This window comes from Indicator indicator, chromosome Z (genome assembly GCF_027791375.1).
Source record: "Indicator indicator isolate 239-I01 chromosome Z, UM_Iind_1.1, whole genome shotgun sequence".
Taxonomy (NCBI): Eukaryota; Metazoa; Chordata; class Aves; order Piciformes; family Indicatoridae; genus Indicator; species Indicator indicator.
Window position 1 is genome coordinate 14,787,771 of NC_072053.1, and position 72,089 is coordinate 14,859,859.

The following is a 72,089-nucleotide window of genomic DNA, read 5'->3' on the forward strand; positions in this document are numbered from 1 at the left end:
GTGTGACTTCATTTACCATGTTACTTTATAGATCTGGTAACCTTCACATTCAATAATAAAATCTGTAACTAATTCCTAAAATAAACTTTAAAAACAAAGCATTTCTTCATTAAAATCTAGCATGTGCCAGAAAAAAGAAATAAGTTAATATAAACAGTTTCCAAATGTTTCTGGAACATATTAAATCCTGTGGGCCAGATCCACGGCTGGTATAAATTGTTGTATTTCTCATGATTTCAAGTGACATACTATGTCTAGGGATCAGGTTTTATGAAATTTTCGCTCTTAATTCTATAGGGGTTTTTTTTGTTTGTTTGTTTGCTTTAATTGTTTTGGGCTTTTTTTTTTTGTGGTGTTTTTGTTTTGGTTTGGTTTTATTTGAGACAGAACACTGCTTCAAAGCAAATGTACTTAAATCTCTTAGAAAATACACTGTTTAGCTGAATATTGACATATTAAGATAGAAAATTGATGTCTTTTCTTATATGCTGCAAGCACAAAAGGACAAGGATCTGTATCAGGTTCTTACCAATTCCATGAAAGACCATGCTAGACTATTGTCAAAAGTACAAGCAGATGAAGAGGAGTTTTCTGGGTGAATTTGTCCCTTTCCCATCACAGGAGGATTTAACTTCTTGTAAGTATTAAATGTTTTCCCCTTACTGCAATTGAAGAGCAAAGGGGAATACTTTGATTTTACTTAACTTGTCTCACTTCTCCCACCTCTGCTGTGCTCAGAAATTTTTTCCTTTCCTTTTGGGGTATCCATCAAAAACTGTCCCAGTTCATAGACAATAGAGTTCTCGGATTATAAATGAATTCCAAGTGTGTTTGGCGTAGGGTAGAAAGCACAAAGAAAATGACAAAATTAGACAATTTATAAACAAATGTGACAAGCTGAATAGAAAATGAGAAAAACAGGTGGAAAGCCTACATGGCCTTGTATTAAATATCACTTACAACAGAGCTGAGAAAACGTCTGAACTCCTCCTTTCCTTTCCCTTCCTTTTCCTTTCTTTTTCCCACTACAGAATCACAGAAGCACAGAATGTTAGGGGCTGGAAGGGACTTTGAGAGATCATCTAGTCCAACCCCCCATGCCAGAGCAGGATCACCTATACCAAGTCACACAGGAACTCATCCAGGTGGGTTTTGAATATCTCCAGAGAGGGAGACTCCACAACCCCCCTGGACAGCCTGTTCCAGTGTTCTGTCACCCTCACAGTGATATAATTCTTCCTCCTGTTTCCATGGAACATCCTATGCCTCAACTTCCACCCATTTTCCCTTGCCCTGTCACTGGGCATCGCTGAGGAGAGCTTGGCTCCATCCTCTTGGCATTCACCCTTCATGAATTTATAAACATTAATGAGGTCATCCCTTAGTGTCCTCTTCTTCAAGCTGAAGAGCCCCAGCTCCCTCAGTCTCTCTTCTTAAGGAAGATGTTCCACTCCCCTAATCATTTTTGTGGCTCTGTGCTGTACTCTCTCAAGGAGTTCCCTGTCTTTCTTGAACCGAGGGGCCCAGAAATGGAGACAATATTCCAGATGCGGTCTTACCAGGGCAGAGCAGAGAGGAAGGAGAGCTTCTCTTGACTTACTGATCACACCGTTTCTAATACAACACAGGATACCACTGGCCTTCTTGGCCACAAGAGCACATTGCTGGCTCATGGTCAACCTTCCATCCACTAGGACGCCCAGGTCCTTTTCCCTTTCACTGCTCTCCAGCATCTCAGTCTCCAACCTATACTGGTTCTTGAGGTTTTCCTTTCCCAGGTGCAAGACTCTACACTTCCCCTTGTTGAACTTCATTAATTTTTGCCCTGCCCAACTCACCAGCCTGTCCAAGTCACACTGAATGGCAGCACAATCCTCTGGTATGCCAGCCACTCCACCCAGTTTGGTGTCATCAGCAAACTTTCTGACAGTGCACTCTGTGCCGTCATCCAGGTCATTGATGGATATATTGAACAGCACTGGTCCCAGTACTGATCCTTAAGGGACTCCACTAGATACAAGCCTCCAACTGGACTCTGTCCCATTGGCCACAATTCTCTGATTTTTTCCCTTCAACCATTTTCAATCCACCTCAATACCTGATCATGCAAATCACAATTCCTCAGCTTAGCTGCAAGGATGCTGTGGGAGACAGTGTCAAATGCTTTACTGAAATCAAGATAAGCCACATTCACTGCTCTACCATCATCTATCTACCTGGTTAGGCCCTCATAAAAGGCTATCAGGTTGGTCAGACATAACTTCCTCTTGGTAAAATCATGTTGATAGCACCTAATGACCCTCTTGTCCTTGATATACTGAAGGACAATGCCAAGCATAAGTTGTTGCATAAACTTTTGTGATGGTTTGAAACTGTCTTTTTAATTTTTCTTTGCAAAGTTCAAGCAGAGAAAGTGAAAGAGTGTAAATAACTCACTATTGTGTATAAGAAAGCAAAATAATGATTGTTCTAAACACTTTTATTGGGTATATAGAAATGTTTAAGAACTAGTACTTAAAACAAAGTGGGCAGTCTGCAGTCAGGGCAACTTGCTGGGCTGTCTAGCTGATGTTTCTTCTTCTCTTCTGGCTGAAGATAACACACCGACCTTGGCGAGCTAAGTTAACAACCGTTTTTGCTTTCTTTACTAACTGTGCTTTCTGCCAGGAAAGGGGCTGGGGGGGAAGCCCCTGGGAGAGAGGCCCCTTTGGAAAGGTCCCCTTTGTGGGGAAGCAAAGGGAGTTTGATTGTGCTTTTCTGTTGACTGTATATATTTGTAAATATTGTGAATTTTGTATATTTGTACATATTCATTGCATTCCATCATAGATTGTAGATCTGCTTGTAAATATAATTTGCTTCCAGATTGAGCTAGCCTGGCTATTGTTGGTGCATGTGTGGGAATTTCAGCTCACACTGACACACCTTTCCATGGATGGAGGTGAGGCTGACTGGTCTTTAGTTACCTGGGTTCTTACCCTTTTTGAAGACTGGAGTAATATTTTCCCTCCTCCAGTCCCCACGAGACTATCCTGTCCACCATGACTTACCAAAGATGACAAAGATGATGGAAAGTGGTTTGACAAAGACCTCTGCCAGCTCCCCCCGTACCCTTGGGTGCATCCCATCAGGACCCATGGATTTATGGATATCCAGATGAAATACCTGTTCTCTAACCCAGTCCTCATCAACCAAAGAAAATTTCTCTTTGGTCCTGTCTTTTTCTGGGGTCTCAGGGGCCTTGGGCTTCTCAGGAAAACCTCCAGCAGTATTAGACCTGAAAGATGTCTAGCTCACTTGTAAGTTATGCTTCTGTCCAGTGTTTTTTGTGCTATATAGACTGACTTTGTCCAGGAGAAAAATAGGATTTTAGACCTCACATATCAGTGTGGCTGAATAAAGATTTACTTGAAAAATCCTTTTGAGTGTTCTTCCATCATTGTTTATCACAGTATATTAGAGCTTGGAAGGGACCTCAAGAGATCATCAGGTCCAGCCTCCCTGCCAAAGCAGGATCTCTTAGGGTAGTCCTCACAGGAATGTATCCAGATGGGTTTTGAAAGTCTCCAGAGAAAGAGAGTCCACTACCTCCCTGGGCAGCCTGTTCCAGTGCTCTGTCACCCTCACTGTAAAGAAGTTTCTCCTCATGTTGAGGTGAAATCTTGTATGTTCAAGTTTGAACCCGTTGCTCCTTGTCTTATCACTGTGAACAACCACAAAGAGCCTGGTCCCCTCCATTTGACCCCCACCCCTCAGATATTTATAGACATAAATCAGATCCCCAGTCAGTCATCTCTTCTCAAGACTAAACAGCCCCAGGGATCTCAGTCTCTCTTCATAGGGGAGATGATCAAATCCCCTCATTATCCTCATGGCTCTCTGTTGGATTCTCTCCAGCAGTTCTCTGCCTGTTTTGAACTTGGGAGCCCAAAACTGGACACAGTACTTCAGGTGTGGTCTTACCAGGGCAGAGTAGAGAGGTAGAAGAACTTCCCTAGACCTGCTGGACACGCCTTTCTTGATACATCCCAGGATCCCATTGGCTCTCTTGGCCGCAAGAACACATTGTTGTTCCATGGAGAACTTGCTGTCCACTGGCACTCTGAGGTCTTTCTTTGTGGAGCTGCTTTCCAACAGGGCAGCCCCTAACCTGAACTGGTGCATGTTGTTATTCCTCTCCAGACGGAGGATCCTGCACATGTCCATATTAAACTTCATGAGGTTTGCCTGCATCCAGCTCTCCAGCCTATCCAGGTCATGCTGGATGGCTGCACAGCCTGACGGGGTGTCAGCCAACCCCCCAATTTTGTATCATCAGCAAACTTGCTGAGGGTACTCTCAACCCCCTCATCCAGGATGTTGATAAAGATATTGAACAAAACTGGACCTAGGACTGATCCCTGGGGAACACCACTTGCCACAGGCCTCCAAGCTGACTCTGTGCCACTGATGATGACCCTCTGAACTCTGTTGTGGAGCCAGTTCTCAATCCACCTTATTGACCAGCCATCTCTGCCACATCTCCTGAGATTTTCTATGAGGATGTTGTGGGAGACAATATCAAAAGCTCTACTGAAGTCAAAATATATGATGTCCACTGTTCTTCCCTCATCTACCCATTTGGTCATAATTTCATAGAAGGCTATCAGATTAGTTGGACAGGATCTCCCCTTGGTAAATCCATGTTGGTTACTCCTGATTACCTTATTGTATTCCATATGGTTACAGATGACCTCCAGGCTGAGGAGGTGATACACTGTAAGTGGTTAAGTTTGTTTTCCTCAACATTATTTGTCCAAGGTGTTTTCAAACCATTGTCCCAGGAAGATCACTGCTTATCTACAAGACCACAAGGTCTGTGATTATAGCAGTTGATAAACAGACTAGGCCTCAAGTTCTGCTTTCAGGAAGGTTTAAAATGCAAGGTGGGGCTCATTGTGAGAAGTTTTTATGGGTCTTTTGATAGACAGTACCCTCACAGATGACTGACACAGCAGATTAGAGCCAAAAGAGCATGCAACTTGTCATGAAGCTGGGACCAATGCATATATCTAACCATTGGACTGGGGCTGACAGCAGTCAAATGTGTTACAATCATGGTAACCAAATGAGGAACTGGGACAGAAAAAGGTGTAAAACCTCAAAGGTAACAGGGAAGTTTGGAGCTCCCCCACTGATCAGAGCTTCCCCACAATCAAACATTCAGGACCAGCAAGACTTCATCTAGATCTGCAGTGGTAACTATCTCTGCTTGTGCTCTCTTGCTCTTTTCTTCCTTTTCTATATTTCTAACTTTTCCTCCTCTGCATGAACGCAAAATGCAATTCAAGTTTTTTTCCCAACCTAATTTTAATTTGTACTACTAATAATTTCAGAAATTAAAATAATTAAAAATATAATCTCAGTACAGTTAAAAAGGAAAGACGAAAAAATGAATGTCAAATTATGTTTTTGGCCAGTTGACACTCTGAGGGTTCTTTTCAGTCACTACTAATTTACACAGATAGAAAAAGAATAAAATTACTTTTGGACCTAAACAGAAACTAAATGAAACATTCTGTAGACACATTGCTGCTCAAACTTTGTCCTTGTAGTTTCTGCAGGTAGTTCAGAAATTTGTGGCTTTTTGAATATGTCCTTTACGTACACTGTTAAAGTTCCAAGAGAGAAATACTTCCATTCTTACTCTGTAAAGAATTCACTTGGCAGCAGTATTCTGCATGAGAACAAAAATTACTTATTAATAATATCCACATCTCAAAGGGCATTTTGAGTAAGTGTATTATTCCGTGCTATGCTAGTACTGTGCCATCGACAATAGCAAAGGCTTGTAATGGTAGCATTGTTACTGTTAGTATTTTTTCTAATAACTTTTACACATTCATGTTCTGTTACCAGTATTTCTTCTTCTGAATGCTCCTAAATATATCAGTTTTTATGGGCAGGTCAATCCTAGGTGTTAATATATACAATTTATGGAGTTAAATAAACACTGTAAAAAATCCTATGTAAAATTCTACATGAACATATGATTTCTATGAACATTCAAGAAGGAGCTATTTTATGCTAGTATTAAGTCTATAAAATACTTTTTATTATTTGCAGTAGTAATTGTAAAGTTTCAAATACTTTCGGTATGATGTGATTGCTTTTTCACTCAGTTGAGAAGACTGTATCAAGACTGTGAAATTTCTTTGCCCAATTGCAAATAAATGTCCCAGTTAAACATAAGTAGAAAATAAAATAAAATCACAGTATCTCCATAGACCTGTTGGGGAGTTGAAGGAAGCTAATTTGTCAGATGAATGATTCGTTATGATCTTAATTCAAGAGGAGTGACCCTTGATTCTGGAAGGTGCCAAACCAGTGCTGCCAATTTCTAAACTGTCTAGGGCCCTGTTGTGGGAGAATATCCGTTTTGTTCACATAGAAAGTGATTTTATGAGATATGGCACAATATCTAGGCCAGAGGAAAAGAAATCTGCATTCTCTTCCCACATTCAACATAGGTCTACCACATGACCTTGGGCAAATCAGTTATCATCTCTGGACATCAGTTCCTGTATCAGAAAAATTGTAATTTTTTATGCTCTTTTGGACCCAGGATGAAAAATTGGTGGATATTATTATTATATTTCATTGCTAGCATCTGTTACTGAGTATATATTTCACAATGACAGCTATCACATTATGTATATTTCTATAATGACAACTATCACAGCATATATATTTATTGGATGACAACTACAATATTAGAGTGTGTGTATCTTTGATATTGAAGCTGTAACAGCATATGTCATTCTAAAACTACAATACTGATTGTCATATACTTTTCACAGATACAGTGTGTTATTATATGTCATGAAATTGTGCTTTTAGTTTCATTTTATATATATGTATATAGTATATGTATACATTAATTGTAATATTTATTCTGTGGTTGTTTATAAATTCATCAGACTGCCCTATCTTAATAAAACATTCATCTACAAAGCAATGTGTAGAAATTCATGTAATATGAAAAGTTCTAATGACTAACAATTCAGCATGGCAGAATCAATGAAATTTTTCATAGTATATACTAGACAGCTAAACATTGTAATTTGCTCTTCACATTGATATCTAATAGATAAATGACAAGATAAAATTAGTAAAATCTAAGAAAGTTTTTATCGTCTTTATTTTCTTGCAAATTATATGTATATTTTTAAAAAAGTGATTGTTATGGACACAGAGGAAGAAATCACATTCTTTTAAAATAAAAAAGAATGTTACTCTCCTAGTAGAGCAGTTCATGTTAGAATTATATCCAACTACTTGATACCACAATGTTTGCCCATTTTTCAAAGTAAAATTTACCTACAAAATTTTATATATGATGAATTATTTTTAAATAAATGAAAACTAGATTATTTAAAATTCTAAGATAGGTATTTCAACATCAGTTAATAAGTTATTTCACTTGATAACAGAAAGTTGCGCATTTAAGTAAGACTAAATTGTCCCATAGGAGACTTTTATGTCATGGATAATCTCAGATTTGGAGCTCTTTTCAGACCCTTGTTTGCATCTTAAAGAAACATCTACAGTGTCCAAAATGCAGGAGGAACTTTCTAATTAATCAGAAATATTTAGAAAAGTTAGGTTGAAATTCCTGAGTCTCTAAACTGAGAAAATGAGGCAGGATAAACAACAAAATCACCTAAATACAAAGGTTGGGGATTTTTTGGGTTTTGTTGGTTTGTTTTTTAAACTTTGAAAATCTTTAGTTTCCTACAAGCATGAAAAATTATGGTGTTATTTTTTTTAAGTTTGATTTCATCGTCCATGGTTTAAAACACTTGTTGCTGTTGTTTTTTTCAGTTCCCCTGTACCAACCCCAGTATTAAAGACTTTCAAAATATGTTTTTTTCTGGCCACTCAAGATACTAATTCCAATTGTTTTAGCCTTAAGAGGTTTGAAATCTCTGTGTAAACTATCATTAATTCCTAGTCACTCACTGCTTATTTTTTCCAATAACGTCCAATGTAATTAGAGCTCTTGTCCAACTAGTTCTGTGACAAGATAGAGACTTAACAGTCTGTCTTCTAATGAAGTCTGCATGCAGCTATATGGCTACCTTTTTGTGAGCCTGCAAATCAGCTTGCTACCTCTATTAGCAGTTTGGAAATTATCTTTGATAATATTGTGGGACTTTGATATCTGTTCCCACTTCTGTCTACTGATACATTGCTGGTTATATGGCAGCAATACCACTTGAGTTGGTGTTCATTTGGGTGCTACACCAATGTTCTCAGTTGCATGCTCTTGATGCTTAAATAATGAAACCAATATAATGAAACAAATAAATAATGAAACAAAATTACTGCCATTTGATTACAGATATGAAAAAAAAAAACCCCAAACAAAACTTGTCTAAAGTGTGAGGAAAAGTATTCTCTATTATACCCATAAGAAAAATACATGTTTCACCCAGAGCACAGCTTGTACTTATTAGTATTAGTTCCAGAACCTCTGCTAAGTCAAGTATTTTGAGATGCTAGGCCATGAATAATAGTGACAAAGAAGTACAATAATTAATGGAACATGAGAACATTCCCTAAGGAGCATGAGCAGCATTGCAAGAGGTATGCATGACTCTCCTTTGAAATTTGTCTGCTATGGCCTCTTGAACTTTGATTTTAAAAGGTGGGGAAGAGGCAAAATGAATTACACTTCATTAGCAATGTCAAGGAAGATGGAGCCCTCTCTTCTCTGGAAAAACAGCCTTTAATTGTTAAATTCCCAGAATTCGACAGTGCACATCAAGTTGGATTCAGCTTGGCTCTGGCTGAGTGCAGGTGATGGTTTTCATTAGCTATTCTTTCTCCTGCCCCTGATGTCATCATTGTTATTTTTATTTATTAATTTAAAGTTATTCATTTTCCCCTGGATTGTAAGCATTTAATGTAAAATTTATATCCACTAAGTAAATATTAGCATGATGGTAGGAAACCAAACTTTTCAAGAATGTTTTGTATTAATTTATCACTGATGGAGAGATGTCCCTGGAGGCTAACATCTGCTTAGCCTTCTAGCAATTACAAGTTCCCATCGCACACACCTGTTGCCATTCTGACTCTAACCTTGACCTGGAAAAGGCATTTTCTAGGAGTGAGAGGATATCTTAACCTATTCATTACTTTTTCTGCCTTTTTAGACAGATGGCAGAAAATCATTCAGTTAGCAAATATCTTAGCAAGCAACAGTATATTAGCCGAGATGAAGAGTAATTCAGGAGAGGAGGAAAAAGCAGAAACTCTGAGGTCATGATTTTCATGTTTTCCTTCACCCACTAGGGTTCACATTCTTGAGATGCTCAATTGCTTATCTGATTTAAGAGGGACTTTTATTGTTTTTTACCCCAGACTTTTGTATTATCTTAATGGGAAAGGGTGAAATGGGAGTAAAAGGAAACTTCTCAAGGGGCTTGGTTTGCTTCTTTTTTTCTTAGTTTTTTTGGCTTCATTTTTTGTTTTATTTGGTTGGTTGGTTAGTTGTTAGATTGTTTTATTTCTTACTTTTGTTTTTCAAAAAGAACACCACAGTTTTATATAGGTACTCTTTTGATAAAATTACCAATTTAAGCTGTGTACTGGTGTATTCCCATTATTAACAGCCTATTCTGGAGCTTTTACCTGGTGCACTGGTATGAGGATCACAGAACCGCAAAATCAGCCAGATTGGAAGAGACCTCCAAGATCATCAAGTCCAACCAATCACCCAACCCTAACTAAGGAACTAGACTATGGCACCAAGTGCCTCATCCAGTCTTTTGTTAAACACCTCCAGAGATGGTGACTCCACCACTTCCCCAGGCAGTCCATTACAAAGGCAAATTACTCTTTCTGTGAAGAACTTCTTTATAAGATCAAGCCTAAACTTCCCCCCTGCACAGATTGAGACTGTGTCCTCTTGTTCTATTGCTGATTGCCTGGGAGAAGAGACCAGCCCCCATCTGGCCACAACCACCCTTCAGGCAGTTGTAAACAGCAGTAAAGTCTCCCTTGAGTCTCCTCTTCTCCAGGTTAAATAACCCCAGTTCCCTCAGCCGCTCCTCATAGGGCTTGTGCTCCAGACCCCTCACCAGCTTTATTGCCCTTCTCTGGACACATGCAAGAAACTCAACATCCTTCCTGAATTGAGGGGCCCAGAATTGGACACAATACCCAAGGTGTGGCCTAACCCGTGCTGAGTATAGGGCAGAATAACTTCCCTGCTCCTACTGGCCACGTCATTCCTGATCCAGGCCAGGATATCACTGGCATTCTTGGCTACCTGGGCACACTGCTGGCTCTTATTCAGCATACTGTCAACCAGTACCCTCAGGTCCCTTTCTGCCTGGCTGCTCTCCAGCCACTCTGTCTCCAGCCTGTAGTGCTACAAGTAGTTATTGTGACCAACGTGTAGATCATCTATCCAGCCTGTCAAGGTCCCTCTGCAGAGTCCTCCTACTCTCAAACAGATGAATACCTGCTCCCAGCTTGGTGTCATCTTCAAGCTTACTGATGATGGACTCAATCCCCTTGTCCAGATAGTCAATAAAGATATTGAACAGGATTGGGCCCAACCATGATCCCTGGAGGTCACCACAAGTGACTGGATGCCAGTTGGAAGTGGCACCATTCACTACCACTCTCTGGGCTCAGCCCTTCAGTCAATTCTTAACCCAACACATAGTGCACCTGTCCAAGCCACAAGTTAACACCTTGGCCAGGAGTTTGCTATGGGGGATGGTGTCAAAGGACTTGCTGAAGTCCAGGTAGACTACATGCACAGCCTTCCCCACATCCACCAGATGGGTGACCTGATCATAGAAAGAGATCAGGTTGGTCAGGCAGGACCTGACTCCCTTAAATCCATGATCGATGGGCCTGATTCCTTCACCAACCTGTAGGTGCTGTGTGATTGTACTCAAGAGGAACTGTTCCATAATCTTGCCTGGCACTGAGGTAAGGCTGACAGGCCTGTTACTCCTTGGCTTCTTCTTCTGACTCATCTTGTGGATGGGCATCACATTGACGAGCTTCCCATCATTCAGGACCTCACCAGTGAGCCAGGACTGCTTATAAATGATGGAGAGCAGCTTGGCCAGCTCATCTGCCAGCTCTCTTAGCACCCTAGGAGGGATCCTATCTGGTCCTGTAGACATGTGGCTATCCAAGTAGCTCAGCAGGTCTCTAACTGCTTCCTCCTGGATTACAGGGGGCCTGTATTGTTCCCTGACTCCATCTGCCAGCTCAGGAGGCCAGACGTCCAGAAGACAACCTATCCTATTGTTGAAAATCGAGGCAAAGAAGACATTAAGTACTTCTGCCTTTGCCTCGTCCTTTGTTACTGTATTTCCCATCACGTCCACTAAGGAGTGGAGGTTGTCCTTGTCCCTTCTTTTGCCATAATTATAAAAACATTTTGTATGGTCCTTCACAGAAGTGGCTAGTCTGAGTTCTGAATGGGCGTTTGCTTCTGTAAATATTTTTCCTATGTCACTTAGCAACACCCTTAAACATTTTGTGGGTTACCTCCCCTTTTTTCCAAATGTGATACACCCTCTTTTTTTCCCCTTAATTCATCAGAGAAGATCTTAAGGATTCCTTTTCAAATAACTCAAGAATTAACTCAGTTCTCACAGGAGAATGGTTAATCTCCGTTGTCACTGTTACTGTATCTGGGGCTATGTGGTCAGGCAAAGTTTACTAACCCATCTGTGATTCTGTGTAGATATCTGGGTACCTAGTTCTTTCTGATTGCTGTACCTTCAGTCGACAGTAAATATAGCTTTAGTACATTTATACAACACATCAAACAGAGAATTTCTCATCCATGAATCTTGAAGTCTATTCCACAACACTAAATTCCTACTAAAATCTTTGTCAGGTCAACAAAAGATTAATGTTTAAAATCTTGGTGCCTAGATACCTCTAGCTTTCCAGTTGTCTGGTTGTCCATCTCTAAGTCTAGGTCAATTTAGTTGTTCTGAAATAACACAGTTAATTTGCCATAAGACAGTTAAGAAACAATTACTACTTTTTTTCTCTTTTTTTAATGTGAATGTTTTGCAACACATTGATTAAAAAAAAGAAAGAAAGAAACAAAATTTTTTTAAAAAGCATCTTTTTAATTTTCACAAATTTACTACAGATTGGTATGACACTGATTATTGAATCACAATCTATAAGCTTAAAAGATTTAAAATTCTCACTTTAGCCATGTAGGAAGTTGAAAACATTACATTTGGGTTTGAATATGCACAATGCTGCAGCAGCTGGAAACCCGAAATATTATTCTGCCTAGAGAATCAGAGATCTTGGAAAATAGTTGTAAAGATAAGTACTTGCTGCAATGAAAGGTTATGTGGAAGCGAGTGTGAAGAAATCTACATTAGAATACATGCTGTGCATTAGGTGTATAATAAAATAAATACATAAATTACTATAGCAAAAAATAGACACTTAAGAAGCTGCACATGGGGCAATCTGTGTAAAAATAATGGCTGAGATTCCAGGCAGTGTATTTGTTGTCACTTCTTGTTTGTGGAGGTTTGGGTTTTTTCCAAGAAAAAAAAAAAACAGAAGTGAAACCCAAACCTGAGCAAAAATAATCCTACACATTTCAGGCACTTAGTTGTTACCCTATGCTTTAACTCAGGTTTTTCTGTTGTTAAGTGGTATATATATTTTTTTTTCTCAGTATTATTTAAGTCAGCATATTTTATTTGAAACAACCCTAGATCTTGATATTTTAGGTGAAATAATCCTACTGTCTTAAACTAGAGACATTCCACAGCCTGGAAGGAACTTCAAATTAAATAATATCTAAAGCACAAAATGTAGATGGCTATAATGAATTCTTCCAGAACAGATTTAGAGAAAGATGAAGAAAGAGGTGAAATCAAAGACCGGTAGTTATCTTGTGATATTTACAGAAATACTTGAAAGCATAAAGGAAAAAAAGACCTTTTATATCCACAGAATTTGAAGTATGCATACATATAAACATACATATATATATATATATATATATAAATACAAATAGGAACATCTTAGTATATTTAGTTAGAGTTAGTTTAAACATGTACAACTTTAAACATGTACAATGTTGTCTGCACCTTGGGTCATCTTCCTTTACAGCCAGTGAACAGAATTATGTTCTCAATGGTGTGTTTTAGATCCCTGTTTTAAAATGAGAGGAATCATTCCTTGAGTGTGCTGGCTTCTCTACATATAATATAGACTATGCAGTGGCTACCTCAGACAAAAGTATCTGCTCTGTATGTGTCTATTTAATGTCAAATGAATCACACCTGAAACTCTGAATTCACAGGACTCTTAAGTCCATTGAATTCAAATATACAATTCACTGTGCAAGACACATTGTTATCCTTCTCATTCAATTGTCTTGTGCCCTTCCTTTTCTTAGAAAAGAATGAAAAAAGGGTGAATGAGATCTGTCATCAATCAATAGGCAGAATATCATATTCTGAATGCAATGTGATATGACACCTTGTGCTATCCCAAACTAATATGCTCTGCAAACTAACAACATTATAAACTGTGAAACATTACCATTTGCTTGAAGATTAGGAATTCTGTGAATGTTTGAGTGAGATTCCGGAAGAACAGCAGTAGAATAAATAGTGATAAAATCTCTTTAAACAGCTTTGCAAGTTGTGTTATTAGTGTTACCTTTCACTAAAACTGAGTTATGTAATGAGGAAGAAAATATGATTTGTTGGCTGAGATTTATTACAAAGAAGGAAAATTATTTGAAAACAAGGATAAAAAAATCTAAGAAACAATATATATGTAACAGCATGTAACACGCTACAAAATAAAATCTGCTGGTGTTATGAAAGGAATTTTCATAGTTTGTGGTCTTATTTTTATTTTTTTTCTTATAGATCTGTGAAAAAGGAAATTTTTCTCTAGTTAAAGAACAGGTAAAATCTTGTCCTGTTATGCAATGTATCATACATGAATTTCATGAAAGGAACATACAGAAACTTGACTATTGCAACTCTGCCAGCTTAGGTCATAGTTTATTCCACTTCTTACAATAAAATAAAACCAAAACAAAAAAATGTTTCACAAAGTACTTGCTTGAAAAGTGCAATATAAAAGCAAACAAGCCGACACTGAGAATCTTTTGATTGAATACTACAGAGCAACAGAAACAGTACATGATGTCTTGGCTTCTTTTAGCAGTTTTTAGCTCCAGTAATACTATCTTAACTAAAAGACATGAAACAAAGTCCAATTGTAATTGTAAAAACTTTGATACATTCGTTACAAGTTCTTATTAATATTTAAAGTGCATAGGGTCACTGCTAACATCTATGGTTTAAAATAATTAATATCACTTTTATAGAAAAAAATATCTCCTAAGATATTTTAAAAAATAGAATATAATGTCAGCAAGAGAAATTCTAAAGTCTTTGTTGGACCCAAAAGGCAAAGACTTTAAATTTCCATTGGCTATCACTCTAGTGAGGATTTCTGACTTTGGATGAGCAGATCTATAGTCTATCAATAGGAAAGGAATAAATGGAACCAAAGCCAAGTTTGTTCAAGAAAGAGGAAAAGAGTGAGAGACATTATCAAAGCAGCCAGCAATGGAAATCTATGAGAAATCTGGACAGTATTACTGATTAAATTATTAAATTCCTTCCAGACTGAAACACTGTTCTCTTTCTTTCTCTTTTAAGTTGAATTGTCCAGCTGGTGGGACACAGGTATTAAAGTTTTATCTCTCTTCTGGGACATAAGAGGCTGAAGATCTGAGAGAACATCTGAAAAACAACAGTACTGAAACAGCTTGATAACAGGTCAGTCTGGGATGCTCTCTGGGGAGGCTGTCCCCCCAGTGAAAACAGCAATGAGAAATTCCAGCTTCCAGATTGTGTAAGTCTCAAAAAGTACTGGCTTTCATCTTCAGCAAAATTGTTCATCACCTCTTCTCTCATCTATTCTTCTGTCCAACAAAATATCCATCAACATTTGACTATCCTTGGCTCTTTTTGCTCATATATTCCTATGTAGAAACCTATATTTAAGACAGAAGAGTAGAGAGGTATCTTACACAGCATCAAGGGATTTTTCTAACCTTAGTGAATAGAGCTAGGAGTGCACAAGAATTTGTGAGGGTCACAGTTGAGAGAGCAGATTTCAACTGATCAAACAAGTCTTCCTAAGGAAACATTACGTGTGACAAAGCCCTGCTTTCCTGGCGATAGCTAATTTTTATTTTTTTTTTTTTTTTGCTTTGCTTGCACATGTGTATTTTTTGCTTTTAAACTGTCTTTATCTCAACCCATGAGTTTTTGGACTTTTTCCCTTTTAATTCCCTTCTGCGTTCCATGTGCGTCCAGTAAGAAGTGGCTGTGTAGTACTTAACAAAGTACTGGAATCAAACCACAGCATTGGTTCAAAAGCTAGAGAAGAGGCAATAGCAAAGCTAGAGGCATTAGATTTCTTGCCTCAGTGATTGTCACAATCCGTTTTCACAGACTTCTCTTGAGTACTAGATGGTCCACATAGAATAAATTAATCTTGTTGGGTGGGTAAAACAGATGGAAAATTTCATACCAATGAAATTATTGTGTGGATCATGATTTTTCTGAGTATGACTTTGCTTAATACTTTGACCAAGGACAGCATGAAAATGTGTTGATTTTCTATTTTTAGCCTGCTAACCTATAAAAACACAGGGAGGATCAGCAGACTATAATTTAAAAACAAATGTATGTTTTTCTGGTGAGGACCCAATAGAGTGACTATGTCTGAAACCTATCTAAACAATGCATCTACTAGCAGCTCTCAAAGCTGAATACCAGCTGCCTCTGTCAACTTTAGAAACCTCTGCATCATATCACTTTTAACCTTACTACCCTATAGAATAACTACTTGATGTACTAAATCTGCTAAGCAAGGACTTTGCAATTCCAATCCAATATAAATGAATAAATATCTGACTGCTAAATGAATGATCTCTTGTATCTTAAACCAGTAAGCCAGGAAAGCGATTCTAATGTATACATTTATATTATAATATACAAATATACAAAAGAGAAGATAGACATCCATTGAGACCAGAGAATTGATTACATATTTAACAAGTGGAATATTTATAGGTCATTCATATCAATACTAATAGTTCTTTTGTGTTGCTTTCCTCCTCTCCATTGTAGGACACAATGAAGTCAGGGGCTTTATTTCCCTTCCATAACTCACCCTCTACCTCAAATTTACTCTTGCATCCACCATTCTACTTTCTTGCAAATAACCTTGGCTAATATAGTTTTAATCTATGAAGTAGGTGTTAAGATTTGAAATTCATAAAAGATAAAACCACTACATATAAGCATGAAAATTCACTATACATTAACAATAATAATAGTACTTTACATTTAATTTCCTTCCTGTAAAGCGGATTAAAATATTTCTAATTATTAATCAGTATTAAACAGGTTATAATTGCCTCTGCAAGAAAGTAATTAATGCACCCATTTTGCAGATTATCTAAATCACAAAATAGCTATATAACTTTACCAAAATGGTGTAAAAAAGGGAGCCACAAAGAAAAAGAAGAAAGGTTATATTCTTTGTCTCTCGTTCCTGTTCTAACTCTTATGGTAATACACCATTCTTGGAAGAGAGATTCCACCTACAGGAAGGTGTTAGGCACTAAACAGGATGAAATTTACGAAAATCATATCAGTTTAACTCTGAGTATGAAAATATGATTTTACAGGGTACATAGTTAGAAGAACAAATACTCCAATGCAAACACCCTCACATACATACAAGCCATTTCCTTAAATAAGCATTTCTGCTTGCACTAATCTATTGAAAACTGAATCAAAAGGGAAAAAAAATAAAAATAAAGAAAAACTAAGACTTGTCAGACTAAGAACTCAATGTGTTTATATATTTTAATAGCATAATGTAATATATAATTTCTTGCATAGATGTGCAGCTAACTATAAATTCCTTTACTGAATCTTCCTCCTGCTAAACAGCAGTTTGGATGTGTTGATGCTATAATTTTATATATATATATATATATATATATATATATATATATATGTATGTATATATATTTTTATATATATGTATGCACACACATATAGGTGTTACATTCATCATTTTTGCTGATGCATATGTGTCTCAGGACTGATTCACCCTCATTTCATGGAAAACATGTGCATTACAGGTTCTTCCTTTAACCCAAAGTAATATGTGACATTTATTTTGAATTATACTAATTCTTTTTTCTCTGCCATAAGTGTTCATTTGATTCATTAATTCATTGCATTCTTTAAAAGAGCTCCAGTTTTACAATGGAGTTTAGAGGAATAGCCACTCATGAATGAATTTCCTCGTCATTTTATCCAAAGTATGTTGTGGCAATAGGTTAAAAAATTTGAAACAAATTTTGATCTGTCAGCTGACATGACACTGGCAAAACCTAAATAGTGATCTGAGGACACATCCAGGCAGTGATGGATATCAGGTAGGATAACATGTCTTTTCTTAGAAGGGACTTCAAAGTTATCTCTTAAATGGACAGAAATAAACTAAAATAAAAATCATAGAATCATAGAATCAACCAGGTTGGAAGAGACCTCCAAGATCATCCAGTCCAACCTATCACCCAGCCCTATTCAATAAACCAGACCATGGCACTGAGTGCCTCATCCAGTCTCCTCTTGAACGTCTCCAGCGATGGCAACTCCACCACCTCCCCGGGCAGCCCATTCCAACGGGCAATCACCCTCTCTGTGAAGAACTTCCTCCTAATATTCAGCCTATACTTCCCCTGGCACAACTTGAGAAAAAATTAGAACATCAAATTAAAAAATGTATGGAGAAGAACAAATACAGAATTAATCTGAGACAATTAGTAATCTCATTGATTTACCAAGATGCACTTTGGTGTTCATAATTCTTCTTTTGCCTTAAATAACAATTAATTGTAATGTTTACTGCAGCCTTTAAGTCAGCTGCTTTAGCATTTCCTATTCAGATTATACTCTGTCCTAATTATGGATAAATAGAAGGAAAATCAATAAATACCTTGATCTTTCCAGAGCACTGGCTATATTTCCATAAACAAAAATGAATTTTAAAAGCTAGTGTCTTAAACCTATAAAGGGTGATGCATTTTTCTGTTATCACATATATTTATATTAAAAAAGGCCTGCTATTGAGATCTGTGTAAAAAAAAAAAACCAAAACTGCCAAAAAACACTACTGAAGTGTTTTCCAGTAGCTAGACTAACATTAAACCAGAGTCTTCCTCACTTCCAATCAGTACTTATTAACCCTTTCTCGGAACAGCATGCCTATTTATGAGGCTGGTAACTAGGACTGCGAAACCAAGGGAAAAATGATGTGATGTTTTGGGTGTGTGCCATCTCATCAGTGCTTCATGACAGTTTTAAATTATATGGTGTAGAAACTGAAACATACAGAAACAGGTACAGATGAAAAATAAAAATAAATAAGAAATAAGAAATAAAAAAGGAAAAAGAAAAAGAAAAAAGAGAAAGAAAAAGAAAAAAGAAAAAGAAAAAGAAAAAGAAAAAAGAAAAAAAGAAAGAAAAAGAAAAAGAAAAAGAAAAAGAAAAAGAAAAAGAAAAAGAAAAAGAAAAAGAAAAAGAAAAAGAAAAAGAAAAAGAAAAAGAAAAAGAAAAAGAAAAACAAAAAGAAAAACAAAAAGAAAAACAAAAAGAAAAAGAAAAAGAAAAAGAAAAAGAAAAAAAAAGAAAAAAAAAGAAAAAGAAAAAGAAAAAAGAAAAAGAAAAAGAGAAAAAGAAAAAGAAAAAAAGAATCATAGAATCAGTCAGGGTTGGAAGGGATCATCTAGTTCCAACCCCCCTGCCATGGGCAGGGACACCTCATACTAGATCAGGCTGGCCAGAGCCTCATCCAGCCTGGCCTTACACACCTCCAGGGATGGGGCCCCAATCACCTCCCTGGAAAACCCATCACAGGCTCTCACCATTCTCATGGTGAAGAACTTCTTCCTCACTTCCAGCCTGAATCTCCCCACTTCCAGCTTTATTCCATTCCCCCCTAGACCTATCACTACCTGATGAAGCAGGAAAAAACGAAAGCAGGAAGCTTCCCGCTGTACCCTGAAACAAGACTCAAACTCTTATGGGTTACTCTGATCAGCACTTTATTGTGTGTGTGTGGGGGGTTTAGCAGGAACAGCAGCGTCGGGTCACCTCCTCAGAGAGTGACAAAGAATCAGACTACAACTATCTCTATATATACAATTCTATCAGAGCATACATAATCTTCGGAATTCTTAGAACTTTTGACAGAATTTCATAAACATTCAGTCTGTTCTCATTTGTTCTTCTTTCTTGTCATGTTTCGAAACAACTTCTTTCTTTCTTGACCTTCCAAAACTGCATACTCCTTAAGTCAAGTGAGAGCTCAATGGCCACAAACAATAGTTATTCTTCCATGTTCCACCTGCCTCATTTTTTATCTATAGTTCAGTAGCCTAATCAAGTAAAACTTTTACTCTACAAAGCAAGCAAACTCTCGGGTAACCACATTCGTGATCTTGGGTTGGGGCTGTACAAAGGTCATGAGCAGCTGAAAGCACATACCTAGAAACCTTAAATCTATTCCCTACTACAGTCCCCCATTTTCTTTTAGTAATTTCCCAATTACTTATACCTATAATGATATTGCTGTCGACTAACAGGATTACAACAGAAATTACAAAATAGAGAGCTACATTGTACTAAGACAAAAACCAGTACTATGACAATTATAATGGTAAATACAATAATCAAAATCTTCTTGACTATGGTTCCAAAGTTCGGCATCCAAGATGTCATCCAGCTCCATAATTTGGACACTCCCCATGATGTGTCATCCTTCTGCACTTGTTGCATAGTTCTGCTCACTTCCCAAATCTTCCCTACTTCAGTCACAAGTTGTTTGCTCTTATAAATGTACATACAACAGCTGGAATTAAACATTGTACAAACACCACCTTGAGAAGCTAATAGAATGTCCAGGGCCATTCGGTTCTGCAACACTGTATGTGACAAATTTTTCAACTCTGATTGTATCAACATTAGTCCATTTGCAGTAGCATTAGCCAATTTTTCAACTTCCCCTGATACATTTAGAATTGCCTTTTCCAATTCACTCACTCCAAGTCCTGGTATAAACCATCTTACAAAGGCATGAAATCTAGATGGTCTCTCTATTAATGGATTTGGGATTGATCATCTCGTCCCTGAAATATATGACCTGTACCAAATCAAATCCGTGAGATTCAGAGGGAGTATCTCAATATCAGGGGTAACAACTCCAAGGGTACACTTCCCAGCCCATTAGGATGGCAAGGCTTTATAAGCCTTATCTCCGCACAACCAAAAGACTCCTGGAACATTCACAACACTGTATCCTTCACTTTCTTCTTCTTCTATTTTGGTAATATTATCACAAGATAATGCCCAATTTCCAACATACTGGCTGATATTTTGGGGACTGCAACTAACTGAGTCACATCTGCTAATACACTCAATATATGTTCCATTCTGAATTCTAGTGTGGGCCAAGGTAATCATATGCGTGGTTGTGTTGTCAACATGCAAGGTTTTATTCCACAGATATCCCAGCGTAGTGTTTACTGAAATGGGGATGCCTATCAAACTGATTCTGGGCATTGCTGAACATAACCAACAATCAGAAACATTCAGATTAGCAACAAATCGTTGCATCAAAGCGACATGTGAATTATCCTGCCAATGTTTAAAATGACCCAATTCATATGTTGAGGTGGTTTGAACAGATCTTTTAACCCGGCGTCTCCATTGCCATCCTCTCAAATAGTCAATGATTAAGGTAAAGGGTTTATCTGTTAAGTTCAAGGAGAATTTCTGACAACATGGGTTACTGGAGTAATTCCCGTTATGGTAACCCAGGCACCAAATTCCAATCCCACTCTCTGGTTCACTAAGATGAATGTGATTTTGACAAAAGAAATCAGATTGCTTGTGGACAATCCTCGGAATAGAATTAAATGTGTCTGAGTCCAAATTACAGTAAAATTTAGGGCGGACGCAAAATTCAAAATCAGGTCGAATAGGGCTTGGGTTATATCAGAAAAGTGAATCATAAAACATCTGTAAGCTTCGCCATTCGGGCCGGCAATTTGGACATGTGTAGAGTTTTCCATTCCTATCATATATTGATGGGCTAATAAAGGTTAAACATGAGCTATTCATAAAATGCCAAGAGGTTTTATAAGTCTCAGTTCAATTAGATAATTCATAAAAATGAGACTAAATTGATAATAATGACAGATCGCCCCTCCAAAGGTTAATAACAGAACAATTGAAATACAAAACATTTCTTCAGTCAAGCTATTCTAACATGTGAATGGTGGATCCAGGCCTCCTTTCCTTCGATTTTCACTGCATAGAAAGAGGTCAACAAAACACGATAAGGGCCCTCCCATTTAGGTTCCAATCGATTCTTCCTCTTGAAAACTTTTACATAAACTGAATCTTCAACCTGATAGGGATGTGCCTGAATTTCAGGGATAACTCCTTGGTACCAGTACATATAATTCCGAATACAGCTAAAACTGTTCTGAAGGTACAGCAAATACTGCGTCACAGCCTCCTCCCCTTCCAAAAGAGCAGTTTTAACCGACAAATATGTACTTGGTGCAGCCAAAATTCGTCCAAAGAGGACCTCAGCTGGACTGATTTTTGTTTTGGCGTGAGGAGTAGTACGTAAGTCCCATAAGACTAATGGTAAAGCTTCTGGCCACTTTAACCCAGACTCTGCCATAACCTTAGCTAATTTATCTTTTATAGTACGATTCATCCGTTCCACCTGTCCTGAGGACTGAGGGTGATAGGGTGTATGAAAGTCTGCTTTTATATCCAAAGTGACATAAACCTGCGTTAGAATTGTGGCAGTAAAGTGCGGGCCCCTGTCAGAATCAGTTACTTCTGGAATGCCGTACCTGGGGATTATGTCTCATAACAAAGCTTTCACCACAGTCTTGGAATCGTTTTTCCTCGCAGGAAATGCTTCCACCCAGTACGAGAGTTGGTCAACAATCACTAACAGGTACTTATACCCCATCGCAGAGAGTAATTCTGCAAAGTCAATCTGCAATCTTTGAAAAGGGAAATAGGCAGGGGGTCTCTTTCCGGGTACTACAGCTGGCTTAGTAGTCCCATATTTTTTACAAAGCACACAGGAGTTGGTGAGGCGTTTAGCTGCACTGTATACCCCAGGAGCGGCCCATAGCTGTTGTACCTTAGATGCCACTGCCTCTGGTGCTCCATGTGTTCGTTCATGCATCCATCAAACGAGGGGTAGAACATACCTTTGAGGGAGCAGGGGTTTGCCTCCTAACTTCCATATGCCATCCTCTTGCGTCGCTTCCCACTTCTCCCGCTTCACTTTCTCTTCTGCCGGGAGATCATCATATAGGGAAGCGCCAGAGGGGACAGGAAGCAAAGTAGCAACCAAAGTTTGAGGAAGAGAAACATTTTGAATCACGGCTGCTCTGGCCACTGAGTCTGCCAAGGCATTCCCCTTTGCAAACCGATCAGTTAGTTTACTATGAGCAGGTATGTATATTACTGCAAGTGCTTTTGGTTCTTGGATTGCCAATAATAAATCATGTATGAGTTGTCCATGTGCAACAGTGTGACCAGAAGAGGTTAAAAATCCCTGTTCCTTCCACAGAGACCCAACAGAATGACAAATTCTGAAGGCATATTTAGAATCAGTGTAAATATTAACCCCCAAACCTTTAGCCAGCAAGGCAGCTCGAGTTAAAGCAATCAGTTCAGCAGCTTGTGCCCCTAATGTTGGAGTAAGTGGTTCAGCCACAAGTACAAGAGTCTCAGTAGTGACAGCAAACCCAGTAAAGCATTTACCATGTAAATAATAGCTTGATCCGTCTGTGAAGAGGTTAAGGTCAGGTTCCGCCAGGGGTACATCTCGTAGATCTTCATGCGTCTTTGAAAAAACAAACTGTGCACAGTCATGAGAATCCACTGAATATTGAACTTCTGGAAGGAGCGTAGACGGGTTCAGAGGCTTTGACCTTTTAAGTGAGATGTTATCAGTCAATAACAGGATGGCTTCGTAACGATGTATCCGCTGTGGTGACAGAGACTTGGTGGCATATCGGGTTAACAAGAATTCTACTTCATGAGGTACGGCAACTACCAATTTATGACCCAAAACAAGAGGTCTTACTTTTTCAACTAAATCTGCCACTGCTGCCACAGCTCTAAGGCAGTGTGGAGCTCCTCTTATAACCAGATCTAATGTGACTGAATAATATCCAACCAGTTTGTCATAAGGGCCATGTGGTTGTACCAGAACCCCTTTTTCTATCCCTTCTTTCTCAGTGGCATATAAAATAAATGGTTTTTGATAATCAGGTAATCCCAATGCAGGCGTTTCCACTAAAGCCTTTTTAAGAGAATTAAAGGCTGAATCTAATTCAGGGGTCCAAGGAATGGGCTCTGGGGCCTTATCTTTTGTGGTCTCAATTAGGGGTTTGGCCAATTCACTGTATCCAAGAATCCAAGGTCTACAAAATCCTGCCTGCCCTAAAAATGCCCGCATTTGTTTCTTTGTAACAGGGGGATTTATCTGAATTATTGTCTGTATTTGGTCTGGGTCTAACTTCCGTACTCCTCCTGCCAAAACAAATTCTAAATACTTTACCTCAGGTGTACAAAACTGCAATTTTGCAAGAGAAACTTGTTGTCCCTTTTGAAATAATTTTAAACACAGATATTCAGTATCAGCTACACAATCTTCTCGAGTCCTGCTTGCAATCAATAAATCATCCACATACTGTATCAAAGCAGATTTCTTTGGTAATTCCACATCCTGTAAATCATACTTTAGTATTTGCAAAAACAAAGTAGGTGACCCAGCAAATCCCTGGGGCAGCCGTGTCCAGGTTAGTTGGCATCCTTCCCAAGTAAAGGCAAACAAGGGTTGGCTTTCTTCTGCAAGCGGAATACTGAAGAAAGCTCCAGTTAAATCCAAAACAGTATACCGCCGTGCCCATACAGGTATTTCAGTTAAAATTAAACTTGGATCAGGTACAACGGGGTGGGGGGATTCAACATATTAATTGATAGCTCTTAAATCCTGAACAAACCGATACTCAGGATTTCCATCCTCATCTAATCGGTTCTTACTTACTGGGAGCATTGGTGTATTAAAGGGACTCAGTACCAGACACAAAATGCCCTCATCCAAAAAAGATTGAATTTGTTTTCGCAAACCGGGTATGGTACCAGGGGGTATTGGATGTTGTTTAATAGAGGGAGGTGGCCCTCCTTTTGTCTTAATTATTACAGGTAATGCTGATTTCAATAACCCAATATCCTTGGTAGTAGTGCTCCAGAGTCCTGATGGTACGTTTCGGAGTCACCAGGGTACTTCAACTTCCTTTTTCTCTGTTTTATCCAGGGTGATGACACTCCCCACAGAAATCAATCTGGCCTTATTCTTATGGCAAGATAACTGAGTTCCAAATTCATATAGCAAATCTCGCCCCAACAAGGAAGTAGGGACCCCAGGGGCAATGATAAACCTTCCCCATGTTAGCTTATCACCCAATGTAACAGGAAGCGGTTCTGACAAAATTTTCTCTGCAGCTAAGCCGGTTACCCCCTTAATCATAACTACATCATGTGACTTCTGTGGTATATCAAAATTAAGAAGTGAAAGCATTGCTCCAGTATCTACCAAAAATGAAATAGATCTTCCATTTACATTTGCCAAAACATGACCAGTAGAAGAAATCTCTAAGGCCATCTTGAATGCTTACTGACTTATTGAGAATTACGCCGATAGGTTTGCAGGGTAGGTATGTCTGCAGAAGTACGCACAGCGTTTCCGGCTTGGTATTGCAGTCACAAAGGATACTCTCGCTGCATGTGTCCTACATTTCCGCACCAAAAGCAAGTCAATTGCAAATCATTAGCTGGTGTCTGTGCCAGATGAGAGTTAAATCCTCTCCCCAGTACTCCTCTTCCTCGGGGAAATCCTGATCTAAATCCTCTATTTCCTCTAAATATTCCACGCCCCCTATTGCCACTGATCCCTTGTGCTATAGCAACTGCAAGTAAATTCATCTCTTCCTGCCTTTCACGACGGTTATGCTTTCTTTCTGCCTCTCGCTCTTGTTCTTGCTTTTGTTTTTCTAACTCTTTCTCCTTCTTTAACTTCTTTTGCTGTTCCTCATTCCTTCCATTATACACAAAATTGGCTACTGACAAAATTTTCTGCAGATTCTCAGTCTGCCATCCCAGCATATGTCGTTGGAAATACTTTCGTATATCAGAGGCAGATTGATTAACAAATATACTGACCGCTAGAGCTTCTTGGAAATTGTCCTCAGTCATTCCCCCATATTGTATAAGGGCTTTCCTTAATCACTGCCAGAAATCGCCTGGATGCTCCATAGGGCTTTGTTGGCACTCAGTTACCCTGGACCAATTTGTTACCTTTTCCTCACACTGTTGAATTGCCTCTATTAATCGATCTATGGCAACCGTGTAGGTCGCCTTCTGTTCCTCCTCATGTAAATTCCAATTAGGATCATGTTTGGGCCATGGTTCCTGGCCTGGAGTATTGGCAGCCAGCTCACGATCTTTAGATAAGATCTTCTGCCTGTCCTCATGCTACACCTGATAGCCTAAAAAGTTCCTCCCCAGTTTTCTTGTAGGCCACCTTCAGATACCGAAAGGCCACAGTAAGGTCACCTCGGAGCCTTCTCTTCTCCAGAATGAACAGCCCCAACTCTTTCCGTCTGTCCTCATAGGAGAGGTGCTCCTGCCCTCTGATCATCCTCATGGCACTTCTCTGGACACATTCCAGCATGTCCATATCCCTCTTGTAATAGGGCTCCAGAACTGGACACAGTACTCCAGGTGGGGTCTCACCAGAGCTGAGTAGAGGGGGAGAATCATCTCCCTTGACCTGCTGGCCACACTTCTCTTGATGCAGCCCAGGATCTGGTTGGCTTTCTGGGCTGCAAGTGCACATTCACAGCTCATGTTGAGCTTCTCATCCACCAGCACCCCCAAGTCCCTCTCCTCAGAGCTGGTTTCCAGCCACTCACTGCCCAGCCTGGATTTGTGCTTGGGATTTCCTCGACTCAGATGCAGGACCCTGCACTTTGTCTTGTTGAACCTCATGAGGTTGGCTTGTGCCTACCTCTCCAGCCTGTCAAGGTCCCTCTGGACGGCATCCCTTCCCTCCAGCATGTCTGCTGCACCACACAGCTTGGTGTCATCAGCAAACTTCCCTAGGGTGCACTCAATGCCTCTGCCCATGTCACCAAAAAAGATATTAAACAAGACTGGTTCCAGGACTGAGCCCTGAGGGACTCCACTTGTCACTGGCCTCCACTGGGACATGGAGCCATTGACAGCCACTCTTCGGGTGTGGCCATCAAGCCAGTTCTTTATCCATCGAGTGGTCCACCCATCCAACCCATGTGTCACCAGTTTGGAGACCAGGATGTGGTGTGGGACAGTGTCGAAGGCTTTGCTCAGGTCCAGGTAAATGACATCAGTTGCTGGCCCCTCATCTATTAGTGTTGTGACCTTGTCATAGAAGGCCACCAGTTTTGTCAGGCAGGATTTGCCCTTGGTAAACCCATGCTGACTGTACCAAATCACCTCTTCACTATTCTTCCATCTCAGAAGTGCCTGCAGGAGAATCTGCTCCATGATCTTACCATGCACAAAGGTAAGACTGACTGGCCTGTAGTTCCGTGGTTCTTCCTTCTTCCCCTTTTTGAAAATGGGAGTAATGTTTCCCCTTTTCCAGTCAGTGGGGACTTCCCCTGACTGCCAGGACTTTTGGAATATACTAGAGAGGGGTTTAGCAACCTCATCTGCCAGTTCTCTCAGTACCCGTGGGTGTATATTGTTGGGTCCCATGGACTTGAACACTTTCAGGTTCTTCAGATGATCACGAACCTGATCTTCACTTATGATGGGCAGTTCTTCCTTCTGGTTCTTGCCATTAGCTTCCATGACTATTCCAGGAGTGTGGCTAGAGGCCCTTGCAGTGAAGACTGAGGTAAAGAAGTCATTGAGAACCTCAGCCTTTTCCACGTCACTTGTGACCATTTCACCTGTTTCCTTTCTGAGGGGGCCCACACCTTCCCTAGGCTTCTTTTTACCATTAATATACCTGTAGAAATGCTTAGTGTTCCCTTTAACCTCCCTGGCTAGATTTAATTCAAATTGTGCTTTGGCTTTCCTACCCAGGTCTCTTGCTGCTCGGGCAGCTTCTTTATATACCCCCCATTCTAGCTGTCCTTTCCTCCACTCCTTGTAGAGTTTCCTTTAAGTGATAGTGTGTCCAGCAGCTCCTTGCTCATCCAGACAGGCCTCCTAGCATTCTTCCCTGCTTTTCTTTGTTGCTATACATTGCGCCTGGACACAGAGGAGGTGGTCCTTGAATACTGACCAGCTGTCCTGGGCCCCTTTTCCCTCTAGGGCTTTGTCCCATGACACGCTGGCTATCAGATCCCTGAAGTGATCTAAGTCTGCACTGTGCCTAAAGTCTAGGGTCGTAAGCTTAGAATACGTCCTTCTGGTTGCCCTGAGGATCTTAAGTTCAACTGCTTCGTGGTCACTGCAGCCAAGGGTGTCTCTGAGCCTCACATTGGTTACCAGCCCTTCCCTGTTGGTGAGAACAAGGTCCAGCATTGCACCTTTTCTTGTTGGTTCCTCTACCATTTGGAGGAGGAAGTTGTCATCTATGCAATCCAGGACATCCTGGATTGCTGGTGCCTTGCTGTGTTGTCTTTCCAGCAAATGTCAGTGTGGTTGAAATCACCCATGAGGACCAGGACTTGTGACCTTGAAGTTGCTTCTATTTGCCTGTGGAGGGCCTCATCTGCTTGGCTTTGCTGGTCAGGTGGCCTGTAGCAGACCCCTACAGAAGAAAAAGAAGAAGAAGAAAAAAAAGAAGAAGAAAAAGAAAAAGAGGAAGGTGTGGTTGTGACATTTAAGGACATGGTTTGGTGACAACCTGCAAGTGTTATATTTACAGTTGGACTTAATGATCTTTTCTAACCAAAATGACTCTATGAATGTTTTGTCTAAACATGCACATAGCTCCAGTGCAATACACTATTTTGAGACTTCAGAAAACACTCTTCACTTCTTTATGCTTTTTATTATTAAGCCCAAATAATCTATCATTTTAAAATACCAATGCCTTCAAACCTTAACTGTAAACTGACAGAACAGTAAATGTCCAGGAAAGATAAAAGGACATTTTGCAGTATTTCTAGTGAACAAGGTTAATCCTATCCTAAAAATGTTAAGGAAAATAATATTAAAATTTTTAATGGAGTCTTTCATATCTTATTAGCAATATCTTATCCAATTAGCACATTAGCAACATTCCTTTGTATTACATTAACATTCATATCATATCAGAATATATTGCAGCTAGTACAATGTTACAGTCATATCATATTAGTGACTTTCATATCAGATTACACAGAGAGGATACTAATAAGACGTTCTGATTCAATTAGTAAACTAATGGAATTCCCTTCTTTTCACATCACTTCCAGCCTTGCTCCTAAACATAAGATTGTGATACACATCATCGGACTAATCCTTTTATGATCTCAAAAGAACACTGCCCTTCAGAAACCACGTCTGTATAAGGAAATAATTGGAAGTTGAGCCAAATGTTCCCATCCTCCTAAACTCTGTGATCATTCCATTTCCAGGGATATTGAAGGGAAAACTCTTTCATTAGGCACATGCCTTACCGGGCAGATAGTGTTATTTTCTGGGGTGAATATTGTGAAGGGAAAATCAACAGTTTGCAGGATCAGACTTTCAGGTGTCATGCTACAAGAAGAAGCATAGAAATGGAGATTTAGTTACCTTTATTATACAATCACCACTCACTTGATAAATGCTGTTTAAAAAACTTGAAGAATGCAACAAATCATATTATTCTAAATTTTGAGAATTTGAATATAGTTGAGACTTTCTAAGTACTAATAAGGTCTCATCATTAGTATGGAATGCAGAGCAATTTAGACTCAAACCTGATCAGAAAAGCAGTTTGTAAAGAAGGAATATGTTTTGGTAAAAATCATATACCTAAGATTCAATTGGATTATTAACTTTGTTATTAACTTCAACTAATTTTGTGTGCATCACAGGCCTTAAATTACTGTGAATGAAGATGGAATTGGGGAAATGCTTGGGTTTTTTTTTTCATCATTCCCTATTAGCTGGCAGTTACAATACACGAGTCCAGCTCTATGATACACTAATGGCTGGCTGTCTGCATAGCTCTCATCCCTTCTTACCATGGCAGTCTCAACTATGTACCCTTCTTCTCTATCCCACCTATAAATCACAGCTAGAGATGCTGACTTTCTCCCAGTCTGCGATTTCCATGAACTAAGTTTAGGATGATATATGGAAATAAAAGTATTTCCTAAATTGTTGTTTAGCTCCATGGATATACCTATTGCTTTTGTTAACTAGAAGTCATGGCTGCATGTTATTTTCTTTGACAACTTTCCATTAAGGGCCAAGTCCATTAGCATCATCTGTGATATGTCTAGCAGTCAGTAAGAAAATACTACAAAACAAATTAATATTTTTGTGTCATCTATAAAGTAGATGATGGTTTAAAGAATGTCCCTGTCTCAAAAAAAATGAATGTTAAGTAATTTTATTTAATTGTAAATATAATATCTATGCTGATTATTAACCTCATGAAGTTAATTACACAGACAGTATGTATGAATGAGTTGAGTAGTATCTCTGCTTAGGTCTTCCCAAATTGAAATTATATTCATTAAAAGAGTGTCAGAAATATTCCTAATGCAATACGGCATCATCATTGTTCTAGTGACAAGCTCTTGTCAAAGATGTTGTGAGACATGAGTAGAATTTTTCCTGCTATGAGCTGGATTCTCTGCATAATATAGAGAGGAGCAGAATGTATATTGGATTTGTTTATAAAATGATAATACATTTGGACTCTACCTCTTATTAATACTAGAATAGTTAAACATTAGTTAATAAAAAGTTGGAAATACCAAATTAACATAAAGTCACTATGACTTGTATCAATTATGCTGTTGTTATTACTATTGCTCCTATTATTTCTTCATCCAGATTCATTATATCTGTGCTTCTTCAGACTGCACATTTGTTCCACACTGGACACTTGGCTAACTTCACACAAGATAGACATCTTCCAGGTCCATCTTCTTTCAGGTGAGATCTCTAACCACAGTGATCCAGTCATATTTTTAATTCTTTCCTTTTATCTCCCTGAATATGAAATAATTTTTTCATGTAGTGCTCATCTTTTATCAAAATAATATATTGTAATTTAAATTATCCATCTATCTATGGCTTAAGTCAGCTCCTTAAGAGTGTCTTACTAGACGGGTTACATTTTTTCAAACTGGAGAATACCAAAAAATATTTTTTTTAATTAAATGGTTGTTCAATTACTAAATATACAACATGGGTATCTAAAAAAAAAAAAACTACCTGTGCTCATCTGATTGATGGACACCTACCCACAGAAAATACACTGCACTTTCTTGAGCAATAGAGGAGGACAAAAAGGCACTTAGATCAAGTCATGGGGCTTAGTGTAGATGCTTGTACTGAGGTGTCTGAAACTAGTTTATCAAAAGATATCAGTGTTGACCTGGAACATGAGGCCCACATGATACCTAGCCAAACTGGAGCAACACCTCCAGAAGAAATACAAGGGCCTGTCAGATTGTTTTGGTTGACCATCAACACACCTAAATCCAGACCCTGCATTTTTTCAGATACCTATTAATTATAATGGGTGTATTCCCTTGGAGTAAATAAAAGTGAAACAACACCAAACAACTGATGAACTAAGCTTATTAGATTGGACTGGAGCAGAGGGGAAACAGGAAGGGAAAGCAGATAGTTTGCAAGGACAGAGAGCTCCTGGGAAACTGTGAGATAGAGTTTGAATCTTACCTTTGTGTAGTTTGACATAAATAACTATGACCATAGAGATGTGGCAATAACCAGTAAGAATATAAAAACAACTTGTTAACCAATTAGAAATAGCCAAAATAGCATAGAAAACATATAAATATGTGTTGTTAAAAGCCATAAAGGCTCTACTGTGTTTACAAGTGTGTAGGTGTCATTCTGTCTGCCAGAGCAGTGACATATGGTGACCCCTGACATGATTTGGAGACCTGATGGCGACTGCAGGTGGTGGCGGAGCCTAATGAAGCCTGAGAGCAGAGGGGAATCTGCATTGGTCCAGACCTGTACCTAGACAACTATTACGGTGAGCCACCAGGAACATAATGGGACAGAATTTAACAAAGGAAGAGGACTTAGTCCTCGGAACCTGGAAAACACTCTTGAAGCATAGAGGTGTAAAGTTAGTGACTATGATCTTAGGAGGCTGCTTTTATTGGGTAAATAGCAAGGATTAGAGCCGTCCTGCAGCACTGCCTTCAGCATTGCTGCATGGAAGAAGCTGGGTAGTTATTTATGGGACACCATATCAAAAGGAGATAAAGAAGTTGTAGGTATGGCTACTACCTGGCGAATATTTAATGAAATGCTAAAAGACACCAAGCAAGAGTAAGATAAAAAGGAGGAGGAACTGAAAACAGAGGTAAAAGAAAAGGGAATTGAGTTGGGTGTGGGGGAGATAACTAAAGCGGTAGAGGGAAAGCCAGCACCCTCCACCCCCACCACCCCTAGCTGCCCAGCCACTCCATCAGCGCAGGAGGAAAAGGGTGATGGTGAGCAAAAATACCCTTCTCCTAATGAGCAGCTTAAGATCCCTATTAAGTGGAAAAGTCCCCGAGACTTTGCTCAGTTGCCATTGGTCTATCAATCTCCAAATGATCAGTTGAAGGAACACTTGATAAAAGAGGAATGTAATAAGCCTAATGATCTGCAGACACAGCAGCAGCTTCCTCCCTTACCATCTGATAGTGAGTAAGAAAGCAAGAAGGGAACTCAGGTTGCGCAGTTACAAAAGACTGTGGGGGGAGGGGGATGTCGACCTCCCGGTGTGTCTGCTTCATGGACTTTGCCTCCCCATGGTGTAACTGTGACCCCTTGATCACCAGCAAGATTTTGGCAGCAGGCTTGTCAGAAAGCTGCTGCCAAGGGTGATTTGGACTTAGGGGAAAAACTGGAAGTGCTGCATACAATCAACACTCCAGTGCAGACACATTCCCTTATGAGTGCTTCTGATGACTCTAGTGAGCCCATGGCTTTTCCTGTGGAAAAAGCTGCTCCTGGGACTGGTCAGCAGTTTCAAGTTTCGGGCTGGAAAGTTGTGCAGGATTTACAATCCACAGTGGCAAAGTACGGTGTGAATTCAAGCAAGACGATGCAACTTTTGGACGTTGCAGATTTGTTGTGTCCGTTTGATATCAACCGCATTGCACAAATAATTTTTCAACCTGTTAAGTTCTCAGTATTTTAATTTTATTGGAAGAAATTAGCTGAGATGGCTTCATTTGCCACTGCCTTAGATGCCTTGCATGTTAAGGGACAGAAATGTGTTGGATCTGGAACTATGGACATATAAAATCAGAAAAAGCGGCAGTTACCAGCCCTTGATTCTTTAAAGAAATGCCACTCAGTTTTTTCATCTCTAGGAAAATAATTAAAAAGCAACTTTGGAGCTGAAAGCAGTATTCATTCATTCCAAAGCTTGAAAAATCTGTGCATTCCTGAACACAACAGCTCATAAATAATGGGAGAAGAGCTTTTTCTACTCCTCACCTTCCCCCTCCTTCAGCCCCCCTCCTTTACTCTTTGTTTTTTCTCCCCCATGCTTGCAGGCTTGCAGTTTTACAGAATTTATATATAAGATTTAAAATAACAGTGTTAAGTTTGGAAAGAAGGTTATTTTAGCATTTTGTAAAAGTGAACCTGATATAGGTAGTGTTTTTGACATTAGTTTTGATTGCATGAAATTTTTGAAAATTATTCTTTTGATGTTTGTAATCATTGCATTTTTACACTAACGGTAATGATTAATAAGTATTTATAAGACAAATGTGGCATTTGTAATAAGGTATGGTAAATAATATATAAGAATGTTAACCTATAGGTAATAATAATTGTTTGCAAGTATTTAGTAATTGATAAGGTATGTTAAGTAATAAAAAAGGTGTAAGTCGTTTTACAAGTTTGTAGGTTAAGTTTTTTTTTTTTTGGTTCAAACCTTTCTTTCTTGAGTGTGGTAGCAATCTTAAAAAGAGCTCTATATATACAGTAAATAAGTTCTCATTTTGAAAAGCATGCTTTATATACTATACCATCTTCTTTTTTTTTTTTTTCCCTGTCCATTACCTTGATGGTTTAATTTTCACATAGTTCTTTAAGTTTTTAGGACTTTTTTGATATTAGCATGACTTAGGAGTTTATTTTAGGAACATTATAGAATGTGGTTCTGTTTTTTGTGTTTACAAAGGTTTTAAGGTAAGGATTATAAGAATATGAAAAATTACTTTTTTTTTTTTTTTTTTTCATTTTGATACAGAGGTTTACCTTAGGGAAAAGTAAAGGCTAGGAAAGGGATTAATCTTTTCTCACCTACAGGTTTTCCTGATGCCAGCATGGCAGAGCCCACCCATGTCATGATCTGCAAAGATCGGTTCCGCAAACATCTTGGTAGAAGACAGCACAAGACTCAAAGAATGGGACAAACAGCAGTGCCCATGAAACTGACAATCAGCTGAGCACTGAGACTGATCACAGTGCCTGTTTATCTGAAATCAGAAGCATTAATCCAAAGGTGATTGCATGAGTGTCCCCCGAGGAAACCTCTCATTTGAGGCTAAATATCTCAATGCCTTAATGTCGTGTAATTAGGGAATATATTCATGTGGATTTATATGTTGACTCCCCAGAATGTTATAATTGAACGATAATGTCAAATGGTTACTCAGGAATGAGTTTTTGGGATTTTAAAGTTGTTGTGGACTGAAATCTAAAAGTGACATTCCCCTTACTATGTTTTGCATATTAAGAGACACATGACCCTTCCTGGGTTTCTGGTGGAAGAGAATGCAAAAGCAGGTACACTTGTATCAGGCATAGCAATGTGACCTACTCCAAATATTAAACAACAGGTTATAGCTTCCCATCATTTTTTTTTTCAAGGCTATCATGCCCTGAAGTGCCAGTTTCATTGTCTAGTCCAGCATATCTCTCATTATTATGGGACCAACCCTAGGGCGTTGCGAGCCCTCCAGGTCTGGCAAACAGACGTCACTCATATTGCTGAATTTGGCAGCTTAAAATTTGTTCATGGAACTATTGATATATTTTCCTCAGTCATCTTTGCTACTGTTCATACAGGGGAAATTGCTAAAGATGTCATTCGCCATTGGCAGCAAGCTTTTTATTGCCGGAGTATCACATCAGATAACTATGTATGTTTTAAAATTTTCTTGCATCTCTCTGAAGATTTTCAGGAAGCCCCAATGATACACCATTCCAACTCCTTGACCACCACCAGTGCAGCTCCTTCAGGTGTCAAAATAAAAGTTTGGAATCTACAAACAGGTCAATGGTTTGATTTCTGTGAATTAATAACCTGGGGTAGAGGATATGTTTATGTCTCAACAAGTTCTGGACTATGCTGGGTCCCAGCAAGATGGATTTGACCAGTGCTTTCATCATCCTTTGGATGCTGACTGCAGTAGCAGCTTTGCAGATTCGGAAGCAGCCACGGAAAAATGTGTGGGTCATGCTGTGCTTCTTGGTGTCAATGCCAGCTTTTTTGTTGGTCGTGCTCTTCTGAGGAATCATTTGTATAGAGAGAGGGAAGCCAGCTCCTCCTCCCCTTTATCCACATTACCTCTTTGAGGATAATGAGTTTATTTTGTTGGCAAAATCTGTGAGGCCTTTAATTTAAGCAACTCTCTGGTTTGTGGAGGGCCTATGGGCCTATCCAACTTGCCTTGGACCTCTATACCCCTCACATCAGGACAAATCATGAGTAATTACAGTGAGATTAATCACTGTCCCCCCCTTGGGAGGGACCTTTTCTTGTTTTATTAACAACAGATACTGCCGTTCGAACCACGGAAAAAGGGTGGACACATGTTTCACGAGTAAAAGGACCAGTTCAGGAATGGACAGTAACCTCTGAGCCTGGAGAGACTAGAGTGATTCTACAGAAAAAGTAAAACTGGCGTCAGCACGAATTATACACAACTTATACAGATGGTTTGAAGTACCTCCGGGGCTGCGGTTAGTGCCGACAGATCAGATAAGTACTCGAACAAACATAGCACATCAATCTGGGGGCTCTGGAGCTTACGTGACAGACCCACCCTCTGAAATATATGCAATAACAAGTGATATTGAATCTGCATTGCAAGAGAACACTGAGGATTCTGAGGTTATACACCCCCATTTCATTCTGTGTATAAAACCTCCTAGGAATTGGGGACATCTCTGGAGGTGGGTAACTTGTAAATGTTTTAAATGTTATAAGAAATGGTCCTGTATCTGTGATAATCATGGAGTATTTTGTCCTGAATGCTGGTGGGACTGTAAATCTAGACCTGAAAATTGGCAGCCTGGATTAATAAGTGTAGAGACCTTATTTTGTGGTGAAGAAAAAGGATTTAATTCCTCTTGGAAAATTCTTGAAAGGGATTGCCATAAGTGGGAGATAAAGGCTAAAGAAATTTTAGCTAAGGAATATCAAAAGCAAGTGAAGGGATTAGTAAAAGGGAAAAGGGAGACATAAGGAAAACTATTTTGGAAGATTTTTGAGGAAAGAAGTATTGGTATAACAAAAGCACAATGGAAAACAATAAACGGGTTAACCGAGGAAGTAGACAAGGGACTCCAACTGAAATTTTAAAGTGGGTTAAGGAGTCTGTAGGTGTGTCGGTGTGAGCTGAAATTCCCCCCACCACCAACAATAACCAGGCTAGCCCAGTCTGGAAGCAAATGAAAAGCTGTATTTACAAGCACAGTCTAAAATCTACGATGAAATGCAATGAATATGTACAAATATACAAAATTCACAACATTTACAAATATATACAATCAACAGAAAAGCACAACCAAGCTCCCTTTGCTTCCCCCCAAGGGGACCCTCCCAAAGGGGCCTCTCTCTCTCCCAGGAGCTTCCCCCCAGACCCCTCTGGACAGAGAAGCACAGTTAGTTAGAGCAGAAAGTTGTTAACTTAGCTGCCAAGGTCAGTACGTGTTATCTTCAGCCAGAAGAGAAGAAGAAACAGCAGCCAGACAGCCCAGCAACTGCCCCCACTGCCGAACGCAGAATGTGCAGAATGCCTACTTTGTTTTGGGTAATAGTTCTTAAAAATTTCTATCTATCCAATGGAAGTGTTTAGAACAATCGTTATTTTGCTTTCTTACACCAAATAGTGACTTATTTACATTCTTTCACTTTCTCTGTTCTGAACTTTAGAAGGAAAAATTAAAAAGACAGTTTCAAACCACCACAGTCCACCCCTTCTAAACAATTCCATTGGCTGCTACTACCATTTATCTAATTTAAAATAATATCTAAAACAATAGGTGAATAAAGACCATAGTCCATTCCGGCTATCTCAGATGTAGATGATTCAAAAGAGTCAAATCACAGGAAAAACAGCAAACAGCTTGTTTCCTTGCAGATGGAGCGAAGGAAGGAACAGGGACTCTCAGGTGACTCAGGGCTCTCAGGGTTCGTGCACCGTAGAACTCATGAACTCTTCTCTTGGGCGCGATGCTGTGTCTGCGCAACACTCTGAATTTAACCTCTCTCAGCCAAAGTTAGATTTCGTTGTGGAATACACTGAATTTCACCATTTTCTTGCATCACCCAATTGGTGTGACCAGGACCTTCAGCAGAAACCACCCCTCGGACAGGTTTGGCCTCTCCTGAAGGAGAAAATACCCAAACAGTTTTGCCTAACAGATTCTTTTCTCTGATAACAGGAACTCTATCACCTTCCTCCTTTCGCAACAAATCTGATTGGGCAGGTCCAGCTCGATTCACTGAACCTCTACTATTCACTAACCAGGTTGCTTGTGCTAAATGCTTCTCCCAGTTTTTCAATGATCCACCCCCCATGGCTTTGAGAGTGGTTTTCAGCAAACCATTGTAGCGTTCGATCTTCCCTGCAGCTGGTGCATAGTAGGGAATGTGGAATATCCACTCGATGCCGTGCTCTTTGGCCCAGTTTTTTACAAGATTGTTCTTGAAATGAGTTCCGTTCTCTGACTCAATCCTCTCTGGAGTTCCGTGTCTCCATAGGATTTGTCTTTCCAGACCAAGAATGGTGTTACGTGCAGTTGCATGAGGAACTGGATAAGTTTCCAGCCATCTAGTGCTTGCCTCTACCATAGTCAGCACATACTGCTTACCAGATGGAGAACGAGGTAGAGTGATGTAGTCAATCTGCCAGGCTTCACCATACTTGTACTTGGACCATCGGTCACCTACCACAAGGGCTTGATTTGCTTTGCCTGCTTAATAGCAGCACAAATGTCACAGTCATGGATGACTTGTGTGATAGCATCCATGGAAATGTCAATGGATCTGTCACGAGCCTGTCTGTAGGTTGTATCTCTGCCTTGATGTCCTGACGAGTCATGGGCCCACCGAGCTAAGAACAGCTCACCTCGGTGTTTCCAGTCAAGATCAGGATCAGGATCAGAGTTTGTATCCACCTGGGAAACTCTTGCAGCTAGATCTGCCTGATGGTTGTGTTGTTGTTCCTCAGTAGCTTTGCTCTTAGGAATGTAAGCATCGATGTGTCTCACTTTCACTGGGATTCTCTCAATACGAGCAGCAATATCTTGCCACAGATCTGCAGCCCAGATAGGCTTTCCTTTCCTCTGCCAGCCATTCTTCTCCCAGTCTTTCAGCCAACCCCACAAGGCATTGGCTACCATCCATGAGTCAGTGTAGAGATAAAGCTTTGGCCATCTCTCACGTTCAGCTACGTTAAGAGCTAGCTGGACAGCTTTTACCTCTGCAAATTGACTGGATTCTCCTTCTCCATCTCTCACTTCTGCAACTCTGTGTGCTGGACTCCACACTGCAGATTTCCACCTTCACTTGCTCCCAACCAGACGACAGGAACCGTCTGTGAACAAAGCATATATCTTTTCATCATCAGACAGATCACTGTAAGGAGGAGCTTCCTCAGCACCTCCTCTGGAGGTTTTGCACAGCTTGTGCCTTCTGGCCAGTTTGTGATCACCTCCACCAAACCAGGCCTTTCAAGATTTCCCATTCGAGCTCTCTGTGTTATCAAAGCCATCCACTTAGACCAGGTAGCATCTGTTGCATGATGTGGTGAAGAACCTTTGCCTTTGAACATCCAATTCAGAACTGGCAATCTAGGAGCTAGAAGAAGTTGTGACTCAGTTCCAATCACTTCCGAAGCAGCTTTCACTCCTTCATAAGCAGCTAAAATCTCTTTCTCTGTTGGAGTGTAGTTTGCCTCTGAGCCTCTGTAGCCACGACCCCAGAAACCAAGAGGACGTCCTCGTGTCTCCCCTGGAGCTCTTTGCCATAAGCACCAGGTTGGACCATTATCACTCGCAGCTGTGTACAGAATGTTCTTAATGTCTGGACCAGTTCGGACAGGTCCCAGAGCCATCGCTTGGACTACCTCTCGCTTGATCGGATCAAAGGCTGCTTGTTGCTCAGGACCCCATTGGAAACTGTTTCTCTTTCGAGTCACATCATAGAGAGGTTTCACTATCTGACTGTGTCCAGGAATGTGCAGTCTCCAAAATCCCACTATGCCTAAGAAACGCAGAGTTTCTTTCTTGTTGATGGGATTTGCCATGGTGGAGACTCTGTTTATCACATCCATTGGGATGTGACGGCGACCAGCTTGCCACCGCACTCCCAGAAACTGGATTTCTCTGGCAGGTCCTTTCACCTTGTCTCGCTTGATAGCGAAACCAGCTTGCAAGAGAATGTCAAGGATTTTGTTACCTTTCTCGAAGACTTCTTCAGCAGTCTCACCCCAGATGATGATGTCGTCGATGAACTGAATGTGTTCTGGAGCTCCACCTTTCTCCAAAGCATCATGGATCACTGCATGGCAGATGGTTGAACTGTGAATCCACCCCTGGGGCAAACAATTGAATGTGTACTTGTCCAGGTGAAAGCAAACTGAGGCCTGCATTCTTCTGCTACGGGAATAGAAAAGAAAGCATTAGCAATGTCTATGGTAGCATACCATTTGGCCTGCTTGGATTCCAGCTCATATTGGAGTTCCATCATGTCTGGTACAGCTCAACTCATGGGTGGAGTTACTTCATTCAAGGCATGGAAATCAACTGTCAGACGCCACTCTCCATTCTGCTTTCTCACAGGCCAGATTGGACTGTTGAAAGCTGAATGAGTTTTGCTGATGACTTTCTGACTCTCCAACTGACGAATCAAGTTTTGAATGGGCTCCAAATAGTCACGGTTGGTTCTGTATTGTCTGTGATGCACAGTTTGAGAAGCAACCGGCAGCTTTACATCCTCTATCTCATATTGTCCCACAACTGCAGATTCATCTGAAAGCTCAGGTCTAATGGACAACTTCAATTTTCCTCCATCAATTTCTACAGTTGCTATTCCAAAAGCCCATTTGTAACCTTTAGGGTCTTTAAAACGCCCTTCTCTCAGAAAGTCAATTCCCAAAATACAAGGTGCATTAGGGCATGTTACAATAGTATGTTTCTTCCACTGCTTCCCAGTTAAGCTTATACCAACCTCTATCTTAAACAACTCTTGAGATCCACCAGTGACTCCCTGAATAGTTATAGATTCTCCCCCTTGATAATTTGATGGTATTATGGTGCACTGAGCTCCTGTGTCAACCAAGGCCCTGTACTTCTGAAATTTTGAATTGCCAGGCCACTGGATGTACACATCCCAATAGATTCTGTTATCTCCATTATCCCTTATCTCCCCCTGGCAGAAGGCAGGGCACCCCTAATGGTGGGGATTACCTCCACATGTACAGCTGGCACAACGTCCAGCATCAGAATTAGGATCACTGTTGGAGCTATCAGAGTTGTTCTGGGAAACTGAGGAAGCGACAGCTACCCTCCTGGTATTGCTACCTCGGGATCTGCCCCTCTGCAGCTCCCGTAACCTCTTGAAAAGATCCGAAGTTGGTTGACCATCCCATCTGTTCATGTTCTCTCCAAACTGATCATGCAGAGTTATCCAGATACTGCCACGTGATTGCCTCTGCTGTCTCTTTTGGTTTGACCTATTCTGGAATGGCCTTCTTGGAGCACGTCTGTTCCTAACAGCTGAAACTTGTATCCATCTGGAGGAAGAGGAATCAGAATCATCCCCCTTCATCAAGTTGGATATGGAGGTTTTAAATTCCTCCTTCAGTTCTTTCATGCAATTCTCCATCTTTCCAGACAAAGTTTCAATGGCTGAAACCAAAGAAGTACGTGCGAGACTATCCTCCAACGGCCTCATTTGGTCAGTGAAATGGCCAACATTAGGAGGTACTCCACCATAATTTCTTGCCACAATTCTGCTTGCCAGAATAGTAGCATAATTAGGAGGAGCAAGCTTAATGAGCTTTTTGGCAAGGCCTGTTCCAACAGGAATTTCATCAGGATTCAGAGTCTTATGATCTCCATACATTATTTCTCTCACAGCAAATTCTCTCAGACGCTTGATTCCCTCAGCTATTGTGGTCCAAGGCTTAAGGTTCCATGGTAAATCATCTCTGCTGGGGTACCTCAGCGAGACTGCCAGTAGGAGGCGTGCCCACAGAGAAACTTTACCAATGCACTTGCCTAGATGCCTGTCTATGCCTGTATCCTTTGAGAGCATCCCCAACTGAGAGGCCGACTTGTCGCCTACCACCAATGCTGGGGCTCCCATATCAAAACACCTGGCTAGCCAAGACAGGACTGGCTCATTATCTCCTCTGATGTAATCCTTCCTCACATGTCTAATTTCCTTTCTGGGTGCATTAGCTGACTGTATGTCATCCTCATCCTCATCATCATCATCATCCTGAGGTCGCTTTCCCCATAATCCTGTTGTAATCCTCCGTTGAATTTCCTTGAGTTCAGAGGCTCTGCCAGCAGTTGCTAATCTACCAGGGTCTACATCCTGACCTACATCTCCATCATTCATGTGGGGTCTCAAGAGGTCTACCAGAGTTTTAAGGCTAACCCTCTCTTCCTCATCAGAAGGATCTTTCTTAACAGAGGGACCCTGAGTAGAAGGACCCTCATCTCCATCTGCACCATCTCCTGCAGCATCTGCATCTCCTCCTGCAGCTCCTTTACGCTTTCTGGTGATAGTGGCCACCAAATTTACTGGCTTGGTTTTCACATTCACAGCAGAGTTGGAAGAGCAAGTAGCCTTATGTCTTTCTTGATACAGTGCTATCAGTAACCATATGATTATTCCAAGAAGAAACAAAATTAAGATTAAGGCTAGCACAAGATATCTAGGGTACCACTGGTTCCAAGGACCCTCTGTAGTTGTAAGAGGAGTAACAAACTCAAATGTGTCTGCTAGCACATCCATAGTTGAGTTACCATAGCTTCTTAACCCAAAAAGACCACAACAGAATTCACCAACATTCAATAACTTGTTCTTAACCCAAAGAAATGATTTATATGCCACATATCTCACAATCTTGTCTAACATGCAGGAAATGGCCCATCTGTAGACAATTGCACCGATAATAGATGAAATAGAATGACTCAGAATCCAAAACAGCTTCATTTTGCTTCCTAATCTGAGCAGAAATAAATCACAAGCAATCGAGCCCCACGTTGGTTGCCAAAAATAAAAAGCGTGTCGGTGTGAGCTGAAATTCCCCCCACCACCAACAATAACCAGGCTAGCCCAGTCTGGAAGCAAATGAAAAGCTGTATTTACAAGCAGAGTCTAAAATCTACAATGAAATGCAATGAATATGTACAAATATACAAAATTCACAACATTTACAAATATATACAATCAACAGAAAAGCACAACCAAGCTCCCTTTGCTTCCCCCCAAGGGGACCCTCCCAAAGGGGCCTCTCTCTCTCCCAAGAGCTTCCCCCCCAGAACCCCCTGGACAGAGAAGCAGAATGAGTTAAGCAGAAAGTTGTTAACTTAGCTGCCAAGGTCAGTACGTGTTATCTTCAGCCAGAAGAGAAGAAGAAACAGCAGCCAGACAGCCCAGCAACTGCCCCCACTGCCGAATGCAGAATGTGCAGAGTGCCTACTTTGTTTTGGGTAATAGTTCTTAAACATTTCTATCTATCCAATGGAAGTGTTTAGAACAATCAGTATTTTGCTTTCTTACACCCAATAATGACTTATTTACATTCTTTCACTTTCTCTGTTCTGAACTTTGCAAGGAAAAATTAAAAAGACAGTTTCAAACCATCACAGTAGGGTTCCTGAAGAATGTAACTGCCGCCGAGAAGACATCACACCTGGCTGCTGGCTGCACTCCAGTAGGCTAAGGAGGCAGAGTTAACATATACAGGTGGAACATAACTCTTATCCTAACCCTATTTTGTATAAGAAGTCCGGTCAAAATCAAAGAGACTATTTAACATGTTCCCATGTGTGAGTAAATTCCAATACTAGTAATGATAGGCAGACGTAGATGCGATAAAAGCAAAGATCAGTGGTCTCTTGGAAATATCTAAATATTTGTTTTATGCTAAGGGTTTCTTGGGGTGATACTTCCTGGGGATTTAAAGAAATATGAGGTAAATTAACTTCTTGATTTCTGAATATGAGTTGTTTGTAATGCTTGTTGGAATAATTGTAATACTGATCTGTATAAATCTTAGTAATTATTGTTTTAAGATGATAAGTCTTTTAGGTAAAATTGTTTGTACTAATATGTTACAAGCAGATGGTAGTAGTTTTGAAGATTTAGAAATTACAACACAAATCAATAATGGCCAAAAAGAGAAATGGGGGATGTGATGAATATAATAAACAATTTGTGTTAAAGGATGAGCTAGGAGTAAAGTCAGAAAGCTTGTTTTGGAAGACTGCAAGAGACTATGTTTTTGAAAAACTCAAGCAGAGACTTTTAAACCAGACAAATCAAAAGCCCAGAAGGGGCCAGACTGAAGATAAGAGCTGTACCAGCTCTATCCTGGAATGTGTGGACTTCAGATAAGAAACCTGAGGAACAGCACATGCTTAAGAGGGGAGGTTATTCACTGTGAGGAAGATTTCTTACTTCATCCTTCGACCCCTAGAAGACCCCTACCAAGCAGAATGCACATGAGCAAGGAAATTCCACCCATTCCAAGAACTCATTATCAAAGCCCTGCCTTCTATTAGCATAAGGTTGTTTATGTAGATTGAAGAAGCTATTGTATCTGCTGCCGTGATTCCCCCCACCCCCCCACTCCCCCCTCCCCAGTCCAGCGTGCTGTTTGGTTGCTTTTATTCCCAATAAAATTTTAAAAGAGATTTTCTGGTCAGCTCATTTATAACACAAGTGCAATAGTGGTTTTGGATGGGAAGGATTTGAAAAGACAAACTTGACATTAGAATATACGGCCAAGGGTTGGAACAATCGCACTCAGTATCTTCCTTTAGCTGAATAAGAGCCTCAAGAAATAGGTATGTTAGGATCAGTGAAAATGGATTACTGTGTTATGTTTAACTTTCAAAATAGAGCAGCGATAGATTTTTTTGTTGTTAGCACATGCATATGAGGATTTCGAATGGATGTGTTGTATGAACTTGTCAGATCATTCAGTGTCTATACATAAATGAATTCAGGAACTGGGACAGGGAGTATTGCATTTGCAAGTAGAGAATGAGAGATGGCTTGAAGGACTGTTTAAGGGGTGGGAAATTACAGGATGGTTTCTCTCAATTGTCAAAACGGGGTTGTTAATTTTGGTAATTGTGATTGTGGTGCTGTTAAGGTTGCCTTGTCTGGTTAACCTGTTGCAAAGGGCCCTGCACCGGACAGTCAATGCAGCATATCAACTGCACCACTTAGCTTGGTGTCATCTGCAAGTTTGCTGAGGGTGCAATCAATCCCACTCTATGTATCATTGATGAAGATGTTCAGCAGCACTGGTGCCAGTATGGACCCATGAGGGATTCCACTAGTCATACCCAAGTCTATCTAGACCTTGGAACCATTGACGACTACCCTCTGGATGTGACCATCCAGCCATTTCTTTGTCCACCAAACAGTCCACCCATTGAATCCCTATCTCTCCAGCTTTGAGAGAACGATGATGTGAGGGCTTGTGTCAACATCCTTGAAGAATGTCAGATAGATGGCATCCATTGTCTTCCCCTTGCACCCCAATGTAATTGCTTTGTTATTGTTCCATGGTTTGGAAAGCTGTGTGGCAATTTAATCAGTGAGATTTAGACAGATTGGAGAGCAGCATGAAGAGGAACCTAATGGAGTTCAAGAAAGATAAGTGTAAAGTCCTGCACCTGGTGAGAAACAGCACCATATTCTCCATGGATAAAGAACTTGAAGTCCTGGTGGTCAATAATTTATTCATAGAACGACAATGACCCCTTGTGGACAAGAATACCTTGTGGTATTCTGGGATACCATTGAGTGTGTCCAATAAGTTGAGGGAGGTTCTTCCCCTCTACTCTGTCCTACTGAGGCCACATTTGGAGTATAGTGTCCAGTTATGGACTTCCGAGTTCAAAAGAGACCAGGAAATAATACAGAGTCCAAAGGAAGACTATAAAGATGATTAAAAGATGGAACATCTGTCTTACAGAGAAAGGCTTAGAGGCCCTGGGCTGTTTAGCCTGGAAAACAGGTGATCTTACAAATGCATCTAAAGGGTGGAGGTCATGAAGATAAGGCTGGGCTCCTCTCAGTGGCAGCCAGTGATAAAACTAGGGACAATGGGTACAAACTAGAATTCAGGAAATTTGCCTTGAATGTAAGGAGAAGATTCATTACTTTGAGGGTTAATGAGCACTGGAACAGGCTGCCAGGAGAGGCTGTGGAGTCTTCCTTCCTTCCTCCAAAGACTTTCAAAACCCACCTGGATATGTTCCTGGGTGGCCTTCATTAAGTGATTATGCTTTGACAGGGGGATTAGACCAGATGATCTCCAGAGGTCCCTTCCAATCCCTATCAATCAATCATTCCATAATTATGTGGTCTTCCCAGACACAGAGATGAAGCTGACAGATTCGTAGTTCTTGGAGTTCTCTTTTCTACCCTTTCTAAAAATGGTTGCAGTGTTTCCCTTCTTCCAGTAACCAGAGACTTCACCTGACTGCCAGAATTCTTTAAATATGGAGAGTGGCTTGGCAACTACATCAGCCAGTTGCCTCAGGACTCTGGGATGCATCTCAACAGGTCCCATATACTTGTGTGTTTTCAGGTTCCTCAGGTAGTCATAAACCTTGCCTTCACTACACAGAGATTGCTTTCTATTTAAATAAATATTAACGAAAAAATCCACTACTTGCATACCCCTAGTAATTGTATTCTTCTAAAGTTAAATTTTCCCCAAAAGGCTTATTTTAGGTTAGGGGATAATTTCCTTATAGTATTAAATGTTATAGTCTTAGGTTAGATAGCTGTCCTAATTTTAGCTATCCATTGATGGCTCTAATTAAATGGAGAACTTAGTAATAAGTGAATTTGTTAATTCCTTCTACAAAACAAACTCTATTTGCATTAAGCACTGAAGTCTTGAATCTTTTTGTATGGAAAATATTAAGCCAATGCCATTATTAGCTACTAGGAAATATAACCAACTAAAGAAGTTAAAAATAATATGTAGATGACACTCAAAGAGACAACAGAGACTATATTACTGTCTCTGTCATGAAACTTGAACTTTATGGGAAGTAATTGCTTAAAAAAATAGAAAAAGAATAGCTGAGGAAAAATCAAACAACCAACCATCCACCTGTTATTCTTTTAATTTTGAAAAAAATAGTAATACGAAAAAATATATACAATTCAGTTTCAATTTCCCATATCTTTTATTTTTCGTTTCAATTTTAAATGAAGCTTCTGCTTATTAGCAGATGCTCTTTTCAACATGAAAAAAGGCAAAACCAAAAAACCATGTAACAAACAAAAATCCCAACAATAACAAAAGCAACAAAACCAAACCTGAAATTTCATACTGAGTAAAATAAAATTAAAGTCAAAAATCCACTATACAAAAGACACTAATTTCTCACTTCATATTGATGTCAAAAGTATGAAAACACTTTGCAAATGAAGAGGTTAGCAAGTAATCTGAGATTAGTATCAGAATTTCTTGCTGAAATATTCAAAATCTCTTGTTATTAATGTCATTATATTACATAGGAATCATTAATAAAATATCTGGGTTTCTTCAGTGTATTGTCTTAAACAATTTTCTATTTTCAGAAACATTAAAGCTTTTGTTAATGCACTGTACAAATTATTAGCAGATATACCCTGCTTTGGGAGGTATGGAAGCAGCATTTTCCTCAAATTTATTGTCAATTGTATGACTTGCTCTGTTCTTTCACAGTGAATACTGAGTTCTATATTGACTTTGTGATTTATGCCAAGGAAAAAAATGCTTCTGGGTTGCTAGGAATTAGGTTTGTGTCTATAGTATTCCTAAAGATCTAGGAATCATCACCAACGGGAACAATTGGTTTTGTGGAGAATTGGAGACACTAAGTATGCAGTAGGGACAACCAAGAAGCAGAATAGATGGAAAAAAAGCAAACTGGTGGATGTGGATACAAGACTTTCTAAAATTTATTTCTTTTGAATGTTGCAGGTTGACGATTTAATGCCATGTTTCATTATGTTCTCATGACTGCTCATCCTTCAGTTTACTGAAGCAACATTTGTTTTGACAGTGAAATCTTTAGTATTTTGCCTTTTGAGCTCTGAAACTAAGAAGTTTTTGCAGTTGTGCATTTCTCATGTTACAGCTGATGATGGCCCATAGATTCACAGATTCACACAATAGTTTAAATTGGAAGAGACCTTAAAGATGACCTAGTTCCAAGCCCCCTGCCATGTATACCTTCCACTAGACCAGGTTGCTCAAGGCCTCATGCAACATGGCCTTGAACACCTCTAGGGAGGGGGCATTCACAGCCTCCCTGGGCAACCTGTTTCAGTGTCTCACCACCATCACTGTAAAGAATTTCTTCCTAATATTTGTCCAAATCTACTCTTCTCAAGCTTAAAGCCATTTCCTTTTACCCTATCACTATAAGACCCTGTAAAAAGCTCCTTCTCTTCTTTCTTATAAGCCCCCTTCAGCTACTGGATGGTGGCTATAGAGTCTGCCTGGAGTCTTCTTTTCTTCAGACTGAGAAGATCCAACTTTCAGAGCCTGTCTCCAACAGTAGAGGTGCTCCAGGCCTCTGATTATCTTCAAGGCCCTTCTCTGATCCTGATACAGCAGTACTGGACCCAGTACTCCAGCTGAGGTCTCACAAGAGTAGACTAGAGTAGACTAGAGGAGTAGAACCACCTCACCTGTGCTGTGTGAACCTTTTTTTTTTTTATACAGGCAAGGATACAGTTGGCCTTCTGGGCTGCAAGCACACATTGGCAGCTTGCATTGGGTTTTTCATCATCTGATATCCCCATGACCTTCTCCAGACTGCTCTTTAGCCAATCCTTGCCCAGCCTATATTTGTGTTTGGGATTCCCTCAACCCGGGTGCGGGACTTTGCAATTGGCCTTTTCGAACTTCATGGGATTGACTTGGGCCCACCTCTCAAGCTTGTTCAAATCTCTCTAGATGGCATCTCTTTCCTTCAGCAGGTGAACTAGTCCACATAACTGATGTCATCTGCAAACATGGTGAGGGTGTACTGAATTTCACTCTTGTTATGGCTGATAAAGATGTTAAACAACACTGGTCCCAGCACCGATCCCTGAAGAGCACACTTGTCACAGGTCTCCATTTGGATATTGAGACATTCGTTGTTGCTCTCTGAGTGTGGCCATCCAGCCAATTTCTTGCCCAGCAAGTGGTCCACCCCTCAAGTCTTATCTACCAATTTGATGACCAGAATATCATTGAAGACAGTGTTAAACACTTACATAAGTTCAGGTATCATAAAATCATAGAATTAGTCAGGGTTGGAAGCGGCCAATAGGATCATCTAGTTCCAACCCCCCCTGCCATGGGCAGGGACACTTCACACTAGATCAGGCTGGCCAGAGACTCATCCAGCCTGGCCTTAAACACCTCCAGGGACAGGGCCTCAACCACCTCCCTGGACAACCCATTCCAGGTTCTTACCATTCTCATGGGGAAGAACTTCTTCCTCACGTCCAGCCTGAATCTCCCCACTTCCAGCTTGATTCCATTCCCCCTAGTCCTATCACTACCTGATAGCCTAAAAAGTCCCTCCCCAGCTTTCTTGTAGGCCCCCTTCAGGCACTGGAAAGCCACAATAAGGTCACCTCGGTAGATGTAGATAGCATATGTTGCAATTCCCTTATCTACTGAAGCTGTAACTCCATCACAGAAAGCCACCAAATTTGTACAGCATGATTTGTGCTTGATGAAGCCACGTTGGTTTACACAGATCATCTCTTCTTTCTTTTCTCCATGAGTTATCAAGACATTCAGGAGGATCTGCTCCATGATCTTGTCAGGCACAGATGTGAGACTGACTGGCCTATAGTTGATGGGATTTTCCTTTTTTTCATCTCTTTAAAGATGGGGGTTATATTTCTGCTTTTCCAGTCAGCATAGACTTCACCAGATTGCCATGCCTTTTCAAATACGATGGACAATGATTTGGCAACTTCGCCTGCCATTTCCCTCAGGATCTGTGGGTGTATCTTCTTGGGCTCCATGGACTTGTGGATCTTCAGGTTCTTTAGATGGTCTTGAACCTGGCCTTTGTAGTGGGCAGATCTTCCTTTTCCTACTACCTGCCCTTGTTTGCTGGAGCTTGTCCGGTGCTGATAGTGTCCTTGCTGGTGGCAGTCACTGAGCACCTCCACCTTCTCCATATCCTTTGTAACTAGGTATCCATTTTCTCATTGGAGAGGATTGCATTTTCCCTAGCCTTCTTTCTGTCTCTAATGTACTTGAAGCAATTCTTCTCATTCCCTTTTATGTCCTTAGCCAGGTTTAACTCTATCTGTGCTTTTGCTTTCCTAACCTGATGCCTGGCTTCTTGGGACAATTTTCATTGTAATCCTCCCATGTGGCCCATTCTTGCTTCTCCTTTTTTTTTCCCAGATAAATCTAGGAGTACCTTGTTCATTTATGCTGGTCTCCTGGCACTCTTTTCTGCCTCTTCTTTCTTGATATCTACTGCTCCTAGGCTTGGAGGAGAAGGTCTTTGAATATTGACCAGCTTCCTTAGGCCCCTCTTTACACAGTTTTATCCCATGACACTCTGCCAAGCAGATTCCTGAAAAGGATGAATTCTGCAAAGAAATGGACAAAGTATTCACAAGAAATGTTGCAACTAATATAATTTTAAGGTGGGAAACTTTATTTATTTATAAGTACTACTACTAGTAATTTACTTTAAGGTTGTCTATTTGTTTTGAAATAGCTTTTCTGCGGAGTTGAAATTATTCAGGGTGGAAGAATTCAAAAGTTATATAAATGTGTATGGAGGCATACTAATTGTTTGTATGCACAATAGGATGGTAATAAAAGAAATTGCTAAGCTTCTTCCAATAGTGATCTCTTATGACCACCCACTGTTCAGTTATTTTGTAATAATAAGATGGATGAAAACGTTTCAAAATTGAAATACCAAATAGATCTGCTACAATTTCATCTGCAGACAGCAAATTAATGCTGGAAATATACAGCAAATAAAGTGCCCATTTAATATATCTAACCTCAAATACCCTGAAAAAGCATATTCTATAAGCTTATATGAGATTGATACACCCCACACATTGCAACAGCATTGTTTAGTTTAGACTAGAGATCTAGACCTAACTAATCCCTTTCCCACTTATTAGGAAAACTGGGATTTTTTGGTACATTCTCCACTGTTAAACCCTCATCCAGATTATTTGGCCGTAGTTATAGACCCAGAGAGGTAGTATAATGAGCGTCTGTAAATTGTGTCAGACTAGATACAGAATTTTTGCAGCTTCGTATAAACATTTTCCTGAGAGATTTAAAAGGGTAATGCTGAATGCAAATGCTGCCATTTTGATTTGGTCTTGTGTCGAACTCACACTCACTTTAAATGGAACCAAAGTCTCTAGACAAGTTCTCTTGAGTAGATTGAAATTGCTATGCTACTTTAAGTACCATGGAAATAAATATAATTATTGTATTAACATAAGAGGCTGGAAAGAGATAGGTCTTTAGATTTCCAAAGTTACACTTATGAATTTAGTCTAATGAATGTAATATTTTTTTTTCATTAGGTCTCTTATAGTAATTAAAATTGTTAAAGACACTGAGAAGGATTTACAGAAGGACATCCTGTTCCCAAAAAGCTTTGTGAAACCTAGAAGCCTAATATGAAATGCCTTCTTCACCCTGGTGTAACAGCAACAGGACACAAGAATTTGATCAGAATAAATCAATGTTTGTAAGAAACAAATTAGTTTCTGTATGGTCATTTCTGACAGCAGGACGCTCAACACAATTTTCCGCAGTAACACTAGTCTTTAAACATGTAAATGGCAAAATACATATCTTTAAACTGGGAGAAAAAAAAAAAAACACAAAAAATAAAAAACCAAACCCCACAAGAAAGCTCTGAAAATCAAAGCTCAGAAGACTAAAAAAGTACTGATTTGATTTATAAGTCCAAAGATTTTTGAGAGATTGTAATCCATGATATATCTTTTTAGTGGGCAACTACTGTAACCTGGCAGGATGACCCATAGCTCAGCTCATACACCTTAATATAAGAAAATACCTACATTTGCTGCAAGTATTTGGGCTCACCGGAGATACAACCTTTTAGACAGAGTTTAAAGATATAAAACACGATTTTAAGTTCTACAGTACATAACAACGGCTAAAATGTAATTAGCAAAAAATGCTAGGCAAATGCATTGTGTGACCAGAACTATTCAATCAGAAAGTGCTGATTGAACATATATAATCACAATCAAAGCCTTTATTTAAATAGGGGTTACAGTCCTAATAAAACACAAAGGGAAATAGGGGCAGAGGGCTTCTAGACAGGTAATGAAAGAAAAAATTAAACTCATCCAATTACATCTAGGGAAAAATCCATTACCTGTAACAGTGAGAGGACAGCCCCAGGAAAATTCAGATGCAAAACTAATAATGAAGGCGCAGTGTCCTTTCAACAGATTCTAAATGAGCTCTAATTTTCTTACATCCACCTTTCCCAAACTATATAAATTTCAACTAAGCAGAAAAAAATTGACATGCTAGCACAATTGTTATTCCAAACAGGCACAGCTGCTTGCTCACCTTAATTAGACCTAATCCCAAAAGGGAACCAATCTTTCCCTATTTTCTTCGATGAGCTCACCTGATTTACCTCAACTTTTCTTTTCTAATAGGTTTTGCCCTAACCTTTCAGCTATTGTCGTTTCAGAAATTCTAATGGGAACTGAAGAGCTGTAGCTCCCTTGCAACAAACGGTTTTATCCTTTTTTTTATTATTTTAAAGAAAGGAAAAAAAAAAAAAAGTGAGTTTTTTCCCAAATGTCAAAATCTTGCTGAGATGAAGAGGTATTTGGAGACACGGTAGGATGGTGGGGGGAGAAGGTGAAACAAAGAATAGGGAAAAGCTGAATGTGGTATGTGATTTTTTACCTCTTTTCTAAGATTCTGGGTCAAATCAAGCACTTGCCTCTGACAAAACTTCCAGGAATGTCTGGATTGCATGGAAGACTTAGGCTAGCAGGATCTGTCCCCTGGGTGCTCTGGCAGTGCACAACAGTGCATAACAGTGACAGTTATTGGGAGAGATTTCATTCACCACAGAGGTGAGTACAATGTAGGGATCTGCTTATCTTTTATTTTTGTAGTCCTCCACAACAAGTTAGGTAATTATATCTGAAGAATAAAACTTTCTTGTTAGTGCTCTAGATGAGAAAATGCAGTCAGAGGACCAGGGTAAAGTCCTGAACCCTATATTTCATCATCAGTGCATTCACTTTCCTAGCTTCATCCATTCCCAAATTTCTTCCATGAAACAGCAAAAAAAACCACACTCAGTTTACACAACAGATGTCAGAGTTTGTACTGTGGATACATTTACAAAGAATTACACTACAGAATCTTTCTAGTACCACAAAACAACACAGAGAAAAAAAGTTTCCTTGTAGAACAAATCAGTCTGTTACAAATAACTTCAGGACTATTTTCAACTCACTGTGTTTTGCTGCTTCAAAGGAAAGTTTCACCAGTGGATATAAATCCACTTATAAATATAATCCTTTCTCTATCTAGCAAAAGGCACTGTCAAAGTATATTATAAAAAATGTCTACGTATTTTATTGCTGCTCATATTTTCATCTCCTCTCTGAGCTGAAACTTGTATTTACTTTTTCTAATTTTCAGCATGGGAAGATGGCTCATTTGAAACTGATGTATATAATAATGAATAAGAAATGCAAGGTCCTAAAATATTTCTGAGAGATAGGTCTATATAAATGGTATCACTCTTCCAAGATACCACTTCAGTGTTCCTGAATTCCCACTGATTCATAGCAGTTTGATTTCAGAGCACCTGTGTTGACTAAAAACTTCATAGCATGTGAATAGCCTCTCCTTCAACTTTCAATTTACATATAAGTAAACAAATGCACCTACTTTCTCAATACACCTTCTAAAGTATATTTTACCTGTTCAAAATACCTACAGGTTCTTTAAAAATGAAAAATGTTGGCATTTTCCTTTTAGATATTTTTGTTTTGTACTTTGCAGAGCTTTTGCACAAATAGTTCAGAGTAATGAATTCAACAACATTGAAAACTTTTTCTAATGCAAAAAAACATTCATTTTTTGAGAAGGGTTGGAATTATATACCACCTACTTTACTAGAAACACATTTATTTCTTTCTGAATGATAAACTATAAAGAGGAAAGAAGTAAAGGAAGAATAAAAAAAAGAAGGGAAGAGGATGCTTATTTGTATTTAATAAATTTAATGGTTATGAAATGGTAGAAACTGAGACGCTTTTGTTGTTATAGAAAATGAGAAAACTTGTGGCTATTGAGCACTAAGATTGGGCTTTGAGGCCCCAGTGTGACCCATTCCATAAGGAAGTCTGCTGCCTTCCTGGGGCTGAGGTCAGGGACATTACTAGAAAACTTTCTAGTCTGGTACAACTTTCTGATTATTACCTGCTATCAGTTGTTCAGGTCTGCAGTGATGAGCTAACTGAGACAGTCTAAAGGGATTTCAGAGCACTTCAGCAATTTGTTGAAGGATCAGGAGACCAAGTAGTGTTTTTTTCAATCCCTCAGTAACATCTAAGAATAAAAAAAGGAATAAGACCCATTAAATCAACATGCTTCAGAGGATCATTACATTGGCAAAACTCTGGGGTTTTGAATCATGGCGTGTTTTGCATGGTACAAGGCACACTGATGACAGATGAGCTTCACTTGTCTAAAAGAGGGAAAAGGATTCTAGCTCAGGTCTGTTTAGGAGAGCTTTCATCTATATTCAAAGTGGGGCAGGGAATGAAAATCAGGTTAAATGGAGATAAGCCTAGGGGTGTTGTGCCAGTGTTGGAGGCGAGAATGATAACCCATCTGAAGTGCACCTACACCAATGCACAATGGACAACAAACAGGAGGACCTGAATGTCATTGCATGTCAGGAAAACTATGACACAGTTGTCATTGTGGAAACATTGTGGGATGACTCTCATGACTGGATTGTTACAACGGACAGCTATAAGCTTTTCAGAAAATATAAAGCAAGGAAGGAGAGGTAGTGGAGCGGGTCTACATTAGGGAGTGTCGTGGTTGTACAAAGCTTAGTGATGGTATGTTGTATGTTTATGAACAAGGATCAGGGGAAGGCAAACAAGGTAGATGTCCTGCTTAGGATGAAAAGACACATGGAACATTCTACAAGCAGCTGTCAGAATTCTCATGATCACTAATCTTTTTTCTCATGGGCAAATTCAATTTACCTGATGTCTGCTGGAAATACAACATAGCAGAGAGGAAACAGTCCAGGAGGTTCCTGGTGTGGAAGATACCTTCCTGACACAGATAGTAAGTGAGCCAACCAGGAGAGGTGCCCAATGGACCTATGGATTATGAACTAGTAAGGACTGGTAGGTGGTGTGGTGGCTAGAGGTCATCTTCGGCATAGTGACCATGAACTGATTTTTGTTTGTTGGAGAAGAGCTGGGTATGCAAAACCACTTGGAGTTGTAGAGGGCAGATATTGGCCTATTTAAAAACCTGGCCAAGACAGTCCCTTAAGAAGCAGTCCTAAAGGACAAAGGAGTCCAAGAAGACAGGATACTTTTTGAGAAGGAAAGGTATGGGTGCAAGAGCAGGCTGTCCCCATGTCCTAAAATGCATGTAAGGGGTAAAGAAGGTCTATTTGAACAGGGCACTTTCTCTGGGACTCAGGTTAAAAAAAAAATTACAGTCTTTGGAAGAAGGCACAGACAACAGAGTATATCATTAGGTTGTGCAGCAAGATAATTAGAAAGAAAAAGTCCAGAATCTGGCCACCATCGTTAAACGATAGAAAATGCTTTTAGAAGTACTTCAGTGACAAAGGGAGGGCCAAAGACACTCTCCATGTTTTACTGGATGTGGGGGGAAACATTGCCACAAAGGATGAGAAAAATGCTGAGGTACTTAATGATGCATTTGTTTCAGTTAAATTAGTTACACACAGGCTATTTATCCCCCTGAGCTGGAAAGCAGAGACAAGAACTAGAATAAAGCAACCACAATCCAAGAGGCAACTTAGAACTTGCTGGTCTGCATAGATGCACACAAGTCCAAGTGGCTAAATGGGATTCACCCAAGGATATTGAGGGAGATGGGAAACAGCTCATCAAGACATTCTCTGGAATTTATCAGCAGTCCTGGCTAACAGGGACGTCCCAGCTGAATGAAGGTTAGAAATGTTATGACCACCTACAAGAGCGGTCAGAAGAAAGATCCAAGAACTATAGGCCTGTCAGACTGACCTCAGTGGTGAAGAAGATTATGAAACAGATCATTGTGAGTGTGATCACATGGCATGTGTAGAGCAACCGAAACACAGCCAGCATGGGTTCACAAAGGTCAGATCCTGATTGACTAATCTGTCCTTCTATGGCAAGGTAATGTGCTTAATGGATAACACAATGGCTGTGGATGTTGTCTATCTGGTCTTCAGTAAAGCATTTGAAATTGTGCTCACAGCATTCTCCTGGAGAAACTGTCTGCTCATGTGAACTAGTGTGCATTCTGATTATTAAAAAACTATCTGGATGGTTGGGCCCAAAGAGTGGTGGTGAATGAAGTTCAACACAGTTGGATTAACAGCAATCTGAGCACCCAGCAGTGAACCCAGATGGCTAAGAAGGCCACCAGCATACTGTGACTTGGGAATGGATGAAGCTAGGAAAGTGAACACACTGATGATGAAATCCAGGGCTCAGGACCTTGCTCTGGTCCTCTGAAGGCACTTTCTCATCTAGTGCACCAGTCTTCTAAGGAGTGGCTGAGAGTACTGCAGTTGTTGAATTAGAAAAGGGTCAGGGGAGATCTCATCTCTCTCTCCAGCTATCTGAAAGGAAGTTGTAGTGACGTGGGGCTCAGTCTCTCCTCCTAGGTAATAAACAATGGGACAGAAAATGGTTTCAAGATGAAGTTTAGGTTGGATATCGGGAAAAATCTTTTTGGTGAAATAGTGGTCTGTTGAGGAATGGTTGGTAAAGAAAGGACATGAAGGCCTGATGGACTTTACTGAAGAAGATATACAGTGCCTTAGGACAAGATGGGTTTAGCTGAATCATTGTGACTTGTAAACTGGCAGGGCTGCCGTGTCCTTGGGCGGAGGAGGGAAAAGCTGGAAAGTAACGGGCCTGAGAAAAACAGGATGTTGTGATTAAGCCGAATGGAATGTTTAATCTACAAGAGGTGGGGTTGACACCTAGCTGTAAGCCAATCAGTAGTTGACTAGTAGGTATAAGTAACTGTAAGCATATATAAGTGTGAGCTTGGAAATCAATAAACGGATTCTGCCGATCATATTGGTCTGTGTGCAGCCCCGTCTTGCGACAAATGGCGCCCGAACAGGGACCCTCAGATTGGTAAAGAGGAGCAGACTGGCAATGCATCTGCTGCCACGGTCCAAGTCGTAAGGATTCCAGCCCGGTCCAGCAGCGCCGGAGGTGAAAGAACACCCAGAAGCGAGGAGAGTGTTCCGCACCTTAGAAGCCTTAAAGGAGGTTCTAGCTGAAGACGCTGCAAAGCCTGGGAGACTGCTTAGCGCGCAACAGTGTAACAGGTATGGATAGGCAGGCAGCGTACGATTTATTTAAGTGCTTTTTGGAAAAGCGTCGGATAACAGGCATAGGTCTGAGTAAGCAACTTGCGGGATTGCTTACATACGCAACTGCTAAAGGATATTTTAAAGATCCAAATGAAGTGTTTGAAGCTGAGGAGTGGCGCAGAGTTGGAACTGAACTTTGGGAAAGGGTTATAGATGATGATAAAACAGCAAAGAAACTAGCAAAGCCATGGCGAGCTGTAAGGAATGCTTTAGAGCAACATCAGGCAGAGCAAAAAGCAGCAATGGCTGCAAGGTCACGGCCCCGGCGTGGCCTTGCCACCAGCCTCCAGTGGCTGAAGTCCAGCCAAGGGTAGGGCAGCACCGACCCACCGCCGCTGCCACGGGCAAGGGATCCGGGGGGCCCCCTGAGCCGAGAGAACTGCACTGCAGCCCACCCCCGAGGCGTGCGGCCCCGCAGGAGGAGCCCCCAGCCTGCATCATAGGAATCCACCTTAGCCTGGACTTGTACTTTGACACCTATTAAGGTGAGCCACCAGGAACATAATGGGACAGAATCTAATAAAAGAAAAGGGAATTGAGCTGGGTGTGGGAGAGATAACTGAAGCTGTGGATGACATACCAGCAGTCTCTGCACCCCCCGCCCCTAGCTGCCCAGCTGCTCTGTCAGTGCCAGAAGAAAAGGGTGCTGGAGAGTAGAAAATCCTCTTCCTAATGAGCAATTTAAAATCCTTATGAAGTGACAAAGTCCCCGAGATTTTGTTATAGCAGCATCAGCAGTAGCATTCACAGCACTTGATTCTTTAAAGAAATGTCACAGTCTTTTCATCAAGAAATTAGTGAAAAAGCAACTTCGGAGCTGAAGGCAGTGCTCATGCAGTCAGAACTTTCACCTCAAAGCTTGAAAATCTGCACATTTCTGAAGATAACAGCATGCCAACAACGACAAAAAAAAAAAAAAAAGAGTGTCTTCTCCACTGCCGTTTGACCCCCTGCCTCCTCCCCCCTCCCACCCCCCCCTGCTTCTTTCCCATCTGCCTTTGCCCACCTCCTTCCCTCCTCCCTCCTTATCTCACCCCCTTGTTTTGCAGCTGTTGCAGGTCTGCACAAACCTGTGTTCTAATTTTAAAGTAACAGTATTAAGTTTTCTTAAGAAAGGTATCTCGCCATTTTATGCAAACTTGATATATATGTATTGGTTTTATCATTATTTCTGATTGTAAGGCTTTTGGGAAATTCATTATTTTAGTGTTTGCAATTGTTGTGTTTTCACAATGAGCATACATATGACAAATTTTGTATTTTGGTAATAAGGTATATTAAGTGTTATAGAAAATGAAGTTTGCTTATAAGCTTTTAGTTATTGTGTTAAAGTATTTTTTCTAATCAAGCATAATACTGTGTAAGTGCTACTGGTTTTATGAGTTTATAGGTTAAAAGGTTTTTTTTTTTCCTTTTTCTGGTTCGAACCTTTTTTTTTTTGAGTCTGCCGGCAAATTTCAAAAAGAGCTCTATATATATGGCAAATAAGTTTTCATTTTGAAAAGCGCGCATTATCTTTTTTTTTTGTTGTTGTTGTTTTCTTGCACATTACATTGATGGTTTAATTCTCACGTAATTTTTTAAGTTTTTAGGACCTTTTTTCATATTAACAGGACATAAGACTTTATTTTAGGAATGTTATAGAGTGTTATTTTGGTTTTTGTGCTTATAAAGGTTTTAAGTTAAGGTTATAAGACTATGAAAAGCGACACAAACAAACAAACAAAAAAAATTCTTTTCCTTTTTGATACAGAGGTTTACCCTAGGGAAAACTCAGGGCTAGGAAAGGGATTCATCTTTTCCCACCTACAGGTTTTTCCTGATGCCAGCATGGTTAGGCCCAGCACAAGACTCAAAGGATGGGACAAACAGCAGTGCCCGTGAAGCTGACAATCAGCTGACCACTGAGTCTGACCACAGTGCTTGTTTAACTGAGATCAGAAGCGTCGATCTGAAGCTGACTGCACGAGTGTCCCCGGAGGAAACATTTCATTTGGGACTGAATGTTTCAATGTCTTAATGTTATGTAATTAGGGAATATGTTTATGTAGATTTATACGTTAACTCACCAGAATGTTATAGTTAAACAGTGGTTACCCAGGAATAGACAAATAGCCCATCCTATTTATCTGGTAAAATTAATTCATTCTTGCAATTGTGGGGTATCGCTCATGTTCCCTGTATTTTTCATTCCCCCACACAGTATACTTTTGCAAAAACTAAAGACATATGTATTACATTTTAAAATTTAAAATTTTTATAGCTCCTAATGATTCCCAGGAAACCCCAATGACACGTCATTTTAATTCTTTGACTACCACCAGTGCATTAATAACCTCGGGTGGAGGATATGCTTGTATCTAAACAGATTTTGGACCATATTGGGTCCCAGTGCTTTCATCATCCTCTGGATGCTGACTCCAACAGACGGCCTTGAATCCTACATCGTTGATTTCCTCCAAGAGTGTACATCGGCGGGTGATGGACGTGCCTCTTGATCTAACGATATTGTGTGGTCCACAAGCAATAATAGGGGCTATCACTCAGCTTTTAAAAACAGCGGGGGGAAATGGGAGGACTATAGTACTGGAGTGGTTGTTTCCACCTTTACAACCAAAAACAACAATAGTACAAAAAATTTCTGTTTTGGCTGGGTTGATCTGTAAAGGTCGGAACAGGTTATTACAGATTTGGGGAAAACCACCTGGTACTATTTATGTTCCCATGTTACAGGCTGATTTATAATGGTATTTACAGAAGTCTGAAGCACTTCAAACAGCATTGCTGGAAATAGGTGCCAGTATCAATGTGTCTCCTCTTAAGGACAAGGTTCTTTCTTGGATGACAAATCAGTCTTGGGTTCAGAAACCTAAATATAGTGTTAATCCACTTCCTGAGGCTGTGACAGTTTTTACTGATGCAGGCAAACGATCTAGACGAGCAGCTATTACGTTGAAAGATCAAGGGACTTGGAAACATCAAATATTAGAAGCAGAGGCCAGTGATTCATTGCAGACATTAGAATTACTTGCTGTAGCTTGGGCTTTGATGAAATGGATACATCTACCCCTTAATGTAGTATCAGACTCATTGTATGTGGTAGGAGTTGTCAGCAGAATTGAGGATGCAGAAATAAGAGAAGTTAATAATAAGAGGTTATATCAACTGTTTTTGCAAATACGTCAGGCAATCAAGCAAAGGACAGCAGAGTATTCGATATTGCATATTAGAAGTCATCTCTGGGATGTAGGCCTAGGTGAAGGTAATGACAGAGTAGATCGTTTAGTCTCACTTGCAGTACCAGTATCAGCAATGCAGAAGGCTAAGGAAGCTCATGCAACGTTTCATCAAAATGCAAAAGGATTAGCCAAAGGCTTTAAAATATTATATGCTGATGCTAAGGCTATAGTCAAGGCCTGTCTGATTTGTAGTTTTCACAACAAAGGGCAAGGTCTTGGCCTAGGAGTTAATCCTCAAGGTCTGCAGGCTAATGAGATCTGGCAAATGGAAGGGTCCTGCAATGGTTATATTTGTAGGACATGGGTATATGTGTGTTGATTCTGCTTCAGGACCTACGTGGATACCAAGTCGGTGGATAAGACCTGCGCCTGAGGAAGGAAGATCTGCGCGGCCACTGCCTGAAGACGACTAAAAGATGAAACTGAACTTAATGGTGTTTTGTTTAATAGTTTTTATTGTATTAGAGATAGGGTTTATAGGATCATGGGGAACTTTTGTCCCTCTCTTTTTACCAAAGACTAATGTGTGGGTTACGCTTGCTTAGCAAAATAACGCAACTAGTAGTGCACCTTCTAACTTTTTATTAGATGTTGATAGTGTTCGTCATGCTACGCTACAAAATAGAGCAGCAATAGATTTTTGCTTTTAACGCAGGGACATGGCTATGAAGATTTTGATGGTATGTGTTGTATGAGTCTTTCTGATCATCTATCTATCGTAGTTTACAAACTTTAGAGGATGGATTTAAAAAACTCAAGAAGAATGATGGTCCTTGGGATTCATGGTTATCATCTTGGTTTGGATCTTGGTCAGGATGGCTGTTACCACTTTTTAAGGAAGGTTGTAGGTTGTTGTTAATAATTTTATTGTATTAATATGTTTAAGAATTGTGTATCAATGTATAATGAAACTAGTTGGTAAAATAACTCAGAATTTTGTTGTCCTTAAAAACAACGGGGGAATTGTTGAGGAATGGTTGGTAAAGAAAGGACATGAAGGCCTGATGGACTTTACTGAAGAAGATATACAGTGCCTTAGGACAAGATGGGTTTAGCTGAATCATTGTGACTTGCAAACTTGCAGGGCTGCGGTGTCCTTGGGCGGAGGAGGGAAAAGCTGGAAAGTAACGGGCCTGAGAAAAACAGGATGTTGTGATTAAGCCGAATGGAATGTTTGACCTACAAGAGGTGGGGTTGACACCTAGCTGTTAGCCAATCAGTAGTTGACTAGTAGGCATAAGTAACTGTAAGCATATATAAGTGTGAGCTTGGAAATCAATAAACGGATTCTGCCGATCATATTGGTCTGTGTGCAGCCCCGTCTTGTGACAGTGGTCAAGCATTGGAACAGGCTGTCCAGGGAAGTGATGGAATCACTGTCCCTAGAAGTGTTAAAAAATATGTAGGTGTTGTGCTTAGAGACATGATGGATGTTATCTATATCTTAATGTTACTATAACCATCATTTGGTGCAACAATGGCTAAGATTGGGGAATGTCTACTAAACAGTGTTAAAAAACCAAGAAAAAACAAAATAAAAATGCAAAGCAACATCCCCCCTCCCCCCCATAAAATAGCATAGGGTAAGTTTCTCTTAAGTTGTCGCTCCCCCTCTATGCACAGGACATCAAATCTATTTAGCTTCAGTGAAGTGGATAACAATTTTTTAGATTACTCACTGTCTTCATGCTGAAGTAACATTACCTTGTGGAGAGAAAAATGTGTAACCCTTGTGAGCAAAGAGATCTGAAGAAAAAAATGTATCTGGGGAATGCCTCCACATCCATCATTTCAGATCACTCTTTTATTTGGTTTGCATGGCAATGTTTTGGCAGTAAAAGGGCTACAAAGGTGGCTTCTTCAGATGGAGACCAGACAAAGCCCCTCCCACTGTAAGAGAACACAATGTGTATGACTACCTGAGGAACCTGAAGATATACAAGTCCCTAGAACCTGAGATGCATCCCAGAGTCCTGAGGGAATTAGCTGATGTAGTTGCCAAGCCACTCTCTATGATATTTGAAAAGTCATGGCAGTCAGGTGAAGTCTCTGGTGACTGAATGAAGGGAAATACTACACCCATTTTCAAAAAGCGTAGAAAAGATGATCCTGGGAGCTACCGACCTGTGAGTCTCACAGCTGTACCTGAGAAGATTATGGAACAGATCTTCCTAGCTGCCATGTTAAGGCACATAAAGGACAGAGAGGCAATTCAAGTGAGCAAGCATGGCTTTACTAGGGGCAAATCCTGCCTAACTAACCTAGTGGCTTTCTATGATAAAGTCATGTTTTCAGTGGATAAGCGATGACCTATGGATGTGATCTGTCTGGACTTCTGCAAGGCTTTTAACATGGTACCCCACAACATCCTGCTCTCCAACATGGAGATATAAGGATTTGATGGGTGGATTGTTCAGCGAATAAGGAATTGGATGGATGGTCTCATCCAAAAGGTAGTGCTCAATGGCTTGAAGTCCAAATGGAGACCAGTGAGAAGTGGTGTCCCTCAGGGGTCTGTACTGGGACCTATGCTGTTTAATATTTTTATCAATGATATAGATAGTGGGATTGAGTGCACCATCAGCAAGTTTGTATGTGACACCAAGATGATTGGTGTGGTTGATACACCAGAGGGACAGGCTGTCACAGTATCACAGTATATCAGAGGTTGGAAGGGACCTCAAGAGATCACCAGGTCCAACCCCCCTGCCAGAGCAGGACCACTTAGGGTAGTCTGCACAGGAACGCATCCAGGTGGGTTCTGAAACTCTCCAGAGAAGGAGGCTCCACAATCCTCCTGGGCAGCCTGTTCCAGTTCTCCGTCACCCTCACTGTGAAGAAGTTTCTCCTCATGTTGAGCTGAAATCTTCTATGTTCAAGTTTGAACCCATTGTTCCTTGTCTTATCACTGTGAACCACCAAAAAGAACCTGGCCTCCTCCACTTGACACCTACCCCTCACATATTTATACACATTGATGAGATACCCACTCAGTCTTCTCTTCTCAAGACTAAATAGCCCCAGGGATCTCAGTCTCTCTTCATAGGGGAGATGGTCAAGTTCCCTAATCATCCTCGTGGCTCTGCATTGGATTCTCTCCAGCAGGTTTCTGTCTTCCGTGAACTGGGGACCCTAAAATTTGATGCAGTATTCCAGGTGTGGTCTCACCAGGGTAGAGTAGAGCGGTAGAAGAACTTCCCTAGACCTGATGGACACGACCTTCTTGATACATCCCGGGATACCACTGGCTCTCTTGGCCGCAAGAGCACATTGTTGTTCCATAGAGAACTTGCTGTCTACCAGCACTTCAAGGTCTTTCTCTGTGGAGCTGCTTTCCAACAGGGCACCCCCTAATGGGTACTGGTGCATGTTGTTATTCCTCTCCAGATGGAGGATCCTGCACATGTCCTTATTAAACTTCATGAGGTTTGCCTGCACCCAGCTTTCCAGCCTGTCCAGGTCACATTGGATGGCTGCACAGCCTAACAGGGTGTCAGCCAAACCTCCCCAGTTTTGTATCATCAGTGAACTTGCTGAGGGTATTCTCAGTCCCTTTATCTCAGTCGTTGATAAAGATATTGAACAAAACTGGACCTAGGACTGATCCCTGGGGAACACCACTTGCCACAGGCCTCCAAGTTGACTCTGTGCCATTGATGATGACCCTCTGAACCCTGTGGAGCCAGTTCTCAATCCATCTCACTGACCAGCCATCTATGCCATATCTCCTGAGCTTTTCTATGAGGATGTTATGGGAGACAGTAACAAAAACTCTACTGAAATCAAGATATATCCACCAGGACTCCCAGGTCCTTCTCCCCAGGGCTGCTCTCCATCACTTCACTTCCTCTCCTATACTGGTGCAGTTTCTTATTCCTTCCCAGATGCAGTGCACCACTTCCTCCAAGCACAAGATAGGTGTGTTCCCTTGAATAAAAAATGGGCTAGACATGCCACAAGACCTTCATGGATGAACACTGAACTTCTGAAGAAAATCTCATGTGATGTGAAATGTAATTTTTTGCCGAAAATAAGCGGCAGAGATATTTATAAAGGTTTTATAAATATTTATTGACACTATATTACAAGTTATTTACAATTGATATTTACAGGTTCTAATATTCAGTTGGAAAGAATCAATTCTGCAGAATGTATATATACACGGGTGCTTTAAAGAGTTTGAGGAAATCTAGAAGTTTAGAAAGTGAAACTAACTTGGAATGAGATGGGGGAGGTGACTGCTTGTCGGGGATCGGCAAGCCTACAAGCAGGCAGTTTGCACAAACTACTACAGAAACTCTATGAAGACATATTTAGCTTACTCACTAACTGAAGAAAGTTGTGAGGTCTTTTCTTAATACTGTTTGTATTCCCAGAAATTGTAGCATGGATGTACTGTAATAAAGCAATTGAAATGGCGCTGACTGTGTGGTGCTGCGGCTCGTGGTTGCAGCTCCTCGCAGAACAAAAGGGTCCTGGGAGTTTGCTGGTGAGCCTCAGAGGCTTTTGTAAGTCAGTTCGCAGAGTGCGCCGTTTAAAACAATCTTGCCACTCCAGAGGAAAAGCCCTGTCGCCGCAGTCGCAGGGCACGGCAAAAGCAACTTCTCTGCGAGGCTGGGGCGACCTTTTCCGCGATCTACGGAGATCGGCCTGGGAGGTGTCGGTCCTGCTGAAACGATGTCCCCACCTCAGGGCGGCTGTAGAAATCCAGGACAGGCGGTGTGCTCGCTGGTCAGTCGGGCAAAGGTGGCGATCTGTGGCGATGCACTTGAACACGCTGGTTCAAGTCCCGGGCAAAAATGGATCTCTTGGCAGCGCAAGGCACAAGGCAAACACGGGCATGCACACAGGAACAGGCACGGAGCACAGAGCCAGGAGCACGGGGCATGGAACATGGAACACGGAACATGGGTTTACCAAAACAACCACTATTTAACATTTGCCACACGAACACTGGTCCAGTGAGCATCCTTGGTAAACAGAGCGACTAACCTTGGTGTTTCCAGTCTAGGTCAAGATCACAGTTTGAATCTACTTGAGAAACTTTTGCATCTACGTCTGCCTGATAGTTGTGTTGGTGTTCCTCAGTAGCTTTGCTCTTAGGTATATGAGTGTCAATGCTACCATTTGAAGGGAGAACCTGTAGCCTAGTCCCAACTGCAAAGTCTGAAAATAAAATACAATACCATTGGATACAAAGGTCTATATAATTTACTGGCTTGCTAATGGGAATTTAGAATAGTGGCATAAACAGTTCTTTCTCTCTTTTATTCTGTCGCTTCTGTTTGCAACTCCTCTCTCTCTCTTCCATGGCCTTGAGAGGGTGTCTGTTTTGTCTACTGTGTGAGGTAACAGAAAGTAGGGAGGAATTGGAGGAGGAGGTGAATAGTGCGGTGCATACATTTTGTATATTTTGTACATGTTCATTGCATTTCATATTTCGAGATTTTAGTTTGCTTCTAAATATAGCTTCATTTGCTTCTATCTCAAACTGCCAATTTATTTTGGGGGTATTTCCTCCAAATTTGTTTGGGGGCAATTTCATTGTAGAGATAAAAGATTGGCCATTTCTCTCATTCAGCTATGTCAAGAGCTAGCTGGACGTCTTTGTGCTCTGAAAAATTGTCTGAATTCACCTTCTCCATCTTTTGCTTCTGAGACTCTGTGTGCCAGACTCTATACTGCAGGCTTCCACCTCTGCTTGTTTCCAAAAAGATGGCAAGAACCATCTGTGAACAAAGCAGGTTTTTTTCGTCATCACAAAGATCACAGAATCAACCAGGTTGGAAGAGACCTCCAAGATCATCAAGTCCAACCAATCATCCAGCCCTAACTAATCAACTAGACCATGGCACTAAGTGCCTCATCCAGTCTTTTCTTAAATACCTTCAGGCATGCTGACCCCACCACCTCCTGCAGCAGCCCATTCCAATGGGTAATCACTCTTTCTGTGAAGAACTTCTTTCTAAGCTCAAGCCTAAACTTCCCCCTACAGAGCTTGAGACTGTGTTGAACTTCTTCTTCAGCATAGGTAAGTCTCTCCTCTGGAGGATTTGTACAGTCAATGCCTTCTGGCGGAATTGTGATCACTTCCACAAGACCGGGTCTTTCAAGACTTCCCATTCAAGCTCACTGTGTTATCAGAGCCATCTACTTAGACCATGTGACAGCTGTCACATGATGTGTTGAAGAACCGTTACCTTTGAACATCCAATTCAGAACTGGTAATCTGGGAGCTAAAAGAAGTTGTGACTCAGTTCCAATTACTTCAGCAGCATCTTTTAGTCATTCATAGGCAGCTAGTTTCTCTTTCTCTATTGGAGTATAATTCCCCTCTGAGCCATTGTAGCCATGACTCCAGAAAGCAAGGGGAAATCCACGTCTCACCTGGAGCTCTCTGCCATAAGCACGAGGTTGAACCGTTCTCGCTTGCAGCTGTATACAGAATGTTCTTAATGTCTGGACCAGTTAGAACAGGTCCCATGGCATGGATTATTTCTCACCTTCTCTGGTCAAAGGCTGCTTGTTGTCCAGGTTGCTTTTTTCTATTTGAATCAAATCATGAAGAGGCTTAGAAATCTGACTGTAACCAGGAATGTGCAGTTTCCAAACTCCCAATGCACCCAAGAAAGATAGAGTGTCCTTCTTATTTGTAGGATTTGCCATGCTGGACACTTTGTTTGTCACATCCAGTGGAATGTGAAGATGATCATCCTGCCACCACACTCTCAGAAATTGGATTTCTCTGGTCCTTTCACCTTGTCTTGCTTAATGGTGAAACTGGCTTTCAACAGAATGTCAATTATGCTGTCACCTTTCTCAAAGATTTTGTCTGCAGTTTTACCCCACATGATGATGTCATCGATAAACTAAATGTCTTCTTGGGGCTCCACCTTTCTCCAAAGCATCATGGATCACTACATGACAAATTGTTGAGCTGTGTTTCCATCCCTGGGGTAAACAATTGAATGGTGAAAAGAAACTGCATTCCTCTGCTATGGGAATGGAGAAGAAAGCATTAGCAATATCTATGGCAGCATACCATTTGTCCTTCTTGGATTCCAACTCATACTGCACTTCCGACATGTCTGGTACAGCCGTACTCATGGGTGGATTCACCTCGTTCAAGAAACGGAAGTCAACTTTCAGATGCCATTTGGCTTTCACTCAGGCCAAATTCGACTCTTGAAAGGTGAATGAGTCTTTTTGATGACATTATGACCTTCCAATTGACAAATCAAGTTATGAATGGACACCGAAGAGTCGTGGTTGGTTTTGTATTGCCTGTGATGCACAGTTTGAGAAGCAACTGGCAGCTTCACATCCTCTAGCTCTACCATTTTGCAGCTCCTGCACTCTCCTTAAAAGAACAAAAGTTGATTGTCCATCCCACTTATTCATGTTTTCACCAAACTGGACACACAGGATTATCCAGAGACTCCCATGTGATAGTTGCTGTCTGGGTTAGACTGGCCTAGTTCAAATCGGCCTTCTAGGAAGTGGACATCTGTTTCTAATGGCAGAGACCTGAACCCATTGAGAAGGTGAAGGGGAAAGAGAGATATCCTTTTCCTTCATCACCTTGGATACGGAGGTCTTGAATTCCTTCTTCACTCTCTCATTCCATCCTTTATTTCTCCATTCAGAGTTGTTACAGCTGAAACCAATGAATTGTGTGACAAACTGTCCTCCAGTTGCCTCATCTGATCAGCATATTCACCAACAGTAGGACACCTTCTTCCATTGTCTTTTCCCAAAAGTCTGCTTGCCAAGATATTAGCATAGGATTGAGGAACAAATTTAATAAGCTTTTTTGAAAGAGCTTCCCCAACACAGGATTCTGTGTACCATGATCTCCACATATTGCTTCTCTCACTGCAAACTCCCACAAATGCTTAATTCCCTGTTAAATTGTTGACCACTTCTGTGGGTTCATAGAATCATAGAATCAACCAGGTTGGAAGAGACCTCCAAGATCATCCAGTCCAACCTATCAGCCAGCTCCATCCAATCAACTAGACCATGGCGCTAAATGCCTCATCCAGTCTTCTGTTGAACATCTCCAGTAATGACGACTCCACTACCTCCCTGGGCAGCTCATTCCAATGGCAAATCACCCTCTCTGTGAAGAACTTCCTCCTAATATCCAGCCTATACCTCCCCCGGCACAACTTGAGACTGTGTCCCCTCATTGTGTCGCTTATTGCCTGGGAGAAGAGAACAACCCCCACCTGGCTACAACCTCCCTTCAGGCAGTTGTAGACAGCAATGTGGTCACCCCTGAGCCTCCTCTTCAGCAGGCTAAACAACCCCAACTCCCTCAGCCTCTCCTCATAGGGTTTGTGTTCGAGGCCCCTCACCAGCTTCGTCGCCCTTCTCTGGACACGTTCCAGTACCTCAACATCTCTCTTAAATTGAGGAGCCCAGAACTGGACACAGTACTCAAGGTACGGCCTGACCAGTGCTGAGTACAGGGGAAGAATAATCTCACTTGTCCTGCGGTCTGCACTATTCCTGATACAGTCCAGGATGCCATTGGCTCTCCTGGCCACCTGGGCACACTGCTGGCTCATATTCAGCCTACTATCAACCAGTACCCCCAGGTCCCTTTCTTTCTGGCTGCTCTCCAACCACTCTGTCCCCAGCCTGTAGTGGTGCTGGGGGTTGTTGTGGCCAAAGTGTAGAACCCAGCACTTAGCCTTGTTAAATTTCATCCCATTGGCCTCTACCCACGCATCCAGCCTGTCCAGGTCCCTCTGCAGAGCCCTTCTACCCTCCAACAGATCAACACCTCCTCCTAACTTGGTGTCATCTGCAAACTTACTGATGATGGACTTAATTTCCTCGTCCAGATCATTAATAAAGATATTCAACAAGATCAGGCCCAGCACTGATCCCTGGGGGACACCACTAGTGACTGGCTACCAATTGCATGGGGCACCATGTGATGGTTTGAAACTGTCTTTTTAATTTTTCTTTGCAAAGTTCAAAACAGAGAAAGTGAAAGAGTGTAAATAAGTCACTATTGGGTGTAAGAAAGCAAAATAACGATTGTTCTAAACACTTCCATTGGATAGATAGAAATGTTTAAGAACTATTACCCAAAACAAAGTAGGCATTCTGCACATTCTGCGTTCTGCAGTGGGGGCAGTTGCTGGGCTGTCTGGCTGCTGTTTCTTCTTCTTCTCTTCTGGCTGAAGATAACACGTACTGACCTTGGCAGCTAAGTTAACAACTTTCTGCTCTAACTAACTCTGCTTCTCTGTCCAGGCGGGTCTGGGGGGAAGCTCCTGGGAGAGAGAGAGGCCCCTTTGGGAGGGTCCCCTTGGGGGGAAGCAAAGGGAGATCGGTTGTGCTTTTTGTGTTGATTATATATATTTGTAAATGTTGTGAATTTTGTATATTTGTACATATTCATTGCATTTCATTGTAGATTTTAGACTCTGCTTGTAAATACAACCTTCATTTCCTTCCAGACTGGGCTAGCCTGGTTATTGTTGGGGGGGGGGGGGAGGGGGAATTTCAGCCAATCTGGGCTGCAGATCTGTGGCAAGACATTGCTGCTCGCATTGAGAGAATCCCAGTGAAAGTGAGACATATCGATGCTCATATTCCTAAGAGCAAAGCTACTGAGGAACAACAACACAACCATCAGGCAGATCTAGCTGCAAGAGTTTCCCAGGTGGACACAAACTCTGATCCTGATCCTGACCTTGACTGGAAACACCGAGGTAAGCTGTTCTTAGCTCGGTGGGCCCATGACTCGTCAGAACATCAAGGCAGAGATGCAACCTACCGACAGGCTTGTGACAGATCCATTGACATTTCCATGGATGCTATCACACAAGTCATCCATGACTGTGTACATTTGTGCTGCTATTAAGCAGGCAAAGCGGATCAAGCCCTTGTGGTACGGTGACTGATGGTCCAAGTACAAGTATGGTGAAGCCTGGCAGATTGACTACATCACTCTACCTCGTTCTCCATCTGGTAAGCAGTATGTGCTGACTATGGTAGAGGCAAGCACTGGATGGCTGGAAACCTATCCAGTTCCTCATGCAACTGCACGTAACACCATTCTTGGTCTGGAAAGACAAATCCTGTGGAGACACGGAACTCCAGAGAGGATTGAGCCAGACAACGGAACTCATTTCAAAAACAACCTTGTAAAAAACTGGGCCAAAGAGCATGGCATTGGGATTGGACGTGGCACTTGGTGCCATGGTTTAGATAGTCATGAGGTTTAGGGTAACAGGTTGGACTCGATGATCTTTGAGGTCTCTTCCAGCCTTCTTGATTCTATTCTATTCTATCGAGTGGATATCCCACATTCCCTACTATGCACCAGCTGTAGGGAAGATCGAACGCTACAACGGTTTGCTGAAAACCACTCTCAAAGCCATGGGGTGTGGATCTTTGAAAAACTGGGAGAAACATTTAGCACAAGCAACCTGGTTGGTGAATAGTAGAGGTTCAGTGAATCAAGCTGGACCTGCCCAATCAGATTTGTTGCGAAAGGAAGAAGGTGATAGAGTTCCTGTTATCAGAGAAAAGAATCTGTTAGGCAAAACTGTTTGGGTATTTTCTCCTTCAGGAGAGGCCAAACCTGTCCGAGGGGTGGTTTCTGCTGAAGGTCCTGGTCACACCAATTGGGTGATGCAAGAAAATGGTGAAATTCAGTGTATTCCACAAAGAAATCTAACTTTGGCTGAGAGAGGTTAAATTCAGAGTGTTGCACAGATACAGCATCGCGCCCAAGAGGAAAGTCCATGAGATCTACGGTGCACGAACCCTGAGAGCCCTTAGTCACCTGAGAGTCCCTGTTCCTTTCTTCTCTCCATCTGCGATGAAACAAGCTGTTTGCTGTTTTTCCTGTGATTTGATTCTTTTGAATCATCTACATCTGAGATAGCCGGAATGGACTATGGTCTTTATTCACCTATTGTTGTAGATATTATTTTGGATTAGATAAATGGTAGTAGCAGCCAATGGAATTGTTTAGAAGGGGTGGACTGTGGTGGTTTGAAACTGTCTTTTTAATTTTTCCGTGCAAAGTTCAAAACAGAGAAAGTGAAAGAATGTAAATAAGTCACTATTGGGTGTAAGAAAGCAAAATAACGATTGTTCTAAACACTTCCATTGGATAGATAGAAATGTTTAAGAACTATTACCCAAAACAAAGTAGGGCACTCTGCACATTCTGCGTTCTGCAGTGGGGGCAGTTGCTGGGCTGTCTGGCTGCTGTTTCTTCTTCTCTTCTGGCTGAAGATAACACGTACTGACCTTGGCAGCTAAGTTAACAACTTTCTGCTCTAACTAACTCTGCTTCTCTGTCCAGGTGGGTCTGGGGGGGAAGCTCCTGGGAGAGAGAGAGGCCCCTTTGGGAGGGTCCCCTTGGGGGGAAGCAAAGGGAGATCGGTTGTGCTTTTTCTGTTGATTGTATATATTTGTGAATGTTGTGAATTTTGTATATTTGTACATATTCATTGCATTTCATCGTAGATTTTAGACTCTGCTTGTGAATACAGCCTTCATTTGCTTCCAGACTGGGCTAGCCTGGTTACTTGTTGGTGAGTTGAGAATTTCAGCTCACACTGACACACACCATTCACCACCACACCATTTCAGAGTGAATTTGTCCAAACCATGTACTGCCAGGTTTGCCAGGAGCTTCTTGTGGCAGAGAGAGTCAAAGGCTTTGCTGAAGTCCATGTAGACTACATCCACAGCCTTCCCTGCATTCACCAGGCAGGTAACCTGATCATAAAAGCAGATCAAGTTGGTCAGGCAGGACCTGCCCCTGCTGAATCCATGCTGACTGGGCCTTATCCCTTGACCATCCTGTATGTTCTGTGTGATTGAACTTAAGATGACCTGTTCCATAACCTTTCCTGGCACTGAGGTCATCTTGTCAGCTCTGTAATTTCCTGGTTCCTCCTTCAGGCCCTTCTTGTGGATGGGCATCACCTTGGCCAGCTTCCAGTCATCTGGGACCTCTCTTGTGAGCCAGGACTGCTGATAAATGATGGAGAGTGACTTGGCGAGCTCATCTGTCAGCTTTCTCAGCACCCTAGGATGGATCCCATCTGGTCCCATGGACTTTTGAGTATCCAAGTGGCTCAGCATGTCCCTTACCGCTTCCTGATGGATTACAAGAGGACTATACTGGTGCCTGACTCCATCTGCCAGTTCAGGATGCCAGTTGTCCTGAGGACAACCTGTCCCACTATTGAAGATTGAGGCAAAGAAGATGTTAAGTATCTGTGCCTTTTCCCCATCCTTTGTT